This window comes from Nicotiana attenuata, unplaced genomic scaffold, assembly GCF_001879085.1.
Source record: "Nicotiana attenuata strain UT unplaced genomic scaffold, NIATTr2, whole genome shotgun sequence".
Lineage (NCBI taxonomy): Eukaryota > Viridiplantae > Streptophyta > Magnoliopsida > Solanales > Solanaceae > Nicotiana > Nicotiana attenuata.
The window spans coordinates 75,844-147,932 of NW_017671506.1; the positions used below are offsets into that span (position 1 = coordinate 75,844).

General features: G+C 37.3%; 2 protein-coding genes across 6 annotated transcripts; one reads left to right on the forward strand and one right to left on the reverse strand.

The window, feature by feature from the left end:
• The first annotated feature begins 6,326 nt into the window (after nt 1-6,326).
• On the forward strand, nt 6,327-37,031 carry LOC109208680 (GPI ethanolamine phosphate transferase 3). Of its 4 annotated transcripts, none has more exons than XM_019371817.1 (21): nt 6,327-6,835; nt 7,028-7,374; nt 7,566-7,600; nt 7,700-7,821; nt 9,844-9,933; nt 10,040-10,159; nt 10,311-10,394; nt 11,143-11,220; nt 12,242-12,367; nt 12,442-12,531; nt 20,229-20,264; nt 20,354-20,409; nt 21,041-21,188; nt 32,912-33,356; nt 33,472-33,563; nt 33,700-34,249; nt 34,444-34,579; nt 34,712-34,753; nt 35,484-35,649; nt 35,745-35,828; nt 36,446-37,031. In XM_019371817.1, the coding sequence occupies exons 2-21, from the start codon at nt 7,076-7,078 to the stop codon at nt 36,542-36,544; spliced, it is 2,898 nt and encodes a 965-aa protein (XP_019227362.1). In that variant the 5' UTR covers nt 6,327-6,835; nt 7,028-7,075; the 3' UTR covers nt 36,545-37,031. The 4 variants fall into 4 exon arrangements, with proteins under 4 accessions (XP_019227362.1, XP_019227363.1, XP_019227364.1 ...); XM_019371818.1 differs by having other exon boundaries at nt 7,058-7,374; XM_019371819.1 differs by lacking the exon at nt 7,566-7,600 and having other exon boundaries at nt 6,328-6,835.
• A 7,673-nt stretch (nt 37,032-44,704) lies between these two features.
• LOC109208681 (TBC1 domain family member 8B-like) lies at nt 44,705-59,029 on the reverse strand. 2 transcript variants are annotated; one of them, XM_019371822.1, is made up of 18 exons: nt 58,099-58,443; nt 57,764-57,833; nt 57,077-57,652; nt 56,806-56,988; nt 56,241-56,354; nt 54,974-55,032; nt 50,480-50,546; nt 50,351-50,402; nt 50,152-50,244; nt 49,949-50,032; nt 49,417-49,841; nt 48,529-48,590; nt 48,275-48,344; nt 47,975-48,055; nt 47,802-47,903; nt 47,263-47,387; nt 45,543-45,630; nt 44,705-45,034 (listed from the first exon to the last, which is right to left on the reverse strand). In XM_019371822.1, the coding sequence occupies exons 1-18, from the start codon at nt 58,143-58,145 to the stop codon at nt 44,933-44,935; spliced, it is 2,400 nt and encodes a 799-aa protein (XP_019227367.1). In that variant the 5' UTR covers nt 58,146-58,443; the 3' UTR covers nt 44,705-44,932. The 2 variants fall into 2 exon arrangements, with proteins under 2 accessions (XP_019227367.1, XP_019227366.1); XM_019371821.1 differs by lacking the exon at nt 58,099-58,443 and adding an exon at nt 58,811-59,029 and having other exon boundaries at nt 44,805-45,034.
• Between the last annotated feature and the right edge of the window lie 13,060 nt (nt 59,030-72,089).

Consider the following 72,089-nt stretch of genomic DNA (forward strand, 5'->3'; position numbering starts at 1 on the left):
TGAAACAGGAGAGTATTCCAAGGGCAATAGAAGACACCGGGAATGTTAATTAGACAGATTGTGCAAGAGGTTGTCAACAGGGGATCAAGACACAGCAAGTTAGTGAAGAAAATAGCAAAAATAAATTTTTATCCTTAGGCTTTACTACATAGGTTGAGTTGATGAAGTTGTATGAGGCTGAGGTGGTCCAAACTCAATTTTGACATTGTACATATTGATACTGGTAAATAAAATTATTTAATTACCCAAAAAATGTTGTACATAGTTATTAATACTTTACTTTTGCAACAATAATCAGTGAATTTTCACTACTAGAAAATCATTCTTTTTTACACTAATTTCGACTGCAAAATAGTAGTTAGAGCTTTCCCACTACGATAGCCAAAAAATTATTATTTTTAATAATAATCATTAATAATTTTTAAGTTTTTTTAATTTTATTTGACTACAGTTTCGACTATAGCAGTCGTAAAACTTGGTGAAATTTTTTGCGAATATTTTCTACTACTTCAGTTAGAGAAGAAGTCAACAAAAAAGTTGGATCAATTTTTCAACTGCTATAGCCAAATTTTTTAATTTTTTTTAGTACTTCGACTATAGTAGTCGGACAATGCACAAAATTGTAGGCCAAATTTTAAGCTGAATATCGTCTAATTCTACTGATTACTGTAGTCAAAAAAGAAGTTAATAAAAAGTTTGAACAACTTTTCGATTAATTTAGTCGAGAAATTAATAAAATAATTTTTAAAATTCAGGCAATTGTGTCGGAAACTTTGAAATTAACTTTCGACCTAGGTTTTATTTGAGGAAATGGACCTTTATCGTCATTTACAATGTTAAAACTAAAAAAGTGTCCTTTTTAAATCTCTTATGTATAAAAGACGGATCTCTTATTTGTAAAAGTAAATCTCCGATGTATAATAAAAAATAGAGTCATAAAACAACGACTCACTCCGCTCCTTCTTTTTAACACACACTCTCTCTCTCTCTTTGCCGTTCCTTTTCATTCCCTTCGCCGCTGTCGGCTCCACATCTCCCAAGTACTCCAAGACAAGAAAATAATATTGTATAATCGCTCTCAAAATAATAGCTGAAAAAGTGTATATTATATACAAAAATTATATAAATTTTATATATTTTTTTACTATCAAATATAAATAATTAATGGGCTAAAATGAAAAAAGCCCATTATCCAGATACATCTGCTATACAACAACAACAACATACACAATGTAGTTCCACAAATAGGGTCTAGGGAGGATAGAGTGTACGTTGTCCTTACCCCTACCTTTAAGAAGGCAGAGAGGCTGTTTCCTATAGACCCTTGGCTCAGTATAAATGGAAGGGCAATAACAAGCAAACCAAATATGACTCCGAAGCGAAAATACTAACAGAACTAACACTAAGGGAATGCAAACAGAAAACCGAAACAAAGACAGTAACAAGTAATAACAGAAGTCTATGGATAGAAAATACACAAAAGACACTAAGTGATGTATCAAAGCTACTGCTACAAACGCGGACACTACTCGGCTACTTAACCCTTGACCTTTATACTCAATAACCTCCACACCTTCCTATCCATGATCATGTCCTCAGTAAGCGGGAGCAACGCCATATCTCGCCAATCACCTCTCCCCAATATTTTTTCAGCCTAACTCTATATCTCCGTTGGCCCTCCAAGGACAGCCTCTCACACCTCCTCATCGGTGCATATGTGCCTCTCCTTTTCACATGCCGAACCATCTAAGTCTCGCCTCCCGCATCTTGTCCTCTACTGGATCCACGCCCACCTTGTCCCAATAACTTCATTTCTAATTCTATCTAACCTGGTATGCCCGCACATCCATCTCAACATCCTCATTTCGGCCACCTCCATCTTTTGGATATGAGAGTTTTTGGCTGGCCAACACTTTGGTCCATACAACATAGTCGATCTGAGCACCGCTCTATAAAACTTTCCTTTAAGTTTTGGTGGCACATTCTTATCACACAGAACACCGGAAGCGAGCCTCTATTTCATCCATCCCGCCCTAATATGGTGTATGACATCCTTGTCGATCTCCTCATTCTCTTGTATAACTGTCCCAATACATCTGCTATCTTTGTCTCAATTTCATTTTATATAATATTTCATAGGAGTAGTTAGTTGTTGGGGTTCTTTTGCCAATACCCACCCACAACAAACTATTTACTCGCCTCCACCCATAAAGTTTTTTCTCTACCTATTTTTTTAATGACCACAACTTCCAATCAAATAAAGTCAAATTAAGTTACTAAAACCAAGGACAAGCCAAACCAAATCAAGTCAAGCCAAACCAAATCAAGTCCGTCTAAACCAATCCAAGCCAAATCAAGTCATGAAGCCAAATGGGTAAAAAATGTGGGATGGGTAGGTAGCTTGAATAATTAGTTTTAATTGTGTACTAAGAGCCCGTTTGGAAATAATTTTTTCCCCTATTTTCCAAAAAAAATTCACTTTTATCCGAAATCAGCATTTGTTCATAAAATTTTCAAATTTCACTTGAAGATACATTTTGAAAATTTTTGAAAATTTGAAAAACTCCTAAAAGCTATTTTTCAAAATTTTCACTCAAATAACTCACAAAACTTCAAAAATAACCCAAAATTATATTAATGTCCAAACACAATTCTAAATTTCAAATACTATTTTCGCTTGAAAAAAATTTTTGCCCTATTTTGAAATTTTACAATTCTTATGTCCAAACGCCCATTAAGTAGTTTTCAAATGGACACATAAGGTAATTAGTTTAAGGTCAATGTGTATTCCTAGTTTCCTACTACTAATAAGAGGGAGTTTGAGGAGCTTGGGGTCAACATGTATGCTTCACCTGTTAGCTAAAAGGGTTTTTTTGGAAATTTCACCGTTTACTTGCTTTTAAGCTATTGTACTTCATAGTTTTATCATCACCTATACGGCTATACATGCTTATTAGTTTGCTCAAACAGTAGGGGCCACCTCATTTTACAAGCCACACCTTCACTCAGCTTTTTGAAGGGTGAATGACACAGTTACCCGCAAAAATAAAACTATTTACCCTTGTCTACCCATTTGTTTTCTACCCATAAACTAATTACATTTCCTACCCATAGTAGTTTTTGGGGGGAATTTTTTCTTTATTCTCCAATTCTTTTTTATTTCTATGCTTCTTTTCTCTTTTTTTTCTTTTTTTTCTTTTCTCCTTTTCTTTTTTCTCGTTTTCTTCTTATTTTTTTCTTTTTTCCTTTTCTAATTTTATTTAACTTCTTTTTTATATTCTTTTTCTCTTCATAATCTAATTTCATTTACTGTTTTCACTATTTTTTATCATTCTTTTTTTATATTATTACTAAAGAAAAATCAAATTGTGTACCAATTAAATGTAGCTAATACAACCAAAAAATATTAACTAACATATGATACCAGTATAGTATATAGCTATACCAACAAGGTATACAATTGTACGCAAAGGGAGTAAAACAAAAATATAATTTAATTATTAAACTGAAATATATCAGTTGTCAATAAATATTTGAAAAAAAATTCTAAAGGATCTAATTGTAAGAGTATATCGGTACATTATATAGCATACAATTTTTTTTTTTTTTGCATTTTCAATTTGCCCTCACGTTGGGTAAAAGCTTAAAGCAAATTAAAAGGAAAAAAAAAACAATGTGAATTTACGGATAATAAGATATACTATTATAGTATATTGTAACTACTACAGGCATACTGTTACAGTATGTTGCATATTATTACAGTATCTATAACAAATATTGTATACTATAATAGTATACTGTTGCAGTATAACTATATACTCCTGTAGTATATTGTATACTGTCAGCGGCATACTATTAGGTAACTGTGTTCTTTCTTCGATTAATTACATATACCGTTGCAGTATATTTTAAACTATAATAGTATACTGTTGCAGTATAGCTATTATACTCTATAGCATACTTGTATACCGTAGTTGGTATATTATTGGGTAGTTGTGTTCTTCTTCGATTTTCAGCTGAAAATTTCGATCTCAATCACCTCAAATCAGCTCCAAATGCTATCAAATTTCAGTTATGAACTTCCGAAAGAAGGTACTATAAGCAATATTTAACAGCACCCACTTTGAATCAAACAAGAAATCTTCAGAAATAAAATTGAGCTTCAAGCCCAACAATGGTGGATATTCAAATACACACAAAAATTTAGATTTGGGAAGCTTACTCGAAGATACTATAAGCAATATTTTATAGCACCCACATCGAATCAAACAATAAATCTTCAAAATAAAATTTCAAATTCTGGAGCTTCAAGCTCAACAATGGTGGGTCTTCATACACACATAATATCAAAAGCAAAAAGAAAAAATAAGTAATATAAGACGTACATACATACAGAAAAAGTAAAAAAGAAAACAATTGTATAATTAAGTGAAATTCTATATGAATAGCATAAAACACAAAAGAGCATTCAATATAGAGAGAAAAAAGAGGAGTAATATAGGTCGTTTCACCTTCCTTTCTTGTTCAAATTTTGTTCGTAAATAATTTTATAGATAATAAATGATAATTAATATTTAGCAGTTGTTGTATTTAGAAGTAAATATTATTAACAAATAGTAGTATTAATTGATGTAAGTAATAGTAATATTTATTAGAGCCTTTTGGTCTTATATGCAAGTATTGTCGCTTTTATTCCTATTTAAATTCTAGTCATAGAAGATATTATTTATTCTGTGTATATATGCACAAATCGCTACCATAACCGAGACAGTCAATTTGATAGAGAAAAGGCAAGAAGTTAACATCACAGCTTTGGAAAAGGTCCCTCGTGGTTGTGCTCTTTTAGTTTAATTAGGTGACGACAAGAAAATATGGGACGAAATTAAAAGTTTGAATAAGAAAGGTTGTGCATACTTGACAGTCTTTTTATATATGTCATTGTTGGCTAAATACGTTAGGGATAAATTAAAAGTGGAGAAAAGTGAAAAAATATTCTTATCAAGAAAAGGAAGTAAATAAGCCAAATCACATATCTTCCTAATGTGACTTGGATCCGGTATCAAGAAACCATGTGGGCCGGGTAAATAGTATTGACTGCATAGGCAGAAAAAGTAAATTGTTTAGATTTGAATATTTAAGGGTAAATAGTTTGAATTTAATGGGTATAAAGTGAGATTTTCTCCTTTTTAAAGCTATCACTTCCTCATCACGTGGGCCCGCTTTGGGTCTTTCAATGTCACACCTAGAGGTCTAGCTCCCCTTTTTATGGGTTTGGCTATTGCTCCACTTCGTTGTATTTTAATTTGCCGTATAATTTAACTTTTTTTTCCGGTAGAATTAATAGGAAAATGATGATTTAATTGGAAATGAAAGGTAAGGGTGTGCAATCGATTTATCGATTCGATTTTGACCCTTATCGATAATTATTTATCGATTTGTACACATGCTTATCGTTATCGTTTCAATAAGGTTTCGATTTTTTCGATTTCGATTTATCGATTTTTGGGGCTTATCGATTCGGTTATCGGTTACACCAATAAGAAAATTGAGATTCCACGGAAAGTATATCGCTATAAACACGCCTAACTAATATGGACAAAAAGAAGCTAAAATAAGATGAATACCGTTTATAAGCACATGCAACGAAACTAAAGTAAGGGATCAAATGTATGCCGCCAACACTCCAACGGTATAAAAAAAAATACATCATCACGACTAATTCTATTTTCCATTAATTTGAACTTCATTCCCTTGAGCTTTAAATATGATCATTCCTTAAATGTGGTAGATGAAATAATAGGGTTAGGGACTTAGGGTAAAGGAAAGGGTATTATAGAATAAGGGTAAATTTTTTTTTTTTGTGTATATCTTATCGGTTTATCGATAAACCGATAACCAAAGAGGACAAAATCGAAATCGAAATCGATAACTCGATAAGGAAAATTTTGAAATCGAAATCGATAAACCGATATCGATAAATCGATAACAAATAATCGATTCGATTTATCGATAAACCGATTCGAATGCACACCCCTACTGAGCTATTAAGATTTTTAAAAAAAGGTACTATAAAATTAAACGCTATACCTTTACTTGAGGATCAAAACTTCAAAATGAATTGATTTTAGATTTTCTAATTTTTAAATGATAAATGAAGATGTTAAAATTATACGAGGTAGTCAAAATGTACTATCTTCATTCTCGAGAAATAAAATTTTGGTTGCTTAGTCAGGATAGAATTAATGCTTAATATACGGCGATTTAATGATCCCCTTATATAAGTTGGAGCTATGAGGAAGTTTGTTAGCTTACTGAAGGCTAATCCACCAACTGGTGGCTAAAAGATCAAAATCGCTTTTGCCAATCAAAGCCCCAAAAGTGATAAGTAGATTTAAATCACTTCCAAATTTCATCAAATTGATTCTACTATTTTATTTCAATTTTATTTAATAATTGTAAATTATCTTTAAAAATGAGTCGATCCTTAACAAATCTTGTATGATATCAGAAATACTAAGATAGCATACATAGGTAAACAAGGAGATAAGAAATTCTTTGCAGAATGCTCACCAATTCACTGAAAAATATGGCCAACTTGTTACAAATAGCTCACAACGGTATTAATTTATCACCATAGCCAAACCTAACACGGCGGATTCAAATGCAAAAGTGAGTCACATCTGAAAACAATACAAACAACACCACCAAACAGCTATTGGGCCCGGGCAGACCCTCACTAGTTTTGCATAAATTGCTCTTACGCGTTTCGTTCGAGGTTGTATGGTTCGGCTAGTTTTTTGGTCCGTAGCGTGCGAGGTCGTCGAATCCGTCCGAGGTATTCCTTCATTTCATCTTATGTTATCATCTATTTTTGAGCGGATTTGTTTTACAGAGAAATCGAAATCGAGCCATATTTTGCTGTAATTTTTTTTTTTTTGAAATTTAAAACCAAAACACACATGAGATAATAGCCGGAATAAAAAAAATTGAAGTTCTTAAAGATTCATTAGTGTCACGCTTGATGCAGATCCATAATTGCTGCTAAAAATTTGATCAGACTGTTCCCCTATTTACAATGTCTAAGAGTGCTGCTGCATGTTCGGTATGGTGGAAAAGTGTGAATTTGGGAAAGCGGAGATGGGTTTTCATGGTGTTCCTTGGGATACTCATACTGCATGGATTGGCTATTCTGGTATTCACCAGAGGCTTCCTTCTTACTCGCACTGAACTTTCACAATATAGCCAATGCTCTGAAATTCAACAATCTCCTTGCTTCTCTCCTCCTCAAGACGATAAAATGGTTAACCATTCTAAAGGGTGTTGGACGAAACCAGCAGTGGGTCGCCTTGTCATCCTTGTTCTTGACGCACTCAGGTATTCTTCTTTGTCTCAGTTGTCATTCTTTCCCTTTTTCAGGATGTTTCAGAATCTTTTACGACTTCCACTTCCTTAACTATGTATGGATAAAGGCATGTGTGATGATGATGCAAGAAAATACATGCTATTATTTATGTAATAGTTACACAAACTGCAAATTCGTGGTGATTTATGCAATCTGGTAACAGGTATGACTTTGTTGCTCCGAGTACCTTTTTTGAAGGTGAGTACTTGGTATACTTAGTTCGTTCATAATATGATGAGGGTGTATCTGCATTTTCATTTCCTGATGACTGTGGCACATGTTGTATTTGTCCTTTAGAGAAAAAGCCATGGATGGACAGATTGCAGGTTTTGCATAAGTTGGCATCTCGGCCAGGTTCATCTGCTAAGATATTTAAAGCTATTGCTGATCCACCAACAACCAGTTTGCAACGCCTAAAGGTAAATCCAATGCTTTGCATGTTAGTTGGAAGACTTTAATTTTAATTAACTTCATTTTTGCTTCTGTGTGTCATGTCCTGCTTACACTTAAAAAGGCAGCAGCAGCAAAGCCATTAAACAATGTCACATACTGCTTTTGTAATAACCATTTGGCAAATGGCCATTACCGTCTTCTCCCAGACACGAGTATTTAAAGATAAAAAACTCTCATGTTTAACATTTAGTTTTTATCACTGAAGCGGAAGTTAGCATAATAAGAAAGCCACAGGAAGGTGTTATCACCTTTAGGTTCCTGTCTCTTTTCTAAGCTTTCACAAACATCATAATATTGCTTTTATACTATCTTATACTAGCTGCATTTGCTTGATGCCTTCTTTTGAAATCACGTACTTCATCAATTTTTATTTTTTTATTTTTTTTTATTGCTTTATAGAAATGAAATTTTCTGGGCTTCACAATTCTAACATGAATAATAATTTATTTCATTGTGCATGTATTCTCATTTGCTCAATTTGCTTTTATTATTGCTATTGTTGTTAAAATAGCTGGTTTTTTGTTGCCATTATAGTTTTTTTTGATGGGTAAATAATATATTATATAAATATTTGTAATTACAAAGATGTTATTATTATCGTTGTCAATGTCTCCATTATTAATTATTACTATTAGTTTTTTTTCACTCAGCTGTAAGATAAGAGTGTTAGTCATTTGATCTTTGCCTTCTCAGTGTTTCTGTGACACTAATTGATAGGCTTCTGGAATGATGGAGTTCTGAGTTCTGAGTTCTGATCCAATCAGTAGGGATCAAAAGAACTGCCCTTCAAGGAACTGTGTGAAACTTGCCCTTCTGTGTCTTTACTATCCAAATGAAAGAAGACCGTTCTGTTTCTTTTATGTGATAAAACCTATTTAGCTCAATTCTTGTTTGTAAGACATTATTAAGAACACTATTTGTGTTTTAGATGTTATAATCATTTAAAACATGAGTTAGAAAACTGACCCCTATTATTCATCATCTGCTGCATCATCAGTTCAGACAGCTCAGGGGTCATTTGGATAAGTAATGCAGGGATTAGTTGAGCATGAATTAAGTTATGCAGAGATTACTATGCAAGGATTAATTATTTTAGGATGTTTAGTTTATTGTATTAAAAGTAATACACGTATAATTTAAAATAGATATTGTGTAGTAAATATCAAGGCAATTCTAGAGTAATTACATCCATCTCCTTCAACAATTGATGGCTTGTAGTGAACCACATATCTTTTCCCATGGGAACCGATGTTTGTTATTTCTTTTTCTCGTGTTATGAACAATCAGTTGTCTAAAATTATCTAGATTTTGTTTCATTTACTACACGATAGATCTTGAGTTGAGTTATATATCGAGAACTTCGAATATAGAGTTTTTTCTCCTTGGATGTTGAGCTAAAGTATGTTCATCTTGAAGTATTTCTGAGATGTTATTTATGGAAATGAGTTCAACTGTTGAGTTAGAAATCCAAAATGCAGAAACAGAGAGCAGTAGTTAGAAAAAGGGAAGAGGTTGTAAGCCTAAAATGAAAGAGTATTTTTGTCATTTGATATTTGAATCCATGTATTATTTAATACACGTATTCTTATTCCACATTCTATCCCGCGTAAAATAATGCAACGATTTCCTCATTATTGTATACAAGTGTTATTTTATAGGGTTATAAGAAAGAAAAAAAACTTAACCAAATGTTGTATTTGTGCAAGATTTTATACGGAAATCAAAACAGTAACCAAACATTGTATAAGTTGTGCAAGATTTTATATGGAGATCAAAACACCAACCAAACATTGTAATAAAGTTATGCTGGATTTCTACATGTTTATACATGAAGTAATGTATAAGGAAGGCAAACCAAATGACCCCTCAGTGCTATATTATTTGCAGGAGATATTCAAAATGGACTTTTAACATGTAGATCGGTATGCATGTCTACAAACTCAACTCTCTTGAATCAATGATGTAACGAGGGCTTTCTATGATTGCAGGGATTAACAACTGGTGGGCTTCCAACTTTTGTTGATGTCGGTAATAGCTTTGGTGCACCAGCTATAGTTGAAGATAATTTGATATATCAGGTGAGAAAGATAATGTTTTCCTGTAAATCATTGTTTTCTTGGAAGGTTAAACCATTTAATAGTTATGCTAATTACCTTCCTCCGTGTTCCAAAAACCTACTTGTAGATGGCTAAGAATGGCAAGCGAGTTGTGATGATGGGGGATGACACGTGGGTTCAACTGTTTCCTCATCATTTTAATATATCTCATCCATTCCCTTCATTTAACGTTAAAGACCTTGACACGGTATTTATTTTGCTATCACTGTTGAAGATATAAGTTTCCTTTTCTCGAGAAATGTTTACTGAGAATTGATAGTGTTCAAATGACTTGAGTATAGTGTCTTCTGCTCAACAATTATTTTTCTTGCTGAATTTCCATGTTGTTTCTTTACCAGGTAGATAATGGCTGCATTGAGCACTTGTTTCCTTACTTGTATAAAGAAGATTGGGATGTACTTATAGCACATTTTCTTGGTGTGGTACGTTTTATGTTTCATTTTCTATGTCAACTACTATTGAAAGATGCACTTGTTTGGATTCTTGGTCCATATGAGTGTATCATTTACAAAACTAGAATGCATTAGAGAGCTTTGGAGCCCCAAACTGTAAATTGCTAGATAATTAGATAGCAGGTCAAGGCGAGTAATCCCTTTGCTGGACTTGCCACACCCCCCCCCCCCCCCTTTTTTTTGGGTGTGTGTGTTAATCAGAACAATCTAAAGTGATATTCAACTTGAAGAAGGAAAAAAAGGATGTCGTTCGTTAAGGTAGTGTTTGGGAATTTCAAACTGTAAAGCAGGAGCAGATTAGTTTGAACTATGTTTGATTAGATTGGATCAAGAGCTAAACAAGAGATCCAGCATCTTTGGAGAGTTCTTTCGAATTCTGAGAAATCATAACAATTGTATACACAACAGAACTTATTGGAGCTAATTGTAGAAACGTACAGAACTGTTGGTATGAAAATTGATGTCATATGCTGGAGCTCTGCTTAAAAGGTTGATAACCGAATGGAATATTCTGAAGATTAATTTCATCATTTACTCATTCTATGGCTATCTTTTTTGTTTCCTGCAATGCTTGCTTAATATTTTATCATAGCTGTGTGCTTGTATACTTTTCGCTGTTTTTTATCTTCTCATAATGATAGATATTCCTCAGAAGTTAGCCCTCTATCTTATCCAGATAATCAAGTTAGTTGACTGTTGTATTTGTTTAAATCTCTAGGATCATGCTGGACATATATTTGGTGTTGATTCTACTGAAATGATAGAAAAATTGGACCAGTACAATGGGATTTTGGAGGTAATATTTCTGAACTTACCATTGTCCCCGTTAAAAATGCCATTTAATATAAGGAGAGAAAAGTGGAAAATCTCAATAAAAATTGTAGGTCAAAAGAAAATGCTACATCACCTATTCTTCTGCATATTAACACCCTTATAGCCTTATTTTTCCTATTAAAAAATCATGATTGCCTTTCAACCATCGCTGGTGGTAGGAACTTGTTTTCTGTTTCAACTTCTCATTGATTGCTTTCTACTGGTTGTATATCCCATTATTTCTAGGATGGCTGAGTTAGCCCCAAAAATAAAAGCCTTTATGGTTCATGCCTCCATGGTAGGTGAACACAGCTCCTCCTCTAGATGGCGTATATTGTGGAAAAGCCTAAGTGAATATCATGCTAATTCATTTGCCAGAAGATTGTGCTGCTGGTTGTTAAATGTCATTGGAGAATATTGATTCCTTAGGGTTTTAGTTGATTTTATACAGATTTCAAGGTTTTGATGGCAGTAAAGTTACTGAAGAGGGTTATGTTTGCTATACAATGGAGCAGTAATTATAAGGTTCTAACAGAATTTCCAAATATATTTAGCCTTTTGGCCTTGGTTTGTGTTTGGGACAAATTGTTTTCCTTTGGTTCTACTTTGTTAAAGCAGCTGAAATATCTCTGGTTTTTTATATAGTCATAGGCTGGAAGCCTCTTTTGTTGGAGAAATCTTGTCTTCAAAAGACTCATCTTTTGTCTGTTTCGATTAATAAAAAGCTCATTTGTCTATTGCAAATTGCTTGTTGGGGGACACATCTTCTATTCTTCTTCTAGGATGAATTTATTCACTTAAAAAATAAAAGCTCGCGAATGTGGATATAGACATAGTATTTTTACCTGTCCAAAAGATATATTGAATATAATTAATTGCATGGACTTATGCATTATTGAAGGCTTAATAAATTGCACTGCCTGCCCACCTGACTCCCACCTTCCACCCCCACCCTCCACTCCTTGTTTTCTATAGAGTGGTAATTGATTTGCCACTGACTCCAGAAAGTTGTTGATGTCCTGGAAAGCCAAAGTGGACCTGGAGGGTTACATGAAAATACGTTGCTTCTTGTGATGGGTGATCATGGGCAAACCATCAATGGTGATCATGGTGGAGGTGCTCCAGAGGAGGTAACATATCTTCCAAGTTTACTAAAGAAGATAAAGTGTGATGACCTTGTTATGCTGAAGAACATGTTGTGCAGGTTGAAACGTCATTATTTGCTTTGAGTTTGCAAAAGCATCCATCGTCATTACCATCTGAAACTGATAGCTCGTCTTGTCGACTTGACATGGTATGATATACTTTCGGTACAAATTATATGCTGTTTTTGGCTTATGTAACTTTTCTTTCCCCTGAGATTGATATATTTTACACTGGATTATTATTTTTTCCCCACATTTTCCTACCTAATCTAGTAAGAGATTACATGGTAATATCCCTTGGTCTTTCATTTGATTGTTATATTAGAATCTTTGTTTTGCCACATCATCCTCATTCAATCAAAGAGCTATTTCAACGATTCCCATGTTTGTAGTTTGAAAGGAAGAGGATCCCGGGAAATTTATTCCAACCTAATTCTTCCAAAATTTTTTATTCCAATCAACGGCCTCTTACCAGGTGATACTGAGGAGGGCCGGACCCTTTTTTTATTTGTTTCTCTCTTTACTGTTCCAATATTTTCCTTTGAGGTTTTACTAAAAGTGAAGTTAATTGGAGGTTATCACAAAAAGAGTTAATTGGAGTAACGAGTATAGGCATGTGGAACTCTATCCAAAAAAAGAAAGAAAAAAGAAAGAAAATATTATAGGCATGTGGAATCTGCTACATTTACCAACATCTTTTACTTATTAGTCCAAGTCTCTTGGTGGACTGCTTTAAATACCGTCACTTCCTTTAAATCGTTGTGGCTTTTCTAACTAGTGAAGATTTTGAGAAGGGGACATATATTACAATTAATTTTCAATCAAATACAATCAACCAAAATAAAATCAAATCTTAATCAGAATCAAATCTTTCTTAATTATTTAGCCGTCAACACTCCCCGTCATGTTGGTGCAATGATGTCGCACGTGCCCAACTTGCAAACCAGTGTATGAAAAGTCTATTTGTTGAGACCCTTGGTAAACACATCAGCTAGTTGCTTTTTTGATCACACATGAAACAAGCTCAAGACACCGCTCCAGCTTGCCTTGTTGTCACAATATAAGAAAAGTTTTTGCTTTTTAGACAGTCTCAATTCCTCTAATAATTTTAGTAATCAAAGAAGTTCACAGATACCCTGGGCCAGAGCTCTATATTCTGCTTCCGCACTTTATGTAGTAACTACACCTTGCTTTTTGCTTCTCCAAGTAACCAAATTCCCACGTACAAGTGTACAGTAACCGGATGTGGATTTTCTATTATTTAAAGATCCAGTCCAATCCGCATATGTATAGGCTTCTATGTAAAGGTGACCATGTTTGGAGAAAAGCAGACCTTTGCCTGGAGCAGACTTCAGATATCGCAAAATGTGAAAAACAACTTGCGTATGAGGATCTCGGGGATTATGCATGAACGGACTGTCCAAGCTGGCAGAATAGTCTATGTCAGGTCTAGTATGAGAGAGATAAATGAGTATTCTTGTTAGTTATGTGTAGTCCCACATTGGAATGGGAGTAATGTGTACTTTGTAGACTATAGCTATAAATAGGACCTCTTGTATTATATTGAGCAACCAATATCAATATTCAATAATATATTTTCTCCCGTGCTTTCTCACATTGTATCAGAGCATTAGTGAGAAAAGATCGTTGTGTGTCATTCCAACGTTATCTGAGAAGAAAAAACCTAGTCATCGTGCAATTTTTCAGGTGACCTAAGGCCTGTCTACGTGAAAGTCGCTTTCTGTCGGTGTTGTGCAAAAACCACACCACCACGAGTTAGATCACCCTCCGACGACCAACCTCTAAAAATTTATCCGGTAGAAAAGCTGCCACGTGCCTTCACGCGCCGGCAACAACAAGTTTTCCGACGAGGATTCTGGCCACTTTCCGGCCATTTTTTCGCGAAGCTTCTTCAAGACAGTCTGCTCTCCTCACAATTCCGAGCCTACCCATCTAATTCAAATCAAATTCCAACCACTTTCATATTTTTCCGGCGTGAACAGTGAGCTTTCCGCCATTTCTTGAAAACATTTCTTCAGGACAGCTTGCTCGCAAGGGATTTTCGAGTCTATCCATCCTGGTTACGACAAATTCCGACCACTTTACAATTTTCCGGCAAGCTACAGTGTTTTTCGTTGTGAACAGTTCCTGGCGTAAAATAGTGTTCTGTTTTCTGCTGTAAACGTGTTTTCCCAGCTATTTCTTCAGTTTTCCCACAGGAGTTACTTATTTCCACTATTTCAAGTTAACCCTACTACTACAAATTGTAGCGACATGGGAACCGATACTTTGAATAGTCGGATGGTTTCTTTAGCAGATTATATTGAGTTCCTTCAGTACAAAGCATGTAAGCAGACATCTTTTGAAATAACTTCTGTTGTTCAAACAGGTAATAGCGTGACTTGTTTCTCCCAATCTGAGTCTTGGGTTATTGATTCAAGTGCATCAGATCAAATTTCTAGTAACAAATCTCTTTTCACTACTATTTCGTAATCTCAATCTCTTTCAAGAGTCACAATGGCCAATGGGTCTCAAACCATGGCAACTACAATAGGTCAAGCAAGCCCACTTCCTTCCTTACCTTTAGATTCAGTCCTTTATGTTCCCAATAATCCTTTTAATCTCATAGCTGTTAGTCGCTTAGCCAAATCACTTAAATGGGCTGTTTTATTTCCTGATGACCATGTTTTTATACAGGAACGCAATATGGGACGGATCATTGGTACTGGGCGTGAATCAAACGGACTTTATTACGTTATCCTTGCTAAATCACATGGACTCACATCTTGTCTTCCTTCAACAACTTGTCCTGTTATTGATTCACCAGATTTATTACATAAACAGTTGGGATATCCAGTTTGTCAAAACTTCAGAAAATGGTATCTGGTTTATCTCACTTGTAAGCTCTAGAGTGTGAGTCCTGTCAGCTCGGTAAGCATACTCGCTCCCATTTCCCTCGGCGTCTTGATAATCGAGCAGAGCCACCTTTTACTTTAGTCCATTCAGATGTTTGGGGTCCTAGTCGGGTCAGTCCCACCTTGGGATTCCGCTACTTTGTCAGTTTCATTGATGATTATTCCAGGTGCACTTGGATATTTTTGATAAAAATCGATTTGAGCTGTTTTCTGTTTTCGAGACCTTCCACGCTGACATTCAAAATCAATTTGGGGTTTCTATTCGCACATTTGGTAGTGATAATGCCTGAGAGTATTTGTCTTCCCATTTCAGCAGTTTATGAAATCTCATGGGATTATTCATTAAACATCTTGTCCGTACACATCTCAACAAAATGGGGTAGCTGAAAGAAAGAATAGACATCTTATTGAAACTGCTCGTACCCTACTCATACAATCGCATGCTCTGTTGCGTTTTTGGGGGGATGCAGTTCTTACATCTTGCTATCTTATTAATCGTATGCCATCTTCAGCTATCCAGAACCAAGTTCCATTCTTTGTCATGTTTCCCCACTTACCTTTGTTCTCTCTTCCACCCCGTATCGTTGGAAGCACTTCTTTTATCCATAACCTTACTCCAAGAACAAATAAGTTAGCTCCTTGTGTTCTTAAGTGCGTATTTCTTGGTTACTCGAGAACACAAAAGAGGTATCGATGCTATTCTCCTAACCTCTAGCGATACTTTATGTCCGCTGATGTTACCTTCTTTAAAACCCAATCATACTTCATAGGTCCAAGTAATCACTTAGATATTTCTGAGGTACTACCAGTTTAATCTTTTGGAGAATCAGTCACTATCTCCCATTCATCTTTCTCTACATCTCCAGCTCCACCACCTACAGCTCCAGTTGTAGCTCCACCACCTACACCTCCAGTTCCAGTTGTAGCTCCACCACCTACAGCTCCAGTTCCTCCACATAATCTAGTTCAACCTTCTGCAGCTCCACTACTCTTGACTTATCATCGTCATCCACAACCAGCATCAAGCCTAGGTGATTCACGTCCTGCATCAGATTCTGCACCTACTGCGGACTTGTCTCCTCTTAGTCAACCAATTGCACTTCACAAAGGTGTACGATCCACACTTAATCCTAATCCCCACTATGTTGGTTTAAGTTATCACCGTTTGTCGTCACCTCAATATGCTTTTATATCTTCTTTGTCCACTGTTTCTATCCCTAAGTCTACAGGTAAGGCACTATCTCATCCAGGATGGCAACAGGCTATGATTGACGAGATGTCTGCTTTACATGTGAGTGGCACTTGGGTGCTTGTTCCTCTTCCTGTAGGTAAGTCTACTGTTGGTTGTCGTTGGGTTTATGCAGTCAAAGTCAGCCCGGATGGCCAGGTTGAACGGCTTAAGGCTCGTCTTGTTGCAAAAGGATATACTCAGATTTTTGGGCTTGATTATAGTGATACTTTCTCTCCCGTGGCTAAAGTAGCATCTGTTCGTCTCTTTTTGTCCATGGCTGTTGTACGTCATTGGCCTCTTTATCAGTTAGACATTAAGAATGCTTTTCTCCACGGTGATCTTGAGGAGGAAGTTTATATGGAGCAACCACCTGGTTTTGTTGCTCGGGGGAGTTTAGTGGTTATGTATGCAGATTGCGCAGGTCACTATATGGTTTGAAATAGTCCCCTCGAGCTTGGTTTGGTAAGTTCAACACAATTATTCAGGAGTTCGGTGACTCGTACTGAGGCTGATCACTCTGTGTTTTATCGGTATTCTGCTCCTAATCTGTGTATTTATCTGGTGGTTTATGTTGATGATATTGTTATTACTGGCAATGATCAAGATGGTATTACTAATCTGAAGCAGCATCTCTTTCAGCACTTCCAGACTAAGAGGGTGTTTGGCTAAGCTTATAAGCTGGTCAAACTGGCTTATAAGCACTTTTTGGCTTATCTACGCGTTTGGTAAAATTAAAAGTGCTTATAAGTTAAGTGCTTATAAGCCAAAAATAAGCCAAAAGTCATAAGTTGGTCTCCCCCAACTTATCAAATTTCAGCTTATAAGCAGTTTAAGTTTGACCAAAATATTTACTATTCTATCCCTAAAATACTTTTTTTAAAACAAAACTCTTCGTATACCCGGTTCTTTAGCTGCATATTATTAATTTCAGCACTTTTATCCAAACACGTAACTGCTTATTTTTTAAATCAGCTTCAACACTTAAAAGTGCTTTTAAGCACCTAATACTTATCAGCTACTCTAAATCAGCTAAGCCAAACGGGCTCTAAGGATCTGGGCAGATTGAAGTATTTTCTAGGTATTGAGGTTGCTCAGTCTAGCTCAGGTATTATTATTTCACCGCGGAAGTATGCCTTAGACATTCTTGAAGAGACTGGAATGATGGGTTGCAGACCTATTGACACTCTTATGGATCCGAATGCTAAGCTTCTGCTTGGAAAGGGGAGCCTCTTAGAGATCCTACGAGTTTGGTTGGCAAATTGAATTACCTCACAATGACTAGACCTGGCATTTCTTTTCCGGTGAGTGTTGTAAGTCAGTTTATGAATTCTCCCTGTGATAGTCACTGGGATGCAGTCGTTCGCTTTCTTCGGTATATAAAGTTAGCTCCAGGCAAAGGATTACTATTCGAGGATCGAGGCCACAAGCAGATTGTTGGGTACACAAATGCTGATTGGGAAGGATCACCTTCTGATAGACGTTCTACGTCTGGATATTGTGTTCTAGTAGGAGGTAATTTGGTCTCTTAGAAGAGCAAGAAACAGAATGTAGTTGCTCGATCTAGCGCCGAAGCCGAATATCGGGCCATGGCTATGGCAACGTGTGCGTTAGTTTGGGTCAAGCAGTTGCTCAAGGAGTTAAAGTTCGGAGAAATCAGCAAGATGGAACTAGTGTGTGATAACCAAGCTGCTCTTCATATTGCGTCAAATCCGGTGTTCAATGAGAGGACTAAACACATTGAGATCGACTGTCACTTTGTCAGAGACTTTCAGGAGATATTGTTACAAATTTTGTAAAGTCGAATGATCAACTAGCAGATATTTTCACCAAGTCTCTTATTGGTTCTCGTATTAGTTACATGTGTAACAAGTTCAGTACATATGATGTGTATGCACCGGCTTGAGGGGGAGTGATAGTTATGTGTAGTCCCACATTAGAATAGGAGTAATATTTACTTTGTAGAATAAATAGGACCTCTTGTATCATATTGAGTAACTAATATCAACAACAACAACAACAACAACCCAGTGAGATCCCACATGTGGGGTCTGGGGAGGGTAGTGTGTACGCAGACCTTACCCCTACTCAGGAGGAGTAGAGAGGCTGTTTCCGGTAGATCCTCGGCTCAAGAAAGAAAGAGACAATGTATTAGTAGCAGCAAAGGAAACCTAACATATAACACCAGCAACACAATAACCAGAAAATAGAGAGCAAAGTATTAACACTAAACATCAACAAAGTCACAATACTACATACGCAAGGGAATAATATGCACATACAGGGCCGCTAAACCTAGTAAAGCCTAACTTTTCGACCCTAAAGAAGTATAAAAAACACAACTGGAGCCCCTAGCAGCCTAAAGCAAGACACTATCACACTAGCCTCTTGACTCCTAACCTACAACCCTAGTGCTCGACCTCCACAACTTCCTATCAAGGGCCATGTCCTCGGAAATCTGCATCTGCACCATGTCCTGCCTGATCACCTCTCCCCAATATTTCTTAGGCCGCCCTCTACCTCTCCTCATAACCGTCAAGGCCAGCCGTTCACACCTCCTCACCGGTGCATCCAGGCTTCTCCTCCTCACATGCCCGAACCATCTAAGCCTAGCTTCCCGCATCTTGTCTTCCATGGGAGCCACGCCCACCTTCCCCCGAATATCGTCATTCCTAATCTTATCTAGCTTAGTGTGTCCGCACATCCATCTCAGCATCCTCATCTCTGCAACTTTCATCTTCTGGATATGGGAATTCTTCACTGGCCAGCACTCTGCACCATACAACATGGCCGGCCTAACCATCGTTCTATAGAACTTTCCTTTAAGTTCCGGAGGCACCTTCCTGTCACACACAACACCAGACGCTAGCCTCCATTTCATCCACCCCACTCCTACACGGTGCGTGACATCCTCGTCAATATCCCCATCCCCCTGAATAATCGACCCCAGGTACTTGAAGCTCCCTTTCTTGGGAATAACTTGCGAGTCAAGCCTCACATCCACGTCCCTTCACCCGGCATGCTGCTGAAACTGAACTCCACGTATTCAGTCTTAGTCCTGCTCAGCTTGAAACCTTTAGACTCAAGGGTCTGTCTCCAAACCTCCAATCTCTCGTTAACACCGCTTCGCGTCTCATCAATCAGTACTATATCATTAGCGAATAACATACACCATGGCACCTCCCCTTGGATATGGTGTGTCAGTGCGTCCATCGTCAGGGCAAATAAGAACGGGCTGACCGCAGATCTTTGGTGTAGTCCCATAACAACCGGAAAATGTTCCGAGTCGCTCCCCACTGTCCTAACCCGAGTCTTAGCTCCATCATACATATCCTTATTCACCCTAATATACGCCACCGGAACACCTTTCACCTCCGGGCATCTCCAAAGAACTTCCCTAGGTACCTTATCATAGGCTTTCTCTAGGTCAATAAACACCATGTGCATTGAGTAACTAATATCAATAATATATTTTCTCCCGTGCTTTCTCACAAAAGACAAGAATTAAATGTCCTTTTCTTGTAAGAAATGCTTTTTAAATTTTTTTGAGGATTCATGTCAGTGTGATTGGTCACGGTTTCATTTTTTATCTTCTTGAAATGAACTTATGCAACATTTTCTGAGCTCGACCTTTTCAAACCTATTCCACTTGTATTATCATTCATCTACTTAGGGTATTGATTACTTATAATCTTTGTTTCAGGAGAAAAGGACGATATGCACTAGCTCCATTGAGCAGGTCAGATAACTTGTGCTTGGATGTTTGAACTCGCTAGTCATGAGCTATGTTTATCTTTACAAATTGCACTGAGCTTTCTTTGCTTACAGCTTGACTTTGCAGCAACAGTAACTGCTCTGCTTGGCATTCCCTATCCTTTTGGAAGGTGCAGTGTAAGAACTCACTCAATATTTATGTGAGATAATAACTTGGAAGTTATATTTATGTATATATTCAATGTGCAACTATTCTCAGCTGCACTTGGTTTGACGGGTTATATTCTTAGAATTCGTCGCAACGGATGATTCATCTACTTGTAGTCTGTTATTTTCTTATGTTTTCTGGCATACCATATTTGGTTAAAAAGATTGCTTGGGAACTTCCACACCTAGTGAATTTCTATGCGCTAGTTGATAAGTTTGTTCTTGTCTTCTGCTTTATATGGTCACCTCGTGCTGAGATACCAGTAGGAGTTTTAAAAAGAAAAGGTGAGGACAATCTCATTCCAGTTTCACCTATTGTCTTAATTTTTCTCTCCAAAAATTTGTCCTGCTTCTGGAAAACAGCTTCAGAATAATGAGTTTTTTCATCTTTAAGAATCTTGAATGGTACCTCAATTGCATCATACCATTCTCCTTTTCACCGTCTAAGGTCAAGATCATCTGCTGTTTTGGATCTAGTAGTCATTTACTGCTACAAATTCATTTCAAGTATTCATAGTGCAGTGGACTGTCAGACTGTCAAATTGCTTAAGCCCAGGTTGTCTGAGTGATGCTTACCATTTGACTTGTTTTCAGCATTGGGCGTGTTAATCCGGAACTTTATGCATTAGCTGCTGGTACTTGGAACTTGGACATCTTTACCTCCAAAAGTGGCCTAAATCTCTCAAGATTGGAAAGGTGGATGCAGAACTACGTCAATGCCCTCTGCATCAATACATGGCAGGTGAGTTTTACTTTCTTCTTTTTGTGCAATTGCTTGCTATCAACCACTATTCCTGAAGTTCAATTGAGATTAAGGTGGTCTATGTTACAGATGCCTTTGTAGGCCGTGTCTATACTAGGCGTGGTCGCTAATTCTAGGGTTCCAGTATTTTAATTGTTGTAGGTTTCCTTAGGCGTGGTCAGTATTTTAATTGTTGTAGGTTCCATTTAATAGATTTAGTTATGTTATTTAGTCCTAATAGAAGACCTAAATTATAGCTTCCTATCCTTTTGTAATAAGTTAGTCCTATTTAAAGGACCGTATTAACGAAAAAGAGGGTAAGTTGATCCTCTCTTTATCAACGAAGTCCAAGGTTTCAAGCTCCCTTGACGAGTTCGAGTGATTATTTAAAAAAAGGGCGTTCAAGAAACAAGAACAAAGGGAAGGGGATGCTAATTGACTTAGATTTTCCAGTCAATTGGCCTGTGACGATCTGTTTCCCATATTCTCAAAAATTTGGTACCAGAGCGAGGCACAATGGGCGACGAAATCCGGTCACTGTCACAATACAAACACACAACAATGGAAGTTAGGGTTTCCAAGGTTGAGAATCGATTGGGCAGTCAACTTCAATAGCTTTCTTTACAATTACTAGAATTATTTACAGTCTGAACAAAGCACCAGGCAGAGAGGGGGAAACCAATGCTAATAGCAACAATGCACCATTAAAAACTACACACCAACAGCTAGATAGGGGCGCACAGCAAGGAAACAAAGTGATGCCCAGATGTGAAAGTTCTTCTCGAATCAGCCCACTGATGAGGAGGACAAGGTGGGACCGGTAGCTTTTCACATGTTGGGAGAGGCACAATTTGGTACCATCAATTGGAACTAGAAGAACCCTTGGTGGATTGGCCAAAATTTAAAGATTACTGCTCCCTTCGATTCGGACCTCCGGAGCGTAGTGATCCCTTGAAGAATATCAGCGCCAATTTCAAGAACGTTTGGCGAGGACTAGTAAATGTCTGAGAGTTGATCAACATGTTAGCTTGTTTACAGCAGTGCTGGATGATTCAATTCGGCTTGATGTTGAAATGCATAAACTACCAGATTTGGCTCCTGCCATGAATCTCGCTAGAGCTTTTGAACAGAAGCTGCAGGTATCAGTATCACGCACTACTAATTTTCACAGAGGGATGTGGCAAGGCATTAAAGCAGGTTCAAGTTCTGTTACCAACCAAGGGTTACCTAGTATCAACGGGAACACACAATTTGGAGCATTAGGTAAAACAACAAACTCTGCACCAAGTCCCTTCATATGGCGGATTGCAGAGCTAAAAGGCTATGTTACAACTGTGATTAACCGTATACTGCAGCACATCAGTGTAAGAAGTTGTTTTGGCTAGAATTGGAAGACATTCATAGAATTCTAGAAGTAAGGAACAAGCAGAGGAATCGGAAATCTCACTACATGCTATTACAGGACAGAAAAATGCAAAAACCATGCAATTACCGGCAATCATGCATGGACAAGTCTTGTTGACTCAGGAAGCACATACAATTTTATCAGTGAAACAACAACCCAAAGCAGAGCTCTGGATCATCCTCGACCCTCTAGTGTATCAGCTGCAAGTGGAGATAAGGTTTACAGCAAAGGGATTTGCTCTCTGTTACAATTTTCAATTTTTGTTATTCCTTTGGATGGGTTCGATATTGTGCCAGGAATAAAATGGTTACAAATTTTGGGCTCTATTCTAAGGATTTTGCTGCACTTACAATGAGCTTTACTGTGAACAGGAAGCAAATTATACTTGAGGGGCAGCAAACATGCTCTGGAACACACATCCATCTACTCCATGAATCTGATGCAAAACAAAGTCAATTAGAGAGCCTTTTGACTGAGTTTGCTGACTTGTTCGATGAATCCATAGGATACCACCTCTGCGGCACTGTGATCACCTTATTTATTTGCATCCAAGTTTTGGACCAGTGGTTGTTCGACCATACAGATATCCGCGTTTACAGAAAGGTGAAATTGAGAAATAATGCAACCAGATGTTACAACTAGGGATTATTAGACCAACTAAGTCACCGTTTTCTTCGCCAGTTTTGTTGGTCCCTAAACAAGATGGAACTTGGCATTTTTTGTGTTGATTACCGTGAATTGAATGCTAAACGATAAAGGAGAAATTTCCCATACCGGTGGTGGATGAGTGATGAGCTACATGGGTCTAGGTATTTCACTAAACTGGATTTACGATCTGGATACCATCAAGTGCATATGAACCCTTGGATGTTGAGAAGACAACTTTTTGTACGCGCCAGAGCACTTTGAATTTCTGGTCATGCCTTTCGGGTTGACAAACACCTCTTCTACATTTCAAGCACTCATGAATAAGGTATTTCATGATCACTTGCGCCACTTTGTCTTGGTGTTTTTTGATGATACAGTAAGACATGAGACAATCACTTGATTCATTTGAGTGTTCGGCTTGTTGCGTGCTCACCAGCTTTAGAGTGATGATATCTCGATTTACAGTCAGACATCAGACATATGTGTATAGTGTTCGGCTTGGTGCGTGCTCACCGACTTTGTTTGAAGTGTTCTAAATACTTCTTTGGGTCAACCCAAGTAGCATATTTGGGCCATGTTGTTTCTACTGCAGGTGTAGAGGTAGTTACAGTAAAGTGCAAGCTGTTCTTGATTGGCCACAACTACAAACTCTCACAACACTTTGGGGATTATTGGATTTGACAGGATATTACAGAAAATGTATTCGTGGTTATGCCAGTTGGCGGCACCAGTAACAAGCATGCTAAAGAGGAACTCATTTCAATTGAATGAGGGGCTTTGGCTGCCTTTGACAAACTCAAACAGGCCTTGGTAGCTCTCCTGTCTTACAACTACCTAATCTTGAGGTTGAATTTGTTATAGAATGTGATGCTTCTGTGGAGGACTTGGCGCAGTTCTGCAGCAAAATAACCATCCAATTGCATTTTTCAGTCGTCAATTAGCTGCTAGACATTTCAAATTGGCAGCTTATGAGAGAGTTGATTGGCTTGCAAAGGCCATTCAACATTGGTATCCATATCTTTGGGGGCACTCATTTCTTATCGGACCAATCATTACAGCTTGAAATACTTGCTAGAACAGCAGCTCACCACCCCTCCCCAAGAACATTGGCTTAGCAAACTAATGGGATTTGACTTCAAACTTGAGTATAGCGCAGCTCGCATTGTCTCGACGTTCCAGTGAAGATGTATCTATTTTTGCTCTCAGCCAGCCGCAAGTTTTATTGGTAGAAGCAATTCGAGATGAGCTTAACACATCTGATGTCTTAAAGGAGCTATATGTGAATGTAGAACGTGCTGAATTGGGTGTGTGCAGGAAGGCTTAATTCTTTATAAGCATCGCATATATCTCTTGCAGTCCTCAAAATTGATTTCGACTGTCGTATTTGCATATTATGGCAGTGCGCATGAGGGTATTCAAGAGACATTGCATCGGGTGTGTAGTGATTTATATCGAAAAGGCATGAAAATAGATATTGCTGCCTACGTTTCTATCTGTCCAGTATGTAAAACAAGGTAGAGCATTTGAGTCCTGCTGGATTACTTCAGCCACTTCAACTTCCATTGTAGGTTTGGTCTGACATCTCCATGGATTTTATTGACGGGTCGCCTAAGTCATGGGAAAATTCAGTTTTGTTGGTAGTGGTGGACCGTGTCTCCAAATATGCACCTATCCTCCCACTAGCACACCGTATATAACTGTTCGAGTAGCTCATGTATTTTTTGAGTACATTGTGCGTTTACATGGGTTACCAGAATGCATTACTTGTGATAGAGATGTGGTTTTCATTTAAGTGGAGCAAAGCTTCAGTTTGCTACTGCTTATCATCCCCAGCGGGACAACCAAATAGAGGTGGTCAACTGTACCATTGACATGTATTTGCGATGTTTTGTGGGTGGTTATCTCAAACAATAGGTGACCTGGATTCCTTAGGCCGAGTACTGTTATAATACTTCTTTTCACACTGCTCTAGACTACTCCATTCAAAGTTGTCTATGGACGCTATCCACCCCGTTTGCTCTCATATGTGGCTGGTTCCTCATGTGTGGAAGCTGTTGATAATGCATTAGTTGATCGAGATAAGGCCTTGCACGAAATCAAGAACTAATTACTTCTGGCACAATAGCGGATGAAAGAGTATTGTGATCGCAGTCAGTGAGATTGAATATAATTCGGACTTTTGGTTTGGCTTCGTTTGCATCTTATAGGCAACACTCTGTTGCTAGTTCTCGTTGGCATAAGCTGTCGCCCAAGTTCTATTGCCCTTTTGGTGTTTTGAGTTGAATTGGCTCAGTGGCTTATGAGTTAAAATTTCCACCTGACAACAAGATCCATAATATCTTTCATGTCTCTCTTCTAAAGCCATTCAAGGGTGACTCACCCCCTGCTTCGTCTACTTTGTCACCAGTTGAGGAGGGACATGATGTCTTTACTCCTTGTTCTGTTCTTCGGGCTCGTCTCAATCGTGGTAATTGGGAGATCTTGGTACATTGGTGTGGTATGGATGCTGCAGTTGCTACTTGGGAAGATGTGGATAATTTTTGTCAGATTTATCCAGATTTCAAGCTTGAGGACAAGCTCTTTCTTCAGGACGGGAGTAATGTTAGAGACGCCTTTGTAGGCCGTGTCTATACTAGGAATGATCACTAATTCTAGGGCTCTAGTATTTAAATTGCTGTAGTTTTCCTTAGGCTTGGTTAGCATTTCAATTGATGTAGGTTTCCTTTGATAGATTTTGTTATGTTATTTGGTCATAACAGAAGACCTAAATTATAGCGTCCTATCCTTTTATAATAAGCTAGTTCTATTTAAAGGACCATATTAATGAAAAAGAGGGCAAGCAGTTGTTTTAAAGAATTACAAAGATCTGGAGCTCTCTCTTTATCAACGAGGTCCAAGGTTTCAAGCTCCCTTGACGAGCTTGAGTGATTAGTTAAAAATAGGGTGTTCAAGAAACAAGAACAAGGGGAAGGGAGCGCTAATTGACTTGGATTCCACAGTCAATCAAATCCATTTCAATCAGCCTGTGATATGATCTGTTTCCCATATTCTCAACAGTCTAATTAATGAATAGGGTCGAGATTTGGTTTTTCCCGTTCTTGTAAGAACTTCCACCAGACTAGGGCATGTTTTATGCAAGTTTAAGATTGGTCAATTGAGCATGAGCATCATGACTTCAATCAAACCACCATCCTGCGACCTTGCGTACAAGGCTTTCTTATTAGAGTTGTGATTTTATTCTGTGGGTAAATGCAACACTATGTTTGCTCATCCTTGTTGCTGAGATTTGTTTTACTTTTTGTTGATTGTTGATGGGGATCTGAGTGGGATATGGAATATAAAGACAGTTTCGACCTAATACATGGCAGATATGGTTATTGTACTAGAAATGAAGAGGAGAATGAAATAATGGATAATGTTTCAATGCGGAGTTAACCATAACCAAATATGCTTCGTTCAATCCAATTTTCAAGAGCTTTTTTACGAAGAGTACGACAATCTATTGGAGACCAGTAATAGCGGGAATATCCAAGAGATTCAAGCCTATCTTTTTATAATAATCTTGGTGTTCCTGCTAGTGGGATGCTTCTAAGTTGCTCGGACTCTTCACTTTCAGTGCCGTACCCGTGTCGACACGACGTGGGCGTAGGTGTGGGTGTTGGATCCGTACCGGATTGGTCAATTGATTTTAGATATTTTGACCAAAATCAATGAAGAAATTTGGGACAGATATAATGATTTTTGAAGTCGAAACAAAAGCTAGGGTCAAATTGAAGAAAATGAAATACCTTCTATATAAAAATTTCTATGTCAGTCCTTTTTCTTTTGTCTCCTCGGGTTCTCCTCTTGATCAATATTTTCCCGTCTCGGAATACCTTGTAAGTTTTTCACATAATCTCTTATAATTTAGACATATTTTTTTTTGTTTTTTTTTTGAAGAGGTAACGTATATATAAATAAAAGACTACACAAAAGATGTGGAGTCACCCATAATTACAAGGAGGCCTAATAAGAAAAGACACTCATAATCCTTTGTCTTCTCATAAGGATTCTAAAATATCAAAAATAGATTCATGATCTTCCAAATATTCTCCTTTACACCAAAAGTAAAAAAGAACTAAACATTTCATTTTCATCTTTTGAATGTTACTGTATCTATCTTCAAAGCATCTTTGATTTCTTTCTTCCCATATTGTCCACCAGATGCAAGCTTGGGACAATCTTCTATCTCTCTTTATTACTGGATAGGTTGCCTTCTCTGTTCCAACATGTTAAAACTTCAGGTATTCTTCTTGGCATAACTCATAATATTCCCCTCAAATTGATGAATATCCTCCATAATTGTAAAGTCACTCTACAGTGCAAAAAGTGCAAAAAGAGATGATTGATTGTCTCTGCCTCCTCTCCACATAAGTAACATCTAGAACACAATTGGAATCCTCTCTTGATCGAATTATCCTAAGTTAGAACTGCCTCCTTTGCCACAACCATGTAAAGCATGCTACTTTATAAGGAATTTTAACCTTCCAAATCAATTTCCATGGCCAGCAGCCAATCTGATTCTTTGAGCTCTTGAACTCCTTATATGCTGCTTTAACTAAGAACTTCCCTTTGCTATTCCCTTGCCACGTGACACTGTCTTCTGCAGTAGAGGTCCCTTTGAATTGTTCCAAATTCTTATAGAATTCTGTAATTCTATTAATCTCCCAATCATTTAATAGTCTTCTGAAGGTCAGAGTCCATCCTTGATTTGTCCAAACCTCTGCTACTGTTGCTTCCTGTTGTTGATTTAGTAAAAAAATATCAGGAAAGAGTTGTTTTAGTGATCCTTGACCTAACCAATTATCATCCCAAAAAGATACCTTCAAACCATTTCCAATTCTAAAGTTTGACTTGTTAATGAGCTTAAGCCACAGATTTCTAATAGATTTCCACAAACTGACCCCATATGGATTTATGACAAGCTTGCTTATCCATTTTCCTTCCATGCCTTACTTTTCTCTTACTACCTCCTTCCATAAAGATTGTTCTTATGAAGCAAATCTCCATAACCACTTCGTCGACAAACTTTGATTCTGGATCTTCAAGTTCTTGATTGCCAATCCCCCTTCCTTCTTGTTAACTGCGAGTGAGGTCCATCTAACCAAGTGAATTTTCTTCTTGTCATTGTTGCCTTCCCATAAGAAATTTCGTCTCAAAGCATCTATTCTATTCACCACACTTGCTGGTATTGGGGATAGAGACATCATATATGTGGGCATAGTGTCAAGAACTGAGTTTATCAGGACCAATCTTCCTCCCATGGACAGGTATTGGCTATTCCAATTAGCTAGTTTCTTCGCATTTCTCTAAGACCCCATTCGATATCCCTTTTGACTTGCTTTTGGTCCCCAAAGGCATTCCCAAATACATAGTTGACAAGTTGCCTATTTTACCACCTAGAATTCCGGCCAAGTTTTGGAGCTCCATTACCTCCTTAACTGGATAAACAAAACTTTTATCCCAATTAATGCGTAAGCCAAAAATGGCTTCAAACAGGATAAAAATGACCCTCAACATCTGAAGGTGACCTCTATCAGCTTCACAAAATACAACAGTGTCATCCGCATATTGTAGATTGGAGATCTCTAGTTGACTACCTGCCCTAAGCCTCTTATCCAATTGTTTATTTGAGCTGTCTTTAACATGTCATTCAACCCTTCCATGGCAATGATGAATAAAAAAGGAGATACGAGATCACCCTGTCTCAAGCTCCTCTAAGAAGAAAAGAAACCAACTGGTGAACCATTAATCATAATTGAGAATCTCACTCTACTAATGTAGAATTTGATCCAATTGACCCATCTTCCACCAAACCCCATCTTTCTTAAAGTGTCCAGCAAAAAGGTCCAATTCAAATGATCATAGGCCTTCTCAATATCCAGTTGGTATAGGTCCAATTCAAATGATCACAGGCCTTCTCAATATCTGGTTTTTATAAAATACTAGGCTCCTTGCTTAGTATCCTTACATCCACACATTCATTAGCAATTAATATGGCATCCATTATCTGCCTGCCTTTAATGAAGGCCATCTGCCGAACATCCACCAACTTATTCACCACCTTCTTGGAGACGATTTTGTAGATGCTGCCTACCAAGCTAATAGGTCTGAAGTCTTTCAGTTCCTTGGCTCTAACCTTCTTAGGAATTAAAGCCACCAAAGTGGCATTAAAACTTTTCTCAAAGATACCCTGGTAATAGAAGTAAGTTCTGAATAACAGCTACCACTTCCTTATTCACCACTTCCCAGCAATGTATGAAGAAGGCCATTGAATACCCATCATGGCCAGGTGCTTTATCCCCGGCACATGACACTATCCCATATCTCCTGAACACTAAAAGGACTTTGAAGCATTTGATTGTCCTCGGTAGTAATCCTAGGACAATTTCTAAAATGACCTTGTGGTCTCCATTCCTCTTCTTCAGAATATAGATTTTGATAGAAAGTGACAATCTCTTTCTTGATAACTTCAGGATTGTGCGCCAATATCCCTTCTACCACCAGTTCCTCAATGTGGTTGTATCTCCTGTGTGCATTTGCAGTTCTGTGAAAAAACTTTGTATTTTTATTCCCTTCCTTCAACCACAAGGCACTGGATCCATATCCCGGAATTTTTTTACCCGAACTCCCGCATCCGTACCCGTACTTGGATCCATACCCCGGAATCTCAAAATTCAGATCATGAAGGATGCGACCTCTAGATCCACCCCCGTATCGTACATGCGCACCCGAGTCCGAGCAACTTAGGGATGCATTAGGGTAGGTTCGCTACATCATACCCCTTAGGGTGCGATCCCTCCTCGGACCCTGCGTGAACGTGGGATGTTTCGTGTGTCGGATGCCTTTTTTTTGTGGTGTCCGTGCCAGCTTACGCGCACCTCAATTAAATTCGCCGGATGCCTGCTACCTCCCATCATCACAAGTATCAGGTAACTTTGTCTATCAAGAGTTTAACAAATGGGAAGGAATAACCTAGTTTTTTTTTTCCATCGGAATTTGAACCTAAGACCTGATAGTTCTCTACGCACTTCAATGACTACTCCTTTTGGTGCACACAAGTTCAGGCTATCTTTCCATACGAAAAATGAACCCGTTTAAGGTTGCTGAAATTTAAATCTATTCATTAAATCAAATTTAGCTTATTTGTATTAATACATCATTGAATATACAATTTCAATTTCACATCATGTTCTTTCTATTTGTTGTTTCTTTCTTCAAAGAAGTAGGAATGTTAAAATTTTAAAAATTAATAAAAAATAATGAAAAGCGTTCATTTTCTAATCGATAGAACATGGATCCGGTAGACCTTTCTATAGGTTCAAGTCCTATTAGACGCAATTCATTTCCATGTATTTTTTAAAGATTTTGAAATCAAGAAAGACATTTTTTGTTATGTGCATCTCAACTTCAAGCTAGACCTTGGGAAAAGTCCACCCATCGGTAAGTATAACTAAAGGAGTTGCGAGCAGATGATGAGGTCATGTCACCTACAGAAGATTCAAAAGGTCTTCGAAAGGAAATTCAAAACTGAGTAACCAAAAGCCATCCCTTTGTCCAAAGGAGTGCCTTGACCGAAGAGCTGGATGCATCATAAATCTCTTGTTGTTTCCACTCATTCAACTAATAAAATGTTAGAGGAAAGTGAAGTACCCTCAGATATAATAACTTGCAAAACTATTTGGTCCCACGGGAAGGGTTTTTCACTATTGGTCCCAAAATGAAAGTTTTTTCTGTGGATGAGAATGGAATAGAGATCTCAGAGAGGACGCCATCATGCCTCATATGAGTTGGGAGGGAAGAAGGGTCTTCACGAATGAAATAGGGTTTCCTCGAACGTATCACATAAGACTAAGAGGAGAATGCCCAGTTCAAATTTAAAAGCTAAAATGGGGTAATGATGAAGAAACAAAGCCTCGAGGCAGCCAATGTAAATCCAACCAGCAAAGAGGTGACATGTGGCATAAGACGGCCCAATTTTGGTGTCAAGAGCAATGTTCTTCAGCATGTACATCAATCCATTAAAGATTGTAGGGGGTCAAAGTGTTAATACCAAAATTTGGGGAACCTGGCTAGAATAGTTTTGGCTTCATCTAACATAATTGTCTGAGCATACCACAGATGAATTAATTCATCAGAAAGATAAGATCCAAGTAGTTCAGCCAGATTCTGAGGGAAATTAGATCCACACATAATCAACTTCCAAGAGTAGTTGAAGAAGTTACTGTTGCTGACCACATTATACACAGATTTTACGACCACTCAAGTAACTACCATTGCTTGAATACGGGACAACTGACGTCGGTTTAACGTGAGAGTGATATGGTTACTTGGTTAGTTGACGTATAACAGGAACAACTAACAAGTAGTATCAGTTAAATCTTGCCATGCTAAACAGCTAAAGATAAAATTAGACCATGATTGTGTAGTTGATTAGTTCCAGTAATGGTCGGCTCTCTATGTATAAAGAGGGCTTGCTGTATGGTGATGGAGATTATCCAATCATCAGTTTATTACAGTTTAATTTAATTTTCAATTCAATACTGTTAAGCTTTCCTTAATGCTTTTAATTCCAGGCTTTGTTACAGCTTTCCTTGGTCATCACTCATCTCCTTAGAACAATGTCAGCTATCAATTAGGTCCTGTTCACTCACAAAGCTTTAATACGTGACTGTCATTACTATAACATTTAGGAGTAAGCATAAGAACCCATAGTTGAGGGACTTTCCTCCTCTACGTTAACTTTATCACAACTGGTAATCATTCCGCAATTTGCGCTACCTTTAATGTCTGGTCCGTTATAATTTCAGCCAACAACATCAGTCAATTAGTTTGAAAAACCTTTTAGACAGACTTTAGTTTGATAGTATGTTTATTAAAAGTTTGGGCGGGCTGGTGGGATGCCCTGGTAATTGGAATATTTGGTGTCCTAGTGTGGAGGCTCCTTTTGTCAACTGTAAGTTTCCCCAATGCATGAATTAGTTCAAGCCAAATGAAAGATGTTTTACCTGAACCCTGATAAAAGATAAAAACTTCATTCTGCTTGAATGCACGCTGAAGTGAAGTTCTCGATGTTGTCTTAGTGTACGAGGAGTTGCTGCTTTATTTTTTAAGTCTTCCTTAACTTTATTGGCTTTAACGCGTCCGACCGAAATTTTAACAGCTTACTGTCTTGGTTTAATGAATTAGGAGGTTCAATCGATGTTATTACCCATGTGCCATAGGTAAAGGCCTATTTCTTTAGTCAAATTGAATAGTCTAGGGTCTATTGGTGCAAAATGAATGGTTCATACTCAAGGGTGAGAGGGTGCTCATGGTTCCATGGACACGGGTACGGCTGTGGGATCCGTGCTGGATTGAACAAGCACACAGATTCATTGAGCAAGGCATTGAAAGAGAGAAACAGCAACTACAATGAGGTCAAGCTGCTTTTCAAAGTTTGTCTCCACTTCTAAAGATGTAATAAAAGAGTTAATCATGCAAGTTGCTTGAAGGCACAACTATGCATTATGATGTGGGGTTATTCAATAATCCTTTATAAGTTTCAAAGCTTTAATGCTGTGTGTGATATAGGTTTCTCTAGTTTCTACATCTGCCTTTTTTTCTCTTATTTGTGAATTTATTGTTTTAGGTGAAAAGATACATTGATGTATATTCAGCTTCATCAGTGATTGGATTTTCAGACAAAGATCTGTTACACGTATCAAACCTCTATGCTCAGGCCCATGATATTTGGTTACATACAAAGGAAGCTCTATTGAAGTGTAAAAGTGAACATTGTTTTACATCGTTACCTCAATTGAAGAAGCAAGTTGAAGCTTATTCTAATTTCTTATCAAGTGTTGCTGCGCTTGCTCGTTCCAAATGGACAGAGTTCAATCTAAAAATGATGGGCACTGGTTTCTGCATCTTGGTGCTCTCTCTTTTTGTTCACATTTTCACCATCAAGAAATTGGACAAACTATGCAGCTTCTGTCTTCCTCACGGTGGCAAGTTTGTAATTTCTTTTGAGGCTATTTTTGCTTATGCTGCTGTCCTGATTCGCGCATTCAGTTTTCTTTCAAATAGTTTCATCTGTAAGCTCTTATCCTTGAGTTGAATGCTGCATTATGCAGATTTCTTTCAGCTAATGATACTCCCTTTCCTTTGTTCCATTTAATAGTTTGCCTTTATTTTGCGCTTCTATTACAGTGGAGGAAGGTAAAGTGGCAAGTTTTCTATTGGCCACGGCTGGAATGCTTCAATTACGTCATGCAATAGTAAAAAAGAAGATGCTTGTTGAAGTAGGTATTCCATGGTGCAAATTTGTTTGACATGCATGCTGATTATTCATTGTCTCTTCTCTTGCATATTCCCCTTCTTGCAACAATGCCAAGATACCTCATTTGCAGCCCTCTGTTTTTTGCTGTTTTTCTGCAGGGTTTTCTTTTTGTTCTGGTGGTTCCTCTTCTCAGATTTGGTATTGAACTTGGACAGTCAAAGCAGGCTGTCAATTCTTTATTTTTGAAGTCATTTCCATCATGGACTATAGGAATTGACGAGGCAACCAACTTATGGATTTATGTTGCTGATATCTTGTCTTTTTTAGCTCTTACCATTTTAGCTTATATACTTTACAAGAGCATCAGTTACAGTTCCTGTCAGGGAATATTCAAGTATGTTGTTGTTGGAAGCATATTCGCTTCTTTTCTTATAGCTCTGGCTTGGGCTTTTGATGGTGACTTATTCAGCCCGAGCACGATGGTTGTGGACATAAAAGCATATTGGATTCCTCGGATCATCTATGTTATTGGTCTTCTGCAATTATTGTTATTAGCAATATCTCAACTTTGTGGTAAAGAAAAGACTTCAGGTTGGGAGGAAGATACAATTGTTAAAGCAACTGCCATGTTATCAGCATGGAGTTCAACTATAATCATTTTATCTGGGAAACAAGGCCCTCTATTTGCTCTAGCAGCAGTAATTCAAGGTGCTTACTCCTATTCTACCTAAGGTCTCAGAAATTATGTTCCTCTATAGATGTTTTTCATGTATCGTACTGGCTTTTTGTTCCAAATTCTTAATTCATGTTCTCGTTCTTCTTAATTTGCTTTTGGTGGTTTTAGTATCACTGCATCCTAGTTTTTTACGCCTTTGTTAATGTAGCAGAGTTTCATTTTACAGGGTGGTGCATAGTTAGGTTGATATTATCGAAACCAAGAGCAAAGGATGACTGTACGGAAAGTTCGATTTCATATTCTTCTCCGGTGACAAAATGGAGCCTTTTAGCTGTGTGTCTTTTTTTCTGCACTGGACACTGGTAAGATCCTTATCATGGTCAGATCAGGAAAAAACACTTCTTCCTACTGCCTATGCGTTTCAAGTGTAGATCACATTCAGTTGTAAAATTCTCCTCTTTGTCATTAATAATTTGAGTTTAATCTTTCTGCAGGTGTGCCTTTGATGGCCTCCGCTATGCTGCCGCATTTGTTGGGTAAGAGGAAATGTTTTCTTCCATTTTAAGGGTTCTGAATCTGTGTTTATTAAATTCCATGTTGGATTCCCGTCGTCATCTTGGTCTGTCCAAACTAATGCCAAAATCCCTGAATTGGACATTTTTTTTTATAACAAAAATTGGACAGTTTTAGTTACTGATAAAAAAAGTCATTTTTTGCACATTATGTTGTACCAGCACTAGTTTTGTCGTTTTTTAAAATCTTCTCTTTTGTATTGCTAAAAATACTGTTGCTGTTTACTCTTGACATCTGGATCAAGATCTGCAACTGATGTTTCATTGCCCGTACAATTCAAAAGTATCTATTCAACTTGGAATTTTGAAAAAGTTTCCTCTCTATCGAGGAGTTGTTTAACATTTGAAGAAGGTATCCGCCAAGATTAGAAGGGGAATTCTCTTGGTTTTTGTTCACTTGTACATATTCCAGCACTTCCTTAGTGCTGCATGTATAATATATTTACTTTCTCTTGAGAAAAATTGTTGCTTCTCGTGAGCGAGGGTCTATTGGAAACCGCCTCTCTAACTTCGCAAGGTAAGGGTAAGGCTGCGTAGCCACTACCCTCCCCAGACTCCACTTGTGGGATTACACTGGGTTTGTTGTTGTTCTTGTTGAGAAAAATTGAACAAGGTTGAGTTTTAGTCCTCATCTATCATAAGCAACCAGGATTATGGTAAATCTAATAAAAATGTGTCATGCTTTTCCTTTCAGGTTTGAAGAATTCAACCTTTTTCGTCAAGCCGTCCTGCTTACCATAGATACATTTGGTTTCTCCCACATTCTTCCAGTAATGGGACTTCCACTTCTTGTTGCTTTCCGACGTCCAGAAGTCCAGGCTGAGAAAAGGAAACAACTGTTTTTCTTTCAGTTATGCCAGGTAAACTAATCTACGCTGGATTTTGATCATGAGTGATGTTTGGAATTGCTGCTGAAGAGTTTTGAGGGTTACTAAGGTCATATATGCCATTTCAGGTCTATCTGATATACGGACTTATTATGGCTACAACAATGACACTTACAATTATATGTGTTACGATTCAAAGACGGCACTTGATGGTACCTCTAATCCTTGTGCATTTGCATTAGTGTCATAATACAATCTTCTTGTGCTCCTATCCTGAACTGGAGGTCTACTTTCTCCTGGGTCATCCCAAAATATATCCTCTTTCTCAAACTATCTCAGTTAAGCTAGCTATGACATGCTTATCGAAAATGAAAAGACCTTATATTATGTATTTATCTAAAAATTTACTTTTTCACCTATGTATTCCTGAAATGTAGAAAGTGCCATTTCACGCTGGGCAATATTCGCTCCATATTAAATTTGCTGTCCCTTTCCTTTTGTTTCAATATGAGAATAGTGTCTTCTTTCAAAAAGATTGAACTTTAACAACTACCATATACCACAGACAATTACGAACTTCACTATGGCTTTTGCACTTCTTTGTACCCCTTTTCTTTTCTTCGTTGTAAAAACTATAAAATGCTAACAAAATGGCCTGAATATTATTAATTTTGCTGACCTAATAGTTGTACCAAGTCACAACATGCTATTCTTTTTCAATTCAGAATTGGAGGACACGTATATGAGTGTACTTTGTTTTCTCTTTTTTGCTTACCGGGACGTTAGTTGGACTATGCTATTGCAACTGACCGCATACATCTTCTTGCAGGTATGGGGTTTATTTGCTCCAAAGTTTGTTTTTGATGCTGTGGGTCTTCTTCTTACTGACTTCTTCATATGCTTCGCATCACTATACTATTTTGCATGACCAAATAAACTACATCAAGAATTAAGCGTGGTGGAGGTGATTGGCAATCTTTTCAGAAACTTGTTAGGACAATCTTACAAATCTAAAACTTGAATAGTTCTATTTCATTAACATCAATACATCGTCCTAGGTAGGGTAACTCCCTATACAGTCGCAGTAGAATAGAGTTCATTCTTGGAAAGAGAAGAAAAATGTAGATAGTAAAGGTTCGTTATGTCCTGATTTATTCTTGGATTTTGATTTTTGGATAGAGTTTCATAGCTACCATTTAAGGCTTTGACCTTCAGTGGGTAAATTTTGATGGATTATTTAAAGCTCTTGTTGAGGTTAGCATTCTTTCAGTCAGTGGTAATAAGCTAGTTGGTGTAAGTTCTGCACAAAATAGCTCCTCAAAAAAGATTGAATTGATCCTATGTTTTCATTGTTTGGGTGTTTATTGGTACTCCTCATCTCACTAAATAACATTATCATTGAGGTTTCCATGGTCTGATTTTAAGTATTGCTGATCACAGATTGCTTGTTCATTATATCCAATCTTCTCCTGCTGAGTTCAAACTTCTAACTGTGACATCTCCACATGTTCCAAAAAAGAAAATAGAAAGAACTTAACTTTTTGTAAGTATGCTTTACTTGACGGTGCAGTTGGCAAAACTCTAGTCGACAGGATCAAAATGTAGTTTAAATTGCCGATGAACGATTCTCAGTTGTTATAAACGATGAACGGGCCACTTTGGAATTTATACCCTATTGTAGTGCCACCTTTTAATCCCACAATAGGGATCGTGAATTCGTGATGGCACCTAGTTTCTAACTAGGTAAGCCGATCACTTAATAACATTAAATCAACAAATCATGATATAGTAAGACAGAAATTAATATAAAAGTGAAAAATAGAGTTAATACAATTCAAAGACAATACTCAAACATCTCCTAGAACGAGGTAGTATAGAATTATGAGCTCTATCTGAACACATACAAATATCCCAAAAGAAGCAATACTGTTCGATTGTAAATTAACAGTATCAATATAAAAGGTGAGACTCCAAGGGACTTGCGACAGCATGCAGCTCTTGCAGCTCTTCCCTGTATCCTCGCGAACAAGCATACTCTCACTCTTGGGGTCCGGTGCCACCAATACCTGAATTTGTACAAAAATATGCAGAAGTGTAGTATGAGTACACCATATTCGATACCCAGTAAGTATCAAGACTAACCTTGAAGTAGTGACGATGGTCAAGTCATGTGATACTCACTAGTCAGTAACCTGTGCAATATATCAATAACTGGCAACGGAATATACAAGGGGAAACAATATCAACCATCTCGTAGAGCATGTGATAACAACCCAATGTAGAAAAATCCATCTTTGTTCACAAATTATCAAGTAAAAGTGGGGCATGTGATAGCATATCAAAGTAAACTAACAACTTATTAAATCACAAGACGGAAACTTTTACGAAACATGTAAGTGATCAAAATATCAACCCCGTTTCAATACATAAACAACATCACGAAAGACATCCACAAATCATCACATAACATCATTAACAAAATCACCCTTATTTCGCTACATGCGCACATAATAATGAAATGCTGCTCTTACTCGCCACATGCGCATATCATCACCCTTATTTCGCCCAACGCGCATAACAATAGACACAACCGCACGGTAAAGACCTCGTGTTGACACCCTTAATCAATATGCTCAACATGTCCACACGTGCCACTATATCACAAAAAAATGATACCAAAGTTTCATTTAGATATAGGCTCACAACTTATCAACAAAGTGCACAAGGACATGACAATAATATAAAAGTGCAGAGGAGTGTCCAACAAATAAAGCATAATTATGTCTAAGTCAAATGTAGCGATCATGATCATGTAGTCACAAAGTGGTTTAAGCTTGTTTCATTTAGTAAACAAACCCAAATTAAGGCATATTAATAACCTAAAATCTAATGCGGTCATAAACCAAATATATGCCCGTATACACGCTCGTCACCTCGTGTACATATCGCTTTTCACATAATATACATAGGCAACTAAGGCCAAATCCTAAGGTATTCTACCACACAAGGTTAGGTAAGATACTTACCTCAAACAAGCCAATTGAATACTCCAAAAATACCTTTTCTTTAAAATTTACCCCCGTCGGGCTCAAATCTAGCAAAAAACGATTCAATAATATCAAACAATGCTAAAGGAATCAATTCCAAATAATAAAGTCCCAATCGTTACCCAATTCCTGAAAAGTCAACAAAATTCAACCCCGAGCCCGCACGGTCAAAACCCGAGTCGAGGGGTAGATCTCGACTACCCGTAACCCCACTAGTTCAATTATAAGATTAGTTTTCGAAACCGAGTCCAAATCGACTCTCAAATCCCTAATTATTATTTTTCAAATTTAGTCAAAAATCCCCAAAAATTCCTTTGGAATTTCATGATTTTGATGTAAAAATCCATAAGAAATCAAGATATAATTATCCAGCAAAAGGTTACAACAGGCTCTTACAGTCGCAGAAATGTGTGTACAAGAGCAACCTACAAAACGTCATGCCATAAGGTGATCACAGTTTTGACTCACATTGCTTCAGGAAAGTATGATACTGAAAGTCAGGATGTTCAAAACTCAACCTAAACATCTCCTAATGCTCGTCGAGAATGTGGGCAACTGGCAACTGCATATGAAAAGTATGATAAACTTTAAGATTGGCAGAATAGCCTCGTAGGTACTTGTACTTGTTAGCGTTTGTCATCCCGGTCCCTATATTCAAAGAAGATTCATCCAGACACTTATAGTTGTTCAAAGCCAATATTTTAAACCCCTCTCACCTCGCGTGTTCTTCAAATCTCTGACATGGATGACACATCAGTGGCCACGTCAAATTTTTTGTTACACATCATTATTAACTTATTTTTCACATTATTTTAAAATTATTCATTTCCTTTTCTTTTATTCCACCATTTGCTCCATCTTCCTCCTCCCTCACCATTTTTATTCTCCATTCACAAATTTCAAAAATCTCCTAACCATCACTGTGTGCGACCCCTCTTCGACCATCCTTCACCTACAAAGCTTCTTCACAGCCAACATTCCACCATAGCATCACCAATCAACCACCAAAAGCTAAACCGGCCATCAATAATGACCACCCGAAAGACCAACATCACCCAAAACTTTTTGAAATTTCACCACAAGAAAACTAGAAAATAGGTTTCACCGCGATCTTCTTTCACTATTTCTATTTCTTTTCTTTGCAAAGGCTATCTTCCAAAGTAGGGAATGGGGTGTGAGAAAAAAAAAACTCCGCAAAAATTGATGCAAATCAGGTACATGTTTTGGATCTATAGCGACGAGGGATGTCATTGTTTGGATGAAGATATGGTGGGGAGGGTACCGTTGCTGTGGGTTTTGGGTTAAAATAGGGGAAGAGGAGCAAAGTGAAGAAGGGAGGGAGACAGAGAAGGGGGAGGGGGGGCGTCCTTGGTGGGCGACAGAACATAAGAGAAAGAGAAAAATCACCTATTTGGCCTTTTCTTTCTTTTCTAATTTGATTTTTTGAATTTTTCTTTTTCTTTTTTCCTTATTTTAATCATAAATTTTTTACGTTCACGCTCCTTATATGCGTGAAATACACGATTTTGTCCAGTTCAGCGATTAAGTTGCCACATAGACTTGGTCAATGGTCAGAGGGGTTTAAAATATTACTTTTGAACGAGTAGAGGTGTCTAGATGAAACTTCATCAAGTTTGGGGACCGGGATGACAAAGTGGCACAAGTATAAGTGCCATTTAGACTATTCTGCCTTTAAGATTTAGTTGGTGTTTACGTAAATGTTATACAATCTTTAGACAAGAACAATGGTCTCCCTCCACAAAAAAATGAGGTAATTAGCGTGTAAGTAGTGATCGGAGATAGAGGCGGAGCCAGGATTTTAAGATTATAGATTCAGGATTCTAATCGTTTGAAGTTGTTGAGTTCTAAATTAATAATTTATACATATTCAATTAAAAAAGTTTTCACCTTCAATCATAAACAATACTTCCCTAGAAAATTTGAAAGAGAGAGTTAGAATAAATAGGATTCGTACTATCTTTCTTTCGAATACTGATTACCAAGAATTTGAACAAAAAGTGGATACGGTTGATAAAAAACTAGTATCAACAGAAATTGACGAGTTCTTAACTTTAATCAATGAATTTGGTAACGAACCAAAATCGAGTTTAAATTTGAAAGACCTTTCTTTATTTTCAGACCAAGAACAGGGAAGAGTGAATTCAGAAAAAAGAACTAAATTTGTAAAATTTGTATTCAATGCAACTGATCCTAATGGGACAACATCAGGAAAAAATCGATTGGAATAAAAGAAATTCAAATACATAGTTCGAATCAAAGCTATTGGATTCGGCCGAATTTGCTCCCGACACTCTAGCTCTGCCCCTTATTGCAGGCTAAGTTAGAAGCTCAACTAGCACAATCATTTCGTCAAAATTTTATTGATACAATGAAGATAGTAGCAACGCTTGTTATCCTCAATAATCATTATTATCAAAGGCGAATGTAGTGTATTAACTACGGGTTCAACCCATAACTTTGATGCGGGGTAAAAAATTTGTATGTAAAAATTCATTAAAATTTTAAAATAATAGATATGAACCCATAACTTTAAAAATATAATGGGTTTAATGTTAAAAATATTAAAACTGAATCCATAGAATTTAAATTTTGGATCCGCCTCTGATTATTATATGAACTAGCACATGTATGTATTCTGAAACAAGATATGATACTGGAATATGAACATATACATAGAAACTTTGATATTTTCTGCGTATTTTTGGACAATTCGATAGGAGCAAACTTTAGAAGCAACAAACAATCTGTAATGGCGAAAAAAAAATAAAAAAATAGTCTGATTTACAGCTGAAAATTGAAAATTAGCAACCGTTTTAAAAGTAATTGAAATCTAGCCACTTTTTCATGAAAATGTAAAATCTAAACATAAACACTCTTAAAAATTCCAGCATAATATGCTGGAATTTTATAATGTACTGGAGTTCCAACGTAATATGATGGAAGTTTATATGCATGAGCTTCATAATCCAACATATTATGTTGGAACTTTTCGTGTTTCATCTAGAGTATTTTTATCCAGATTTTATCTCCGCATAAGATAGTGGCTATTTTTCTATTACCAATCCGAAAACTGTCTAGTCCATACTATTTTTACTGTAATAGCTCGTCACCAAGTAAAAATAGCACGAGTTACCCAATTTTCGGACTGGTAATTGAAAACTAGCCAGCGTTTGCAAAGTCATTGAAAAATAGTCACTATTTTGCTGCAACACGGAAAGTTCCGGCATAATATACTGGAGATTGGTGCACCTGTGTATGAATTTCTAGCATATTATGCTGGAATTCCAGCACGCGGAAAGTTCCAGCATAATATACTAGAGATTGGAGCACCTGTGTATGAACTTCCAGCATATTATGCTGACCCGGTATATTATACTGGAACTTCAGTATATCATACTGGAGTATTTTCCGGATTTTGAACAGTATTTTCGTTCAGATTTATTTTTACATAAAAAATAGTTAAATTTCGATTACTTTTGAAATTGTGGCTATTTTCCAATTACCACTTGTAAATCTGGCTATTTTTGAATTTCTCCTTGTCACTAGTGCCTTCAAATGAACTCGGAAGTGAAGTTATAGTACTTCAGCCAAAGAGAAGTTCTGTTCTTATTTATTTAACCGCTGTCACAATTGCAGTAAGCACTTCTAAGCTCATCAAGACTAAAGCAAAATTAAAGGGGGAGAAAAAACAAAATATTCATCTTCTCGTATACTTCCTATGTGTGCAAATATTTTGCGTGCTTAGAATAGAATGAAATCGAAAACCAGTACTATCTCCTAATGTAATAATTAAAGAAAGAATTACGCTTTTAATCACTTGGCACAGCAACCCAATTAAAAATGGCCCATGTTTAAAGCCTTTACCTGGTTTGGCCCAGGTTGTATATATCTTAAAAGAGTTCTTAGCCCATTACTTCTAGGGTTTTTTTCTTTTCTTCTTTCTTCTTTCCCAACACACTCAATCTCTCTTCACTCGCCTCTCTCTTCCTTCTCCCTAAAAATTACAGATTTTTTTTTGTACACACTCGTGATAACCTCCCATTCTATGTCAATTAGATTTAGATTTTTGAGTTAATTGACAAAAAAGGTTAAGGAACCATAATAAAATTTGGCATATCAGTCCAAAAACTATCAGATCTAGCCTAAAGCTATCAGATCTTGCCTAAAAGAGCATCTCCGATGACCTCGTCTCATATTTTCTTATTTCTCTTAGTTTTTGTATCATCCTTTGCTACTGGTGAAGCCCAGATTTGAATGTCAAAACCTCGCCGGAAAAATTCAACACCAGCAACCACCGAAAACTATAATGTGCTGATGGACAGAAGATGTTTTCTGGTCTAAACTTGTATAGGTGGTGTTTATACAAACTTATACAATATTGTATAAATATGTATAAGTATGTATATATGCGTACAATGTTGTATAAATTAGATATATTTTTAATGTATAAGTGTGTATATACATTGTACGTGTATAGTAGGCTCCATGGATGTTTGACACTTTCTTCTTTTCTTCTTCTTTGTCTTATTTTTCTAATATACATTATTAGAGATTGTATATACAAGTTTATACAAAGTTATACATCATTATACATGTAATGCACATGTGTAGTTAAATCTAAAATTAAAATTTTATATGTTCAATCTATGTATAAATCGATTTTTCTTGTTGATTTATTTGCAAAATCATGAACGTGCAATAATTTTTTCAATTTTTATTTTTTATTTATGCTATTTGGAAGTTGGAAAAGAAGAAAACTTAAGGTTTTCAAGTTGCATTATATATGAATTTGAATTTTTTGTAGCTGGAATAGGAATATATACAAACTTGGGGAAGAAGAATAAAAAATCACTGAATTTTCGTGCTTGAAATCTGTAGAAGTATATTTTTGAAACGTAATTTTCAAACGTTGGCCTATTGTTAATGGGCTACAGATTTGCAAAGTTGTAATTGGGTTATTCTGCTGCAATGTATGTAGGTGAACTGTATTTTTGTGTAATTCTCCCATTAAATAACTGAATTCTAAATCCAACTCCATTACAGTCAATTGCTGAAGAGCTAGATCCTTTGACCGTTGGATTTTAATTTTAGGCTATTAGCAAAAGTACTTATTTGAACGCCTGAGCTTTCTAGTCAATACACAGCAAGAAGTTCATTTAGAAGAGGATTTGCTTCTGGTAGAATACATGAAGACAATTGTGGTGTTTCATTGGATTAAGAACTTCTCTTCTCGTATCAAATCTGGTTGTTAAGTAAACTATACTACTTTTTGGATGCACATTTTCAATCATATATGATGCTGAAGGAAGTAGACATGTGTCATGTAAACAAGGTTCAAACATTGAGTCTATTTTATTCAAAACATGTTAAAGTTGTTTTGGTGGAGGAAAGACGTGTCATGCCAAGCTAAATGAATCATTATTAAAAGAAGATAAGCTCAAGCTAGAATATAAGAGCCAATGGGAGAAAAAGAACGTATTCCCAAAAAGAAAAAACAAAAGATTCTTCTTGTTGTTTAATTCTTATGTATATGAATGCAAATCCACATATTGTCTTTCCTATACGTAGTACGGGAGATAAGAATAATAATTCCAAGATACATTTTAGAATTATATTTGTCTGTATTAGTTAATCATGCAATAATACTAAAATGCTGGGATTAGTTATTCTATATAGAAGGCGACATAACTAATCCCATGGAATATCCTTATTTAACCCTCCATTGTACCAAACAACCCCTAAGATTATATTTGATTACATTTTTCGCCTTGTTACTCTTAGTTGACCTCTTAACTGTGCCCATGTGAGTTTGGCAAAAACATAGTCAGTCCATATTTAGATAAAATATGAGACCACAGATTGATGACCAATAAAAGGTCAAACGATGAACACTTTGCGTGCGTAGAATAGAAAAAGAATGGCATGTCGTAGACCTCACTCATTTTCTATTTGCTCATTGAGCCAAATGAAGTATTTTCTTCTGATCTTTTCGAAGGGGACAGGGGAATTCACAATTGAGCAAAATGAAAGCTCATATTTCATAAAGGCTACAAAAAGATGTCAAATTTCTTTACATAACTGTACAAAAGAATCAAATAAATGTTAATACAAAATTGAGTTGGGAGGTACAAATCATACTTCAACAAGACATCTAAAGGACCTACACATGCTACCAATTGAGGATGCAGTCATCACCTTTTAATGATCAAACTTTCAGTATACACCTTCACTTAGCAGCAGCATGTTCCCTATTCTTGCTGTCCGTTTGCTTCGGTCTTGTTACTGCTCATTTCTGGTCCTTCGTCTGCAGGTTTAGTTTCATTTGGTGATGGAAGATTGTTCGGCTTCCCCTGTCAAATAATTCATCATTGATCATTCTTAGGTCTATGTTTTTCTTTCGTTCTTTGGTCTAAGTTGATACAGAAAGTTAAGGCTGGCCGTTTAGGAAGAAGGGCCATAATAACCACTTAAACAATCATGATGTAAAGGAGATGAATCCTCTCATGCAAAATATAAAGTTTCATCTTTATGACACACTTTCAATTCATTGGTAATGTTGTCACCTTTTGTACACTTGTTTTGTGAAGGTTAGGCATTATGTCCCCCTTCTTCATGTATGTTCGTATTGGATATAATTTATGCGTAGGGTTCTAACCCCCAACCACAATGGTAAGCTTTTGACTAAAGATATCACTCAAGCAATGTAATTTCACACCACTAATTAATGCATCTTCACTAGTTAAGCTTCCTATAAAAATATTCTGCTTATATTTATCACTGCCAAGAACAGATGATTTTATTTATCATTTGTACTAATAACAGATATTACCCTATAAGTGAGGGGAATGTCAACAATACCTTGTTCCTATCACGCCAACCAAGGCCGAATGATAGTAGACCTGTCCTTTTTGCTGGTACACCTTGCGGAGAATCTGGTCTTACTGACCTGACAAATACATGGTAACTTTAATTCATCTATACTCCAAAATAACAAGAAACAAAACACTTAAAGTGATTTTGGATGAGAAACTCCTTAAAACAGTACATTCACCATATTTTATTACACAATAATCCAGTGGCTTATACAGTGATTCTTTCAGTAACTAAGAAAGGTTCTTAAATTAATCTACTCTTCAAAGTCTCTGTCAAAGACAGAATACCAACCAACACATTACCAAGACGTTGTTCAACTTTATGAATACTATTGAAAGAACGGATCTCAAAATCTTAACAGCTTAACAACTAAAGCTTGGACTTGTTATGATAGACACAGGAGAGAGTAAGGATGCTGAGATACTCTAAGACTAAGTAAAATGCTCGTGCAAGTAGTTTTAACTTTTTCTTTCACCAAATACCAAGTGCTAAAAGTATCATATTGCCAAAAAATAAGGGATCGGCTGAGGGAAACAAATCATAAGTAAATATAATTCTTTTATTTTCCAACACCAGGGGCAACAAGCGTCACCATACACTGTCTGCTGACACTTGGGCTAGGTCTTTTCAGTTTAAAAAAATTAGATGATTGCTTAATCATTTTTGTGCAGGAACTTTTCCTAGTAACAGAAATTAGATAGCAGCTTGTCAAATGAATCTATTTTTGCATCCCAAGTGTGTTTAAAACTACCAAACTACCTCATTCCTTTTCCAGTAACATCTTCCTACCCAGCCACAACCACAGCCATTGAACTTCTATTTTGTGATGCTTTCCACCCTTCATTGACCACAGCCTATGTGTGTTTTCATAATGTACGTATCTAGATTTAAGAATTGTCTTATATGCTTACTTCATCAATTAATTTTTTTTTATTTGCAATAGAGTTGTGCAGCTGGCTAATAGTCATTTACCCAATCCACACTCAACTTGTGTAGTTTGGTGATGGTTCCCTGCTTATTTCTAAGTCAGAGTAAGAGCATATTTGTTACATTAAATAGGTTACTCTCCTCTTTCAAGCTGTGTCCTGGATAAAAGTTAAATTGAGTAAGTGTTGGTGAATCAGAGTGGTTCTTCCGCAGGTTCGTTGCCAACTAACAACCCCTTAGCAAACTGTCTGGGTTGCTGCATTGGTCTATGCGAAATAAATACATTGGCGTACTTCTAGGCGCTAATTATAAGAAAGTGGAGTCATGGAACTATTGAGGTGAATCGAAGTTAGCTGCTTGAACAAAACAATATTTTCCTAGTAGGGGCAGATTGGATTAAGAAATCTCTTTCAAGTCTCCCCGAAAATCAGATTACTTTTGTACATCCCTGGTCCATCTTCTGAAAGCGCTCTTAGCTGTTGGAGTTTCGTTGACAGTGGAGGGGTATCATGGGCAATGCCATGGACAGTCGAGGGATTTTTGCCGCCTTGGGGAGAGAGTCATGTTGGGAGGACTAAAAAGTTTTTACAAATGTTACCCAATTGATTATTTTGGTGCATCTGGAAAGGAACACGAAAGCTTTTAATGTTCGCATAGTTCACCAGACGTCAGAAAAGGAAAATTGCCATGTTCTACACCTAGCTTGGATGCACAAGGACCATTCATAAGAAAAAGAGAAGATGTAAAATTTAGGGAATAACTCAGAACTCTCACACACCGTGGGGAAGATAGAGCTTTGACTTGACCAGATTCATACTGCAAGGTGGCTTCAAGCGTTGATTCAGCCATGACAACTCTCTTCTCCATCTGAGCAACAGAAGCCATAGCCTTTTCATACTTTTCCTGCATGGAAAGGTTGTTCAGGAAATTTAAGTATCGCGTTATGAATATATTATGCTGAAACTGTAAGCCAAATGCCACTACTGTTGGCTTCACAAGAGAGCATTTAATTGCAAAACTTAGCTATTTCATTACTTCTTCTCAAAAACTCAATGAATTAAATGACACAAGAACGATTAGTAGTAGTGATGGACTCACAAGCACTGTCTTGGTGCTGGGCCAATTATATTAATGAAGTCTTACTACTTATCAAATAAAAGACTTAGCCATTGAACCACTGGATACCTTCCCAAGCTGCAATTGGCTAGTAGTGGAGTTTTGAGCACTCGCCTTGGTAAATGTGCTTACGCATCAAAGAATTGTAATAGTTGCTTCACATAAACAAGTTAAATTGTTCATTGGTAATGGATATCAAACCTGAAGAACATGTACTGCATACTTTTGAGCAGCCACATCCTGCTCGGCAGCAATCCTAGCGTCTTCCGTGACCTTCTGTTCTTGCTCAACCCGCATCAAAACCTACAGGTTATATCTAAGCATGTAAATATAGCTTTAAGAGCATATTTACAGGATATACTTCGTTTAACTACCTGAAGCATTGCTTGCTCTTGCTCTTTCTTATCATCAAGGGCTTGTCGCAGTTCAGCCACTTCCTGCTCCAATTGCTCAACCTGCAGATTGTCGACAAAGCATCAGAATAATATGTTGACAACAGAATTTCTTTGTCTTGGGAAGTCCAGAATAAGCTAAGATTTTATGAATAGAGATAATAAAAATTTACTAGAAAAGTCTCTTTCCAAGTGAAATTTTCATCCATGTTTAAAGCGCATATAACTTACAAACAACCAGAAACATGAGTACTAAAATTAAACATATGTAAGAACATATACTCTTGCACTTAATTGTCGTCGGTTATCTTCTTTGACCATCTCCATAAGCGCCGTCTCCAACTCTTCAGCTCTGGAAAAGAAAAATACCATTTTTATATGTTTAGGTTAAAACCTTCCTTTTTCATAGTTTAGCATTGTCAATATTGAAATTTGTGGACACAATCTTCATGATTTAATCACAGAACAAAAAGTACTACAGGAGACTCCGCATCAAAATGAACCAAAAGTTGGACTTTTGAAATAAAAATGCAAACCTCAGGGTAGCTGCTCTCTTCTCTTCCATCATCCTACAGAGCTCAACCTTCAACCAAACAACCTGCACAAGAGCTGTTAATAATTGCAATTTAAAAAGAGATAGTGGTTAATTACTTTAGTTACTAAAACAGACAAGTAATTTTCTTAATCACAGAACACTAACAATTGCCACGGAACTCGGAGGAGTACTGCCCTGGACCTCTACCCTCCTCCCACTTATATGTCAGGATTTAGTCCTCAGCAAGGTTCGAACTCATGCCTACTACACATCATTTTACTTCCTTTACCGTTGGATCAAAGCCCTGGGGGTAATATATTTCAATAATCTACCTATTTGCCAAATTTTTCTTCATGCACTAAACACATGTAATAGAAACCCCAATGCAGTATGCACGGAGTTCTACAAACGAAGACAGTAACAAGACTGACCCCCAAAAAAATGCAGCAAATTCAACTTTCATTAGAAATTGGTTGGGCATGAAAGTCCCTGCCAACGATGCAAGGAGAAGTTGGAGATTCAGTTGGGTATTTAGCAGATGAAGAAGGAATTCCCTCTCAGCATTCATTTTGCCCATACACATAAGATAAACAAAGAATGTATGCCCATGTGGTTCCTTGAACTATGAGATGGTCAACACCAAAAAGATGAAAGAATATATCCTTGGAAATTCTCTCGAGATATTGGACATCAAAAAACCGCAGGTTTTTTAATATCAGGGACAATGTAAAGTTGACAAACATTATTTTTCTCAAAGTGTTAACACCGAATGTACAAATGGAAGTACACAAATCAAAATGTCAGCCTCGGCTGAAAGCCAAGTAAATAAGGTGAAGAAGCCCAAAAGCGACTTCTTTATTGGATATGCTAGGAGGACTGAACAAGTAACCTGTTCTTGAAGATCTGGAAGGGAATCCACATGTGAATCTATATTCAGGTTGTTGAGATATTCATCCAGACTTGCGGAGTTGGAATTTGAGTCTGATGTTTTATTGCCTATTTTCTTATCACCTGGCCGTTCCTCTGGCTTTGTTTCTTTTATAAATGATTCAGGATCATGCTTAAAACTATACAGCTTGGAGGCAAGCCCTTTTGGGTCTTTCCTAACAGGCCCTCCCTGTGATCTCTCCTCAGTAACTGCAAGAACAGCTGGCCGATGTTTTTTCCTCAGTGCTAGCAATCTATCTTCAGTGACATTTAAGAAACCCATACAAGCTGTCAACACAAGTTGGCTACTATCAAAAGTTGAGCCAGTAAGGGATTGAAATAAGGTGATTGCATCCCCAGCGTCCTTAGTTGTAACTACAGCAGGACCTGCAAGATTTTGTTATGATCATAAAAAAATGTCTAAGATAGCCTCAATTGCTCCAGCTAAACTAGTTTGGCATGTAATGAAGACTAATCACAGTGAAATGTACTACCATACAACTCCATCAAAGCAAGTGCTGTTCGAAAGAGCATGACACGATTTCCCTCAAAGAGAAGCACATCCCAAACTCGAAGAACTGAAAGCAAAATAAACCATCAAGACTAAAAACTAATCAAATAACTTTCAACAAGAACATGAAATGTTAAAACCAGCTATAAGTTTAATGAAATTTCCGCATCAGAACAAGAACCTTACCACTTTCCCAGGGAAGCACATTTACGAAAATTGAAAGAAACCAAGGTCCAGAAATCCATGCCACTTGCATTCCCAAGTAATCCAGATGATTGACTGCAGCAAAAGGATCATCTAATAAGAAACAGCAATTGGATTGTTTTGATGTGGAAAGAAGACAACCAAGATAAAACAGATAAAAGCAATGGACACTTGGACAGACCAAGTTTCGGAAACCTTTCACGCACTAACTCCTCAAACACCAGTTGATCCACCTAATGGGAAAAAAAGATCATTTGTATGAGTAATGATCATCCTGCATAGCCAGAATCAGGTGTATGGTTATGCAAACCTGGGATTCTATCATCTCTTGCGAGTAACAGCCGTCAAAGTATTCATCGATAACTCCCACCAATGCCCTGGAGATTCAAAGCAACCCATCTATAACGTTAGTTTAGTTGCATTAATGAAAATAAATATAAAAAATAAACAACGTTGTTTAGTTACTAAAATAGCATGAATGAAGGTATCCAGATATTGCCAATAAACAAACTCAACCTCAAGAAATGCATAAAATACTTCGGCAATAACCACTACTGTACGTAAAAAAATATACATGTATATTTAGAAGTCACATAGAAGAAAGCCAATATTCTAGATTGTCCCTTGTAGAGACGTAACAGCTCTAGTCGCTTCTGATGTTCCACCATAATATCAACCTTGCATAAGCAGTCTTCTAGTTGCAGTTTTGACAAACTTAACAATACCCAATTGAAAGAAATCCACAAAGGACGAAGTTGATAAAAAGTAATCCTACTTAAACAAGTAAACATTATAATGCATGAATAAAAAGCATAAGAATAGAAAAGGTATAATCAACCCTAAAAAATCTGATATTGAATTGAATCTTCTGTCATTTTAGTGAAGTGTGGGAAAAAAAAGAGAAACTGAGAGATCTACAAGGAAAAGAATTTAGCAGTGCACTAAGCAATATTGTAAAGTCACAAGCATATTTTGTGCAGATGCAAATCATTCTTTATGGATTATGCAAGGCAATGGATGGTATAAAAAAGCTAAAGGCTGTAGTATACTGATTAATGAAAGTTTTAATAGGTTTAAAAGAATTGAGTTAGAAAAGCCCAAAGCAATTGTAGAATACCATCCAAGAGCCACAATTCATATACGAATGCATAAAAGGGAGGTAGAGAAGGGGGAGTTCACAAAATTCTGCAGCTTTGCTCTTTCTTTTCTGAAGGGTGTCGGGTGGAGTTTGGAAACAGGTGTATCACCTGTTTATTTTTTAGTTCTTTATCTTGTCTCAAAAAAATTAAATGTTTGCTAAATAGAACCCTCCACAATTTAGAAGATTCAAACAAAAGGTAAAGCTTAAAATTACCATTAGCAAAGCGAGATTGGCATTTGCTCTACGCTAAAGCTAGTTGTCACCAAGAAAAAAATCTTTCTAAGTTAAGCCCAGGTACATGTATCCCTATCTTCCTCAACCCCCCTCCCCCCAAAAAAATTAAATTGACTATTAATGGCCGTGCTTGACTTGCACAACCTTAAATGGATCTGATTTTTTAATCGTGTGCTTCATGCAAGATACAAATATCTTTATGAAATTCACAACACATAAAATCACTTTCTCACTTTCTGAAGAAATGCCAAAGTAGGGTAGAAAACTTCTAGCAATAAATTGAGAAAAATAATGGGGTTAAAAACTTTTAGCAATAAATTGAGACAAATAATGGGGTTGTTTTGAAGTCTGTGAGAGAATAGTTTTAAAATGTCAAAATCATGGCAAGATGAACAATGAATTTAGCCATTGTCAACAAAGTGAAATAAATAATTGTTGAAAAAAAAAAGTAACTGCTCCATTGCTGATATAGGAATTAACACTATTGCAATCATTGGAGTTGAAACGGTCTTAAGCCAAAGGCAACTAGGTTTAACTTCTCATGACACCGAAGCGGAATACAAAATTGACACATGAGCAATCTAATTCAGATGTTTAAATCGATGTGTAACATGAAGTCACACTTGTCTTAATCAAAACATATCTGGCTTTGGTCTGAAAATTTAGTCCTATAGATATCAAAATGAAGATGAAAGCTTCAGAATGCTATCATCTTTTGTTATTTATCATCCTTGCTATTCCACCTATATTCCTAGTATCATAGTTCACTTTGCATTCGAGGTGTCGCAGCTCATACTATTGTTGTAATCACATCCTCCACCACCAAATCATCTAACAACTTAAGCTACTTTAATATGGTATCAAGGCCTCTATAATCTTGGTAGAGACACAAAAAGTCTCACTACCACTGGGTGGTGCCGGTAAATGTGTGTTGCCCGTCTAACCAATGTTTTTGTTTATAACCATGGTGTCCGGGCCAGCTTGCTCGTATCTCGACTAATCCACGGGATACCTGCCAGTGTTGTCAAAGGCGCGCTTAAAGCGCGCTTAAGCCCTGAAGCGAGGCTCAAAACACGTTGAGCGCTTCGCCTCGCTTTGTGGGCGCTTTAGTGTCGCATCAAAGCTCTAACACATACTTTTCCTTGCCAATGAGTGTAATCCTGAAAAGGCGACCTTAAACAATTGATATTTCACTTTATCCTGAATTTTTTTTTTTTCTTTGTCCATATGTTTGTTATTCATGCTTATAATGATTATTCTTGGACTACTGTGCATATTTTTACTTTTTCTCCCATTGCACCTTTTTTCGTTAAAGCTCGCGCTTTATTTGCGCTTTGCGCTTAAAGCCCCAACGGACCTTAGAGCTTTTTTGCGCTTTTCGCCTTTGATAACACTGATACCTGCTACCTCCCACTAGCAATAGGTATCAGGTAACACTGTCCACCAAGGCTTGGAGCCTTGGACAGATGGGAAGAAATAACCTAGTGTTTTTGTCTCTGCTGGGATTTGAACCCGAGACCTCATGGTTCACAATCACTTCATTGACCACTAGGTTACACCCTTGGGTACCAATGTTTTCTTTTTCTTTTTCGTCTTCCTTCCTCTCTATCCTCACAAGGTAGGGGTAAGGTCTGCGTACACACTACCCTCCCCAGACCTCACGGTGTGGGATAATACTGGGTATGTTGTTGTTGTTGTTGTCTTCCTTCCCATATTCAATGTTGCTCCTCTCTCCAACAATCGATAGTGTTGTTGAAGACATAATTGGATAAATAAAAGTATGCTCTCTCTAACAGCTTAAACTTTCTTGAGATGGTCATACACTTTAACATGGTATCATGTTCTAGGTTCGAGTATCACCGCCACCCATTTTCGAAAAGAATTTCCATGTGCTTGGTCCATGAAAAAAGAAATCAGGTTCGCACGTGAGGGGGTGTGTTAAAGATATAAGTATATAAATGTGTGTTCACTCTAACAGCTTAAGCTTTTAGATGATGGTCGCACACTTCAACAGGTGCTACTCTTCATAAGACTATTCAGGTGTCATTCTGTCTCTCTAGGATCGTTCAAGCACCGTTCATCTCTATGGCTCCCCATTATTCTGCCAATTCAAGTCATGTTGATACTATTCGAGAGATTTTCAACACCATATCTCTTTTTGTTAATTGAGAATAAACTCCTTTCCATGTGAAGTGTAAGACGCATTTTCTTATGGTGTGCAATTACTAACGACTTCCTAGAGGAGCGAATTCCAACACCACTTTTCTTTTCATTTTGGTGACCGTACACTATTCCTGACAAGACTTCGGCAATAATTTTCTATGTTTTTAAAATAAGCAAACTCAAGTTGGATTCCCCACTTAGAGTTTGAGGGGGCATGTCAGAATATCAAGTAAATGTATCTAGATTCATGCACGTCTAGATTCATTGTACTTGAATAAGGAAAATCTTATAGAATATTACATCGAACAGAATATTCTGTATTTAATTTAGAACATTCACCTACCTTATTAGCATAGGGATTCATTACTTATCATATTATACATAACTTAAGACAAATGAGGAGCACCTCTTTAACATTCAATAAGAAGCTACTCTATTTTCACATAGTTAATTAGTAGTCCTTCAAAAAACACTGATCATACGAACGGCGGGACATCTAGCCAATAATGAAAGTAATTTGAGTCTTAACAAGATAATAGATGCTCTGATACCATGTTGAAAAAGTATAATCTTTAGATGAGATGGTCATCTCAAACTAGAAAAGCATCTCATTGACTTATTTAACAATGTACAAAAGATGCTCCTTATATAAGAGTCTTAGGTTATATATACTTAATAGATAATTAATCCATAATAAGCAAATATTCTTTAAATAAAATAGAATATGCTAAGGTATCCTATAAAATATTTTGTAAGATTTTCCTTACTAAAATACGATGAATCTAGACGTGTATGAACCTAGAAATATATTTACTTGATATTCTAACAATTGGTTTTTGATAGGTATATGCTAACAATTGTTCTCCTTGGTGCTATGAATCTGTGAGCTTGCACCGTAGTTATTGTTGACTAGCTCTTGATCATTCATTTGTTGAAAACCAACACCATACTCAAGAACTAACGAGCAACCGAACTTCCCTAAACTTGTTGGTGGAGTTATTCACCCAACTCTCCAACTCACATAATAGATGAACCATTCCTAGTGAATATAATTTAACAAATGTTTGATAGAATACTTTTCCAAAAGACTGCGTAATCTTTACAAACTTTGGGCTTACATAAAAAAAATTACTATGGAATTAAATAATTAAAGAGAAAACTATAAGCTCCATTCGCATTTGAGTAACATTCTCCCCCGGAGTCCCGGGGTATAAAACGAGCATTCCATGTGAAAAGAAGATACAAGAAGTTTCACTGAGAACTTACCAAAATGCATTTTCTTCTGGCATCATTAGAAGTAAGATACCAGCAAAAAAATTCATTGCCTGCAAGAAGATAACAGAAAATAAGGACATACGGCTTAGAATGCAGGAGGAGCAATCAGAAAATAAACTCCACGCACGTCAATGGAAAAATGAAAAGAATAAGTACCACCCCAAATGGTAATTGCTTCCATCTACTTTTGTAGCTGTTAAGGAAAATACATCATGTTTACACAAGGCACCCCCGAATTCTTAAAAATCATTGCAACAATTCCTCTTATTTTATTTCCCTTATTTATTTTGGAATTTCATGGATTTCTCTTCCATTCATTATTTTAGGAAAAATTGAAGGCACAAGTGTAGTTTTTATAAGACTACAGCTCCTTTTCGAGTAAGCACTTCTCATCTAGCTTAAAATTACCCTTGCCATACGCAAATGAGCCTATATCAGACTCAAAATTCTCTATTTATTCATCCCACCCCCATGTGATGGGGTTGTAGAACATTGCCAAATGTTTCTCTTCTGCCTCGATCTCAAACAAGCCCCGCAATGCACAATCTTAGACCTTTTTTATCGGGAGCACAACCTTCAACCATAATATGGAATGTGTAATAGTTTGTTTACTTAGCTAACAAGTACTCCCTCCATGTCAAACGAACACATCGGCAGAAAGATTAGAACAGAACGAATTGAATAAGATGAGAATTGTGTCCTAAGCTGTTACGAAACAAGTCATAGATGAGTTCAAAACAAATTAAAGTACACACAAAATTAGATCGCTTCTAGAAAAGAGCTCAAATCAAGACCACATATCATAGAGGGTAAAAAAACAGAAAGGAGATCCCGTATTAAGACCATATTAAGATTAGATTGTTATAGTTGGAATCTTTTAATGTAGAACACTTACGCTAGTAAAGTAAAGAGCCAGGTAAATTAATTGCTATTAACGAAAATGGGCCACATAAATTGAAACACGTAGTGGGACGGTATTCATATATTAATACCCATATAGTTAGTACTTAGTACTATATTCAATCAACAGTTTTATCTCCACAACTCATTGTTTCCACATTTGTCGGTTCTCTCCATTTCTGTACGAATTTTTATGGTGCTACATTAGCATTTATACTCTTGGAAGATATCCTCATCTAGCATGTCAACTCGACACAATTTGTAGTCTACTTCCTCATAACAAAAAGCAGGATTTTTGAAACCAACATTGAGGAAACGAAAGAAATGGTAAAGGAACACTTCTGCAAAAATGTCACACCTGGCAATACCCTACATCTGGATTGTGTCGAGCATATGCTATAAGTACACGCCTTAAGGAATTTCGACCATTCTCATCTAGTGCAGGATGTCCAGGAAAGGTTCGAGGAAGATCCTGTAAATATCCGAAGCATTAGCCTGGAGAGTAACATCTGCTGCATGCAAAGAAAATGCAATCAAACATGAAATGAAAGTGATAATGTACATACACATATGTGCGGCCAGTTATATGTCAATGAAAGAGCAAGAGAGAAAAGAAAACGCAAAGAGAAGAATAAAATGTATGAAAGTGGATATTATACACTAGTCAAAGAGGATGAACATCCATTGGCAGCTGGAAATGCATTAGTGAGGAGGATGCTCAAAATAAGCAAAATTGGTAGAACTTGATTTTGGACAAGTGGAAAAGAGAAACTCAAGAAAGGCTGAAGATGACAAAGATTATTCAGAAGTATCTGTTACAAACAAATTGTTGAATGACCAACCAGAATGGACCCTAAAAAGAAGTAGCACCTACGAATTGAAAAGACTGAACGATAAAGTCCAGGGCCCATGCATCTAATGACCTTCTCAATCTGCTTTCTCAATTTCTCTGGCACGTGAGCGCTTTCTTTACTCCGTTGCTTATTCTCTTCAGCCAATGACGAGTCGTCATGCTGACCATCACCAGTCTCACTTTCTGGATCAAGCAAATCCACGTAATATCTCTCCAGCCGACGTGCTTTAACTCCAACAAAAGCTTGCCATACCTGGACAATCAATTGGGATTAGCTACAAGATTGTTTTTGATGTTAGGTTTCAGAAAACCATTAAACTGGTAGAAATGCCAGGAAATACCTCTCCCCTAAGATCCCTTGGAACTCCTCCACGAACAAGGAACTCTAGCTCTTTCCAAGGAAAGGAAAGATCAGGAGAAACTACACTGCCGGCAGTACCTACTTCTGCAGAGGTATTGGTAGCATCACCCAATTCTTCATTGACAGAACATTCTTCCCCATTTTCTTCTTCTGACTCCTCTGGCTCTTTAATAGTTGCAAGATGATTGTGAATACCAGTTGACAGTTCAGCTTTCACATTTGGTGTCTTCTTCACACGAAAGCTCATCAGATGATCAATGCGACTCAAGGATGCTCTGATTTCGGCCCACGTATAAGCCTGACAGGATTTTGCTGGTAGATAAGCTGACAACTCCCCTTCAAGATCACTTTCCGTTTTAATGTCTGAGACTGGCTTCTCTCGTGCTGAACCATCAACTTCTTCTTGAGATACGTGCGCAGGAACCGTTTGCTGCTCGTTCCTAACTTCAAAATCCACAGTCTGGACGTCCAACTTCTCTGAAGCATGTGGCTGACTTGATTCTTCTTGGTTATCAAGAAAGCTCTTCCACTTCTCTGATCTTTCTTCTTCCTCTTCCTAAAAACATACATATTAAACTGTGTTAGGACTTAGGATTACTCCAGTAAAGATTCAGATGATTCGTGCATTTCTATCAGAGTACAGCACAGCCAAACACCTAGCAATTACCCTATATATAGTAGCGTATTCTCTGTATCTTTGAAGATGTTGTGGTCTCACAGTAAATCCATACGCATCCCTGTCAAAACAACAAAAGATTATGGTTTACATTTCTACTAATTTTACTTTCAGATACACATCTCAACAGAAGTTTAATCGCCAAGTACAGAAAACCAAAAGTTTAATCATAGCTTTTGTGGGTAAAAAGTAGCATGAAGGTGGTGCACAAAAAAAAAACGCAAAAACAGTTGAATCCTGCTAAATTGTACAAACATGCACTTCAATTGAGCAATTTAACCAAATTAATTTGTGAAGGGCCAAATCAATAGCCAAAACACTTATACCTGGCATCAACATCCAAAGAACGCTTACTCAAGAAGGATAACAACATACTTCATCAAAGCCTCTGACCCTACAGCCCATGTCGCTCTTTTTTCACCTCACGCAAACTCAGATCACAAAAACACATACACCAATTGAAATGAAAGACATTCCTCCCACTAACACATTCCCTCTTTCCACCAAGTTCTCGGATTTGAGAAATTCTTCCCCAAATTCTAATACTTATATAATCAAATGCCCCTGAAACCCAATTCTACTTCTTATCCAATAAAAAACAAAATCTAATAATTCAGCCAAAATCTTGAATCTATCTCTATCCCTTAACTCACAACTAAAAGAGGTATATACAAATAGCTACAATTTCACCGATTTTTTTTTAAAAAGAGGTTCTTTATTCTGAATCAATGAGTCATCAATCATTCAAATGAGTTAACTCGCTAACCATTTCATCAGAAAAACTAAAAATTGGCTTTTTCCCTATATTATAATCTAATAGCCAAGTGTAAATTTTCCATGCATAAACATTCCTAGAATGTCGGCCTTAGTTACACCCGTGCAGCTCAAATACACATATACATGAAAATGATTATAAATTCCCATCTTCTGAAAATTAGACATATTATTACGTGTTAGAGTACAGTCGATGCAGATAAAATCCTAAATGTGGATAAATTTGAGCTTATTTTATGTGGAAAGAAAATGAAAAAAATGTACCTTTTGGGTTCAAAATTGGGGAAAAAAGGAGAACTTTTAACCGTCATTTTTGGAGGAGCCTTGGATCAATGGAGAAGTGGAAATCTAGGGTTTTTCGGATGATCGAATGGCTAATTTTTCATATCGGAATTCAACAGTTTCTCCTTAATCTTCTCCTTCGGCTTCGCTCTCTCTGTAATGTAATATGCGGGGTTTGAAATGTAAACTGGGGAGCGGGGTTTAAAGGTAGGGACCAGTGGGTTATAAGTAGGGTGTTGGCATGGTACGGTATTTATATATTTAGGCTCCATATTTTTTATATTCGATTTTTTAAAATATTATATTAATTAAATTTGATATGGTTTAATTTTTTTCTTTCGGTTTGGATTTATTCGGAATGGTTACTTCGATTTGTTTAGCTCGAATATTAACGAATGTATAAAGACATAGACTATAATATTCTTAAGAAAAGTATTCACAAATACGAAATAAAAATATTATAATATAGTGGGAAAAAAAGATTGAAACCAAAAATGATAAACCTAGACGAGAGAAAGATTGAAACGTAAGTAGGTAACCAAAGAAAAGGGGATATAGTGGGAAAAAAGTATGGTAAATGGTTAAAGAGAACTATAAAAATAACGGAAAGTAAAGTTTAGAACTTTAATACTTATATTATAATCAATAATACGTGCACTGTGTAACTTAATATATACTTCAGTAAGATATCGGTATTTCATTTTTGAATACTGAATGTCATACCTAATACCTATTCTTTTTTAAAAAATTAAACTAAATATCAATTTTTTCGATTTCGATATGATAATTCGGTATACCAAATTATGCACTGCCCTAATTATAAGGGTAACAGAATGTTTTTCTTTTTATTAAAAAAAATTACAATTGATATACCTTGGGTATAAATTGATATTTTGTGTCGATTCAACTATTTGTATCAATGTGAATGTGAATGTGAAGTGTATACTTCGAAAATATACAACGCACATTTTTATAGTGCAGTATTCTAAGAGGCAAAATTTGTAAATGGGTACCGAAAAGTAGATATTTTTTTTTTGGGAAATTACCAGTTATGTTCATTTATAAGTAGTTTATTACAAAAATTGGCCAATTGATAAAATATTACTAATATTAGCCAAATTAGCCAAATAGCTATTTGTAGCAAAAAAATATCAAATTTTTGCTTTGTTTTGAGTGTGTGTTATTAGAATAGATTGGGCACAACTTAAGGAGCTTGAATCTCAGTTTTGGGATGATTTGGTGAAGTTTTGAGGTTGTTTGAATTGAAAATTCGAAGTAAAAGCTGAACATGAAAAAAAATGATATGTGTATCACACTGTGTATCATTTGTGTATCACATATGTATCATATCTGTATCAATTGTGTATCACATGTATATCCATGTATACCTATGTGTGAGATACTTGCGTGATACATGTTTGATACATGTGCCGCAGAAGACTTTTTTGAACTCGATTTAATTACGAATTTTGATACAAAACCAGTCCAAATCACCTCCAATCTTCCTCAAATTTTGTATATTGACTTATCTACATATTTTCAATGAAGTTCAACACTACCCATTGAAAAAGTTGCTTCTTTGTTTAGATTTTTAGAATATTGTATATATTTTTGTATTTCATCACCTTATTTGCTACCCCGTCCATGAAATTTCCTTTCCGTCTTGTATCTAATGTTGCTAATCACGCTTAAAAATATGGAAGGTGATTTTTGCATGTGATTCTTTGAGGAAAAGAACCCTATTATTTGGTTTTTCAATTTTTGTTGGCTAGTTTTGGTAAGTCTATGACTAATGGCTAGAGGTTGGTAAGTTGAGATTTATTTGGGACATTTGTGTAAGTTTCCCTTTTTTTTAAATAATGGTATTCGACCATTCAGCGCACATCATTTATTTCATTGGATATCTACGTACTACCTAGATAACGCCTACCCAGCACGGCTTAGCAACGTGAGATGAAATCACCTAGGGGTCGTTTGGTACGAGGCATAAGAAGGCATAGTGCTGGTATAAAAATTTAATACCATCTTAATACTATATTTGGTTAGCAAATCAGGTATAAGTTATCCCTGGATTAAATTTAACACCGGGATAACTTATATCTTATAGAAGGTGGGATAATTAGTACCGGTATAACTTATACGTTCTTCTTACAAATTATGCAATTATCATGTTTAGAGCCCGTTTGGATTGGCTTATTTTAAGTGCTTTTAAGTCAAAATAGCTTTTAAGTCATTTTGTAGTGTTTGGATAAAGTAAAAAAATATTTTTAAGCACTTGTTTTTAAGTTAAAACGACAAAAACAAGCCAAAAGCCAAAAGCTAGAATTCCTAACTTATGGCTTAAAAATTGTTTTGACTTAAAAGTCACTTAAAATAAGCCCCTCCAAACGGGCTCTTAAAATAACATACCAAACAATGGATAAAAAATAATCCCAGCATAACTTATACCAGTATAACTTCATTGAGATTTGAAATGAAATTTCATCTTTTGCAAAAAAAAAAAAAAAAAAAAAAAAAAAAAAAAAAAAAAGTAATTGAATCAAATTGTTAAGCATATTAGTTAAACTAAACCATATATGAATTATTTTGGTTCGTATTGATTATTATTGATTTTTTCTGTTATTATCTTTTTTATTTTTACCCGTTGTTCTACCAAACAAATTTTTCATCGTTTGAATATAATTGCAAAATATATGCATCTGAAGACTAATAACAGCTTGTTTGGACGGTTGTTATGTACCGTTTCATAATATATCGTATAGTATTGTATTGTATTGTATTGTCTCGTTTTGATGTGTGCAATATTTGGATAGATTGTATTGTTTTGCCGTCGTTTCATGATGTCATTCACCAACAATATGAAGAATAAATTTACAATATTATAAAGAAAAAGTAAGATACGAAATAGAATTATTATATAAAACGGTAGGGTAAATGAAGTATGATTATCTAATAATAAGGAAGGGCAAGATGAGAGGAAAAAAATAAGGTAACGATGAGACCATACCAGATTGGTCATTCCATTAAGTGGCATTTTTGTCGTTACATAACTACGAATTTTAGGATACGATACAATAAAATTTAAGTAACAATCAAAACAAACATTGTATTTAAAGTAACAATACAATAAAATATAATACAAGTGGTAACAAACATCCAAACAAGCTGTAAATGCATGGTGCACCCAAGTATTGGGAAGAAATAAGAACGACGAAAATGAAAATGAAAAAAAAAGAAAAGAATTACTTGACTGATAGACTAGATTATAGTAGAATGATACCAGGTAGCCACTCTAAAGAACTGCTATTTAAGAATTAGTCAGTGCATCATGGATTTCAGTTTTTCAGTTCAAACTTTTAGGACAATAATGTCATGAGTTGTTCTTAAGTTAAATTTTTTCGTTTAAAATTTCAGGACCAAAATAAGTACTAGCTAATCCGTAAATAACATCCCTAAAAATGGTCATTTGTGCACTTACCCAAGATTATAAGGTTAGAACCCAAATTCTAAATAAAATTCAAAGCCCAAAGGTGGAAAAGACAAACTTCATTATGATTAACGCATATATTGATATGTATAAAAGGGACAATGCATAAAATCCTCTCCGACCTATGACCATATTACCAATTATACACCTTTTCTTTTCGGGGGTTCTATTACCCCCCTGAATTATTTTAAAATAAAATTATTTACATCTTAAAAAGCTACAACCAGATGCGTGCAAAGTGGTGAAATATATGCGCCTAAAATGTGTATTTCTTGCTTAAAAATATTTTTTCACCGTCTTCTCATTCTTCCTTATTTTTCTATTTGCAGACGTTCATTACCATATCCTGCCAAAAGGCAAAAACTTCATTTAATGAGTTTTGTATAATACTTGTTTGATATTGTCAGATCTGGCCGGAGAACGAAACTCTGACGAAGATCCTTTGCTTCGGCGAAACTCCATTGTTGTTGACCGTTTTGACTGTTTGTAGGTACTTACTGAATCATGCTTGTTGCTCCCTCTAGTTGTAGCTCTATTTTTGTTATTAAACATATCTGCTTTTGATTTCTGGGTTGATTTTGTGGTGTATTAGATTTTCGCTTCGGCATTTCGCCGTTGAAACGATGTCCCCCTTGTTCGTGCGAGAAGAGGTTTAGAAGCGAAGGAGACGAATTAATTAGATGTAACTAATTATATAATGTCCAATCAAAAGATGACACTTGTATCTGTTATTCAATTTTAAAATTATTTTTGTAACTTCCACTTGCCTTTAAGAGAGTGTGCACACTCTCTATGCCACATCAGCACTTAGGGTGGTGTTTATTATATTTTAGAATAGTTCGAGTGGGTAATAGGACTCCCGGAAAAAAAAGATATGTAGTTAATATGGTCATAGGTCGGGAAGGATTTTAGCATTGTCCCTATATAAAATTACAATGTAGTGTATATATTGTGTATTACGGTTGGATTTCGACTTATTCTTTAATATTCAAGTAAATGAAATATAATTGGGTTTATTCTAAATTTAATATCAAATCAAAGAACAATATTGGTTTTTAACAATTTATGTCCTTTTTTACTTTTAGTTTGGTACAATATTTCTGCTCCACCCCTACTAGGTGGTAGTTGAAGTGTTTTATTATGAGAATAATCTGCACTTATTTTGGTTGTACTCTGATGTGATATATGTTAAACTTTTGATATTGTCCTTTTCAAAAGACCACATGTTAGTTTTATGTCAGCCAAATACATATAAAACATCTTAAACTTGCCAGAATTTTTCATTTAAACATTTAAACTAAGGATTATACCTATTGAACACTTAGATTTAAGTTAAAATATTTCTATTAGACACAAATTGCTGATATGGCATATTGTGTGTATTACAATTACACTTATTTTGAGCGTGAGAAGACTCCACATATTCTTACCTTCATCTAGGAATGGCAATTGGGGCGGGGCGGGGCGGGGCAAGCCTTGGCCTGCTGACATTTTGACCTGCCCTACCCTGCCCCATTTAGAATTTTCTCAGATTTTTGCCCTGCCCCGCCCCGCTCCGCTAAGCCCTGTCCCGCCCTGCCCCGTTTATGTTTTTTCATCATTTTCTTTATTTTTTCTTTTACAATATTCTAAATTAATTCTTTTAACTTTTTGAAATTTTTATTTGAATCAATTTGTTTCGTTTAGTCGTTATTTTCTTAAAAGTTGTCAAAACTGATTAAACTCCAATCGTGTGACTATTTGTCAATTTTGAAAAATTATTGTCAGAAAAAATAGATATTTATCTGGAGGGGAATGTTGACATTCTATCTCCATATTGTATACTTTAATGCTGAGGATAGTAAAGATAGCTGTTAGTACTTCATATAATATTTCTCTTTCAACTTAAAAAGATAACTTAAAGCTAACGCTATGAGCAACAGTGATATTATACATGTTGAACGTCTTGAAAACTTATATTTTATACGAGATGCACGCCTGAAACAATTGACTTCTTTAATATTTTCTCTTTTAAATAATTAAACAGCTGAGTTTTTTGGTCACATAATTAGCTGAGGGTTTACAATTCTTTCATAATTTTAACTCAACAAAAATTATAGTTTTTTTTACAAAACACAAATAAAATTCCTAGTTTTTGTGGAGAATCTCAATCTTCTACAAAAGATTGCTAGCAATTGCTTTGCAAGTCTTCTGTAAACACGATAATTTTTCAAAAAATTGGACAAAGCTAAAAAAATAAAGAGGACTGTGGCATCTTCTCTATGTGGCAGAAGAAAACTGTCACATATTCCACATATTTTCCAAATTAAAGTTTGCCCTGCCCTGCCCTAACCCACTAATTTATTAAAAAAAAATTAGACGCGCCCTGCCCCGCCCCGCCCCATTTAAATCTTTTCCTGCCCTGCCCCATTTAGAGTTTACCCTGCCCCGCCCCGCCCCAATTGCCATCCCTACTAGTACATGTATTAGTTATACACCATATTCTTATGCATAACAACCATGGATTAGTTTCATACGTAGTTTTTAATACATGAATAAGCAAGTATAAAGACAAAGCTGCTTTATTCAGTATAATTCTTATATATAGCTAAAAAATATGTAAACAAATAATCTTTTGAAAAGTTATGCAATACATGTTATTTTTAATATACCAAATCAAACAGTCGATAAAAAATAACCCCAATATACTAGTCTCAATGTTATTAATATAACTTATCCAGTACATTTCTTATACACCCTACAAAAGACCCTTAACAGAATAAAATGATTCCTAGCTATTAATAGTATTTGTGGGTTGGCTTTGCCACACAAACTATTATCAGAACTAATAGTGCGACTAGACAAGCATGAAAATGACATAGGGATTGTATGGGTCAAAATTAGGTCTAGTTTAGTGAATGCAGACGGACGAGCTGAGGCCGAGGTCGAAACTAAATACGGTCCAGTGGCGAGGAGTCGCCCAGAGAGGGAGACCAGTGCCAAGGTCGAATAGAGAACAAACAGCTGTAACGGTTAGAATATTCCTAGGATTATGAATAGGAATATTCCATTGAATATTCCCCCAAATTGTACTTTTTTAGGGTTCTCTAGGAATATCCCTTATAAATAGGAAGAGAGAGGAAACAAAAAGGGGGCTTCAGAATTTTTATGAGAGAACATCTTGTAAAGGGTTGACTATCAAGAATATACAAAAAACTTGTCTTGTTTCCTGTGTTTGATTCCATTATTAAACATTCCTCCTTTTCTCACAAGATCCAAGAACACTTTGTTCATTTCCATAGTCTGCTGTCACACGCCATAGTCAGAAGAAGGAATCATCCATCTCATTCAACATTTGGGTGACCAATTCCTTCTTATTACATTTAATGTCATTTGTCACATTTATTGCAAGTTTTCATTCTCATATTTATTAATAGTCATTGAGCATTAACTTGGCATCCGTTGACTTGAACAAGGTCCCGTACCATTAAAGTTATTGAACTTCAGATTTGGGATTTATTGCATTTAACTCGGATTCACCCTTTATCTATCTATTAAATTGGTTTAACAAAAGGGGCTTAAAACTTTTTGGTCAAACAATTTGGCGCCGTCTGTGGCGAGTTCCTAGTTAAAAATTTTAGTTTCTTCTAGATCTAAAAAACAAGCTTCATTTTTCTTGTTTGCACAAGCTAACAATGGCAAGAAAAGGAGAGGAAAGACTGAAAGCAGTGATGGTTATCACTACTAACCTCCTAGGCACCATCAACGAGGTGGACAGGGAAGACGAGGAGAATGTGACGCCGAGCGCCTCGCCCGGGCAAATTGACTCACCTCCTCCTCATGGGAGTGTAATCGCTTCACATGAGGAAGGAGCCTCCACGTCCACGATAGAAGAAGCGCCCCCTGTAGTGAAAAAGTTATTGGAGGCATGGATGACAAGTAACCTAAGCAGTATACTCAACAAACCCGCTCAAGGGGCGAGTAGGAACACTGCACGAGTTGACACCCCAATGACCATCAACGAGCAACACGCTCCTCCCCCAACAAGTAACACTCACACCGTTGTTGATGCAGGTAACGACGCCCTCGTAGCTACTCTGAAGGAAATAGAAGAAATGGAGAATGATAATAAAGCGCTCCGCGACCAAATGAGGGAGCACCAAGAAAGGGTAAATAAGATACCAGGCGCCCCGAAACTTCTGCCAAAATGGGACGTTGACCGGTTCGTGGAACAACCATATAGCAAGGAGGCGACCCCGTATGCCATACCCAAAACCTTCAAAATGCCACCACATCTGAAAATATACGACAGCACAACGGACCCTGAAGACCATATCATTCATTACGTCACGGCGGTAAAAGGCAACGACCTCTCGAAAGAGCAGGTACCATAGGTACTATTGAAGAAGTTCGGCGAAACCCTAACAGGTGGAGCCTTAACATGGTACTCACAATTATCATCACGTTCCATAATAACGTTCGAGGAAATGGCCGACAAATTCGTCACCGCCCATGCCGGGGCAAGAAAAAACAGAAGCCAGAGTGAATGACATATTCGCCATCAAACAATCGCCTAGTGAAGGACTCAGGGACTTCCGTGCCCGGTTCAACAGAGTAAGAATGATCCTGCCAAACGTGTCAGAGGGGATGGCAATAACGGCCTTTCAAAATGGGTTAAACAGGAACGGGTCGAGGATGACCAGAAAATTATTAAGCAGACCCATGAAATACCCTCCCACCACATGGAAGAAATTCACAATGCTTATTGTGCCGAGGTGAGAGTAGACGAAGACAGCCTCAATGGTCCAACCCAACGGCTAACGACAGTCCAAATGGAATCAAGGAAAGATCGTCGGAATGACAGCCGAAGAGATCACGCAGGTTCGCGCCTCAATCGAGAAAGGCACCAACCATACATCAGAGCGGCCATCCCACTACCTCCCTACCAAGCCGAAGGGGTGTCCACGCCACAAACTGGAACCGAAACGAAAGAGGTATGCCTCCACTTTTATCTACTTATAATTTTTTGTGTTTCTCCTTCAGAAATAGTTTACACCCTAGAGAAGCTCGGTCCCAAGGTGAAATGGCCACAGAAGATGAAGTCGGACCCAAATTCTAGAAAGTCGAATGCCCCCTGCGAGTTCTATCAGGAACAAGGCCACAAGACCGAGGACTGCATAGCCCTACGACAAGAAGTAGTGAATATGCTCCACCAAGGACATTTAAAGGAGCTGATGAGTGACCGAGGGAGAGCCAATTTTGCCCGAGGACGAGAACCACATCAAGGCCCCCCAAAGCCACCCTCTCCCGTCCGCACCACCCAAATAATCATCGGAGGGGGCGACGAAGCAACAATCAACCATGTAAAGTTCACCACCACACACAAATTAAAGCGGTCGATCACCCATGAACGGTATGATGACCTCGAAGATAGTATCATCTTCGATAAGTCAGATACCCACGGTTTGACTTTTCCTCATTTCGATGCTCTTGTCATTACTTTACGAATTTCAGATATCGATGTAAAAAGAATCATGGTAGACGACGGGAGCGGCACGTGTATTATCCACCCCAGAGTTCTCACACAAATGAGACTCGAGGATAAGGTAGTGCAACGATGCATAACACTAACAGGTTTTAACAATGCAGTTGAACGAACCTCTGGAGAGATAACCTTGCCCGTTCTGGCTGGGGGCATCACCCTAGAAACAACATTCCATGTCATGAACCAAGACACAGCCTACAACGCCATTATAGGGCGACCCTGGATACATGCCATGAGGGCTGTCCCGTCCAGTTTATATTAGGTCATCAAGTTCCCTACCACATGGGGAATATTCAGCATCTGCGATGAACAGTGCACAGCTCAAGAATGCTACCACATCGCCCAAGACTACACATACACTCAACAATTAAGAGGAGAGGATTCAGGAGCATAGCAATTACTGAAGTCGGGGCCTGAGTCCGATGAACAAACTGACGTCGTCAAAGACCCCGACGTCGTGGAAGACACAGGGTCAACAGTGGAAGACCTCGATCCCATCCAGCTGGACAAAAGCGACCACAACAAAATAGCCTACATCGGCCACAAACTCAACAAACCAGGTAAACTCCATAAATTTTTTACCGACAACGCCGATCTATTCGCTTTCTCCCATGCAGACATGCCAGGTATCCCAAAAGACATTGCAACACACAAACTGTATATCGATCCACTCTACTCGCTGGTACGACAAATCAGAAGAAAGTTCAATGCTGCAATTAAGAGGCCGTCCGCTAAGAGGTAGAAAAATTACTCACCAACAGTTCCATTCGAGAGTCAAAGTACCCCTATGGGTCTCCAACGTAGTCATGGTAAAAAAGAAAAATGGGAAATGGCGTATGTGCGTAGACTTCACGGACCTAACAAAGCCTGCCTGAAAGACTCCTTCCCGTTGCCTCATATCGATCAGCTCATCGACGCAACAGCTGGGCACGAGTTATTAAGCTTCTTGGACGCCTACTCAGGCTACAACCAAATCCTCATGGAGGAGGAGGACCAGGAAAAGACCACATTCATCACCCACCAAGGGACGTACTGCTACAGAGTCATGCCGTTTGGGTTGAAAAATGCAGGGGCGACCTATCAGAGGCTGGTTTTCAAGATGTTCAAAGAGCAGCTCGGTAAAATGATGGAAGTGTATATAGACGACATGTTGGTCAAATCAAAAAGAAAAGAGGACCACGTCGACCACCTGAGGGAGGCCTTCGACATACTTAGGCGATACGGCATGAAGCTGAACCCCAAAATGCGCTTTCGGTGTGACTCGGGGAAATTCCTCGGCTTTTTGGTGTCGCAGAGAGGCATCGAGGTCAATCCCGACCAAATCAAGGCTATAGAGGGAATACCTTAAATTTTAACCAGCAAGAAACAGGTGCAGAAGTTAACCGACCGTATAGCCGCCCTGTCAAGGTTCATCTCACGATCCTCTGATAGATGCCACAAATTCTTCAACGTACTCAAAAAGGACAACGGACTCCAGTGGAATTCCGAATTCATCGATGCCCTAAGAGAATTAAAGGTATATTTGTCCTCGCCCCTGTTACTCGCCAAGGCAAAACCTGGCGAACGTCTCTTAATCTACCTGGCCGTATCCGACATCGCAGTCAGCGCAATCTTGGTCCGTGAAAATAAAGGTACGCAATCTCCAATCTATTACATTAACAAAACCCTGGTCGATGCCGAAACGAGGTATCCTCACCTTGAGAAACTGACTCTGCATTAGTCGTAGCTTCACGAAAGCTTAGACCTATTTTCAATGCCACCCCATCTCGGTGGTCACGACCTTCCCCCTAAGAAGCAACCTATATAAGCCCGAGCTGTCGGGTAGACTGGCCAAGTGGGACATCGAATTAAGCGAGCACGATATAACATATCAGCCGCAAACAACGATAAAATCGCAAGTACTCACCGACTTCATCGTCGACTTCATCGCCAAATAATGCTTGAGGCCGAGCAAAAAACCTCTCGTACCTCCCCCAAGTTATCCAACCTATGAGTCCTGTACATCGATGGTGCCTCCAATGCGTCAGGATCTGGACTGGACTCGTGCTCGAGGTCCCAACAGGCGAAGTCATCCGCCAGTCCATACGGCATCCCGATGACTAACAATGAGGCCGCGTATGAGGCCGTAATTGCAGGACTGCAACTAGCTCTCAAGTATGGAGCATGGTGAGTCATCCTCCGATGTGATACACAACTCGTCGTCAACCAAGTCACAGGGACTTTCCAAATCAAAGAACAGAGGCTACAAAAATATCAAGCAAAAATTCATAAGCTACTGCCTGAGTTCGACGAGTGCCAACTTGACCAGATATCTCAAGCACAAAACATCGAAGCAGACGGCCTCGCCAAATTAGCAGCGGCCACCAAGAACATAAGCGAAAAAGAAAACATGGTCACCCTCCTTCCTTTGTCAATAGACCAAATTGAGGTATGCATTATAAACTTGACTTGGGACTGGCGCAACCGTATTATGTCATATTTGCAGGACGAAGTTCTCCCGCTCGACAAAAAAGAAGCCAAGAAGCTCCGAATGTAGGCGGCCAGATACAACATCATCAACCATGACTTGTACAAAAGAACGTTTGGCGGTCCCTTGGCGAAATGCCTATGACCAAACCAAACTAGGCGCGTCCTCGAAGAAGTACACAAAGTCCACTGTGGAGCCCATACCGGTAATCGAGCCCTCATTAGATGCCTCATACGGGAAGGCTATTACTGGCCCACCATGAAAAAAGAAGCCGTTGACTTCATTAGAAAATGCGAACAATACAAAAAACATGCTCCAATGATCCACCAGGCGGGCGAGCACCTCCACTCAGTCACATCGCCTTGGGCGTTCATAAAATGGGGGATGGACATCGTCGGACCCCTTCTAACAGGTCGAGGTAATATACGATTTCTTTTGTTTTTAATTGACTATTTTTCCAAGTGGGTAGAAGTAGGTGCATTCGCCCCAATACGTGAACAGAAGTTATCACATTCATATGGTGGAACATCATATGCCGCTTCGGCATCCCCAAAGAAATCAGTTGTGACAACGAACCCCAATTCACCGGAAAAAAGACCGTCGAATTCTTCGAGAAATGGCATATCAAGCGAATACTCTCCATGCCATATCATCCCGCAGGGAACGGTCAAGCGGAGTCCTCCAACAAAACAATATTGAACATCATTAAGAAGAAGCTTGAGGACGCCAAAGGATTGTGGCTAGAACTGCTACCGGAAGTGCTATGGGCATACCGCACCACGCCAAAAAACAAGCACAGGAGAAACGCCATATTCACTAGTCTATGGGACTGACGCAGTGATACCAGTCGAAGTCGGGGAACCAAGTTTGAGATACTCCAACAAGAGTGGACCAAGTAACGATGAAAGTAGAAAGCAAGACCTCGACGAAACAGATAAGCAGAGAGACATAGCCTACGTAAGAATGATAGCCCAAAAATAGCAAGCAGGACGGCACTACAACAAAAAAGCCAAAGTCAGACCACTCAAGGTAGGGGACTATGTACTCAAATCCAAAACACAAGCGAGCAAAGACCCACGGGAAGGAAAACTGGGAACCAATTGGGACGGACCATACAAAATCACGGCAACAACAAACAAAGGGTCATTCCAACTAGAAACAATGGAGGGGAAACTACTACTAAACAATTGGAATGTCGCCCACCTCAAATACTTCAACTTCTGAAGACAGACGTCCTCCAAGTCGTACTCTTTTTCCCTCACCCGAGTTTTGTCCCAATTGGGCTTTCTCAGAGAGGTTTTTAATGAGGCGACGAAGAGGGCGTCTCGAAGTTTAGGTATTAAGTTCATCGCCCCGCCTATCGACTACTTCTCTAGGCCGAGCGATGAAGGGACTAGATAGACTGGGACTCCTCGAATGTATGTACGGACCGAACAGAAATATGTAATATTCTCCAATGAATAAACAAAGCAGTATATGACATTCTTATACAACTCCACCAAATTTACACATCACGCCAATGAAAAGGAAATGTACATTTGATTTCACTCGGATTATTTTCTAAGTCTACTTTCGACTTCGCTCGAATTAATATACATTCGACTTCGCTCGAATAAAATTACATTCGACCTCGCTCGAATTAATTTACATTTGACCTCGTTCGCATCGATCTACATTCGACCTCGTTCGAATCGATCTACATTCGAACTCGCTCAAATTAACTTACATTCGACCTCGTTCGGATCGACTTACATTCGACCTCGTACGGATCGACTTACATTCG

What these genes read in the sequence shown, in the direction of transcription:
- LOC109208681 (XM_019371822.1), bottom strand. Translation starts at nt 58,145, where the DNA reads ATGTTGTTATCCTTCTTGAGTAAGCGTTCTTTGGATGTTGATGCCAG. An exon ending in TTCCAGATCTTCAAGAACAG is followed by an intron (nt 48,591 to 49,416) that starts GTTACTTGTTCA and finishes GCTCTTGTGCAG; the next exon opens with GTTGTTTGGTTGAAGGTTGA. An exon ending in GACGACAATTAAGTGCAAGA is followed by an intron (nt 48,056 to 48,274) that starts GTATATGTTCTT and finishes GACAATCTGCAG; the next exon opens with GTTGAGCAATTGGAGCAGGA.
- LOC109208680 (XM_019371817.1), top strand. Translation starts at nt 7,076, where the DNA reads ATGTCTAAGAGTGCTGCTGCATGTTCGGTATGGTGGAAAAGTGTGAAT. An exon ending in ATTCCCTATCCTTTTGGAAG is followed by an intron (nt 20,410 to 21,040) that starts GTGCAGTGTAAG and finishes ACTTGTTTTCAG; the next exon opens with CATTGGGCGTGTTAATCCGG. An exon ending in TATGCTGCCGCATTTGTTGG is followed by an intron (nt 34,754 to 35,483) that starts GTAAGAGGAAAT and finishes TTTTCCTTTCAG; the next exon opens with GTTTGAAGAATTCAACCTTT.